General features: G+C 43.2%; 1 protein-coding gene and 2 pseudogenes across 1 annotated transcript; all 3 read right to left on the bottom strand.

Annotated features, from left to right (window-relative positions):
- Positions 1–6,860: 6,860 nt before the first annotated feature.
- LOC133247342 (keratin, type II cytoskeletal 6A) lies at positions 6,861–12,118 on the bottom strand. Its single transcript, XM_061415996.1, has 9 exons — positions 11,499–12,118; positions 10,405–10,619; positions 10,004–10,064; positions 9,768–9,863; positions 9,477–9,641; positions 8,921–9,046; positions 7,882–8,102; positions 7,630–7,664; positions 6,861–7,518 (listed from the first exon to the last, which is right to left on the bottom strand). The coding sequence occupies exons 1-9, from the start codon at positions 12,036–12,038 to the stop codon at positions 7,262–7,264; spliced, it is 1,716 nt and encodes a 571-aa protein (XP_061271980.1). The 5' UTR covers positions 12,039–12,118; the 3' UTR covers positions 6,861–7,261.
- Positions 12,119–23,207: 11,089 nt separating this feature from the next.
- Positions 23,208–28,769, bottom strand: LOC133247341 (keratin, type II cytoskeletal 6A-like; annotated as a pseudogene).
- Positions 28,770–42,431: 13,662 nt separating this feature from the next.
- Positions 42,432–47,706, bottom strand: LOC133247350 (keratin, type II cytoskeletal 6A-like; annotated as a pseudogene).
- Between the last annotated feature and the right edge of the window lie 9,469 nt (positions 47,707–57,175).

Below are 57,175 nucleotides of genomic sequence, written 5' to 3'. Positions count from 1 at the left end.
TGCAAAAGCTTTTAAGTTTAATCAGGTCCCACTTGTATACTTTTGTTTTTATTTCCCTTACTCTAGGAGGTGGGTCACAGAGGATCTTGTTTTGATTTATGTCATCGAGTGTTCTGCCTATGTTATCCTCTAAGAGTTTTATACTTTCTGGTCTTACATTTAGATCTTTAATCCATTTTGAGTTTATCTCTGAGTATGGTGTTAGGAAGTGTTCTAATTTCATTCTTTTACATGTAGCTGTCCAGTTTTCCCAGCACCATTTATTGAAGAGGCTGTCTTTGCCCCATTGTATATTCTTGCCTCCTTTGTCAAAAATAAGGTACCCAGAGGTGCAAGGGTTTATTTCTGGGCTTTCTGTCTGTTCCATTGGTCTATATTTCTATTTTTGTGCCAGTAGCATACTGTCTTGATGACTGTAGCTTTGTAGTATAATCTGAAGTCAGGAAGGTTGATTTCTCCAGCTCCAGTATTCTTTCTCAAGACTGCTTTGGCTATTTGGGGTCTTTTGTGTTTCCATATGAATTGTGAAATTTTTTGTTCTAGTTCTGTGAAAAATGCTGTTGGTAATTTAATAGGGGTTGCATTGAATCTGTAGATTGCATTTGGTAGTATAGTCATTTTCACAATATTGATTCTTCCTACCCAGGAACATGGAACATCTCTCCATCTGTTTATGCCATCTTTGATTTCTTTCATCGCTGTCTTATAATTTTCTGTGTACAGTTCTTTTGTCTCCTTCAGTTCAGTTCAGTCACTCAATCGTGTCCGACTCTTTGAGATCCCGTGAATCGCAGCACGCCAGGCCTCCTTGTCCATCACCAACTCCCAGAGTTCACCCAAACTCTTGTCCATTGAGTCGGTGATGCCATCCAGCCATCTCATCCTCTGTCATCCCCTTCTCCTCTTGCTCCCAACCCCTCCCAGCATCAGAGTCTTTTCCAATCAGTCAACTTTGCATGAGGTGGCCAAAGTATTGGAGTTTCAGCTTTAGCATCAGTCCTTCCAAAGAAATCCCAGGATTAATCTCCTTTAGAATGGATTGGTTGGATCTCCTTGCAGTCCAAGGGACTCTCAAGAGTCTTCTCCAACACCACAGTTCAAAACCATCAATTCTTCGGCACTCAGCTTTCTTCATAGTCCAACTCACATCCATACATGACCACTGGAAAAACCATAGCCTTGACTAGATGGACCTTTGTTGGGAAAGTAATATCTCTGCTTTTCAATATGCAATCTAGGTTGGTCCTAACTTTCCCTCCAAGGAGTAAGCATCTTTTAATTTGATGGCTGCAATCACCATCTGCAGTGATTTTGGAGCGCCCCAAAATAAAGGCTGACACTGTTTCCATTGTTTCCCCATCTATTTCCCATGAAGTGATGGGACCAGATGCCATGATCTTAGTTCAGTTCAGTTCAGTTGCTCAGTCGTGTCCGACTCTTTGTGACCCCATGAATCACAGCACGCCAGGCCTTCCTGTCCGTCACCAACTCCGAGAGTTCACTCAGACTCACGTCCATCGAGTCAGTGATGCCATCCAGCCATCTCATCCTCTGTTGTCCCCTTCTCCTCCCACCCCTAATCCCTCCCAGCATCAGTCTTTTCCAGTGAGTCAACTCTTCACATGAGGTGGGTGAAGTACTGGAGTTTCAGCTTTATCTTAGTTAGGTATGTCTATTCCTAGATATTTAATTTTTTTTGTTGCAATGGTGTTTTGAGAATTAAAGATATTTAATTCTTTTTGTTCCTGGAATGTAAAGTCAAGTGGGCCTTAGGAAGCATCACTGTGAACAAAGCTAGTGGAGGTGATGGAATTCCAGATGAGCTATTTCAAATCCTAAAAGATGATGCTGTGAAAGTGCTGCACTCAATACGCCAGCAAATTTGGAAAATGCAGCAGTGGCCACAGGACTGGAAGAGGTCAGTTTTCACTCCTGTCCCAAAGAAAGTGAAAGTGAAGTCGCTCAGTCATGTCCGACTCTTTGTGACCCCATGGACCATAGCCTACCAGGCTCCTCTGTCCATGGGATTTTCCAGGCGATAGTACTGGAGTGGATTGCCATTTCCTTCTCCATGCAGGCAGATTCTCTATCACCTGAGCCACCAAGAAAGCCCTATATAGATATATAGGTATAGGCAAATGTATAAATTTATATGTATATATATTTGCAGAATACTTGCATCATTTTGTGTTTCCACAGCAGTGTATGAGTGCTCCAGTTGCTCCATATTGTTGCCTTGGTATCCTCAATTATTGTGATGTTAGTCATCACATTCCAAGAATATATACAATTGTATCTCTGTGGGGTTTTTTTAAAAATTTAATTTATTTAAACTTAAAACCTGCAAAATCATTTCACCCATTTCTCTCACCTCTCCCACCTCTCCCCACCTCTGGTAACCACCAATCTGGTCTCTGCATCTATGAGTTAAGTTTTTAAATTTTTGAAAATGCGTATGCTTTTTGGATTTCACATATGAGAGATTTGCAATACTTGTTTTTCTCTGACTTATGTCACTTAAGGTAAAGCCCTAGAGATCCATCCATGTTGTCACAAGCTGCAAGACTTCATTCTTTATACCCATATATGATATTTGTTGTTGTTGTTCAGTTACTAAGTCATGTCCAACTCTTTGCAACTCCATGGACTGCAGCACGCCAGGCTTGCCTGTCCTTCACTCTCACCCGAAGTTTGCTCAAGCTCATGTCCCTTGAGTCAGTGACACCATCCAACCATCTCATCCTCTGTCTTCCCCTTCTCCTCCTGCCCTCAATCTTTCCAAGCATCAGGGTCTTTTCTAATGAGTTGGCTTTTTGCATCAGCTAGTCAAAATATTAGAGTTTCAGCATTAGTCTTTCCAATGACTATTCAGGATTGATTTCCTTTAGGATTGACTGGTTTGATCTCTTTGCAGTCCAAGGGACCCTAAGGAGTCTTCTCCAACACCACAATTTGAAAACATCAGTTCTTCGGTGCTCAGCTTTCCTTATGGTCCAACTATCACATCTGTACATGACTACTGGAAAAACCATTTAACTAGATGGATTTTTGTTAGCAAAATGATGTCTTTGCTTTTTAATATGCTGTCTAGGTTTTACATATTTTAAAATGACTAAATTACACACATTTGCCTATATTTATTTGTCAAAATGAATCTCAGCACAAATCCCTAATCACCTAATTGAAGATGTTTCTGTGCTTTGGGAGGGACCATTTGTATGTGTGAGGTTGTGTGTGTGTGTGTACATTCTTTTCCGTTAGTTGTTCAAATTATGCTTGTGTTGAATCTCCTTTGTATTCTTTGTCTATCCTATAGCCTCTTGACCTTTCTTTAACCTCTTATTAACTCCCACTAAGACCCCTGCAAAATCACTACAGATGGTGACTGCAGCCATGAAATTAAAAGACGCTTACTCCTTGGAAGGAAAGTTATGACCAACCTAGATAGCATATTCAAAAGCAGAGACGTTACTTTGCCAACAAAGGTTTGTTTAGTCAAGGCTATGGTTTTTCCTGTGGTCATGTATGGATGTGAGAGTTGGACTGTGAAGAAGGCTGAGTGCCGAAGAATTGATGGTTTTGAACTGTGGTGTTGGAGAAGACTCTTGAGAGTCCCTTGGACTGCAAGGAGATCCAACCAGTCCATTCTGAAGATCAGCCCTGGGATTTCTTTGGAAGGAATGATGCTAAAGCTGAAATTCCAGTACTTAGGCCACCTCATGCGAAGAGTTGACTCATTGGAAAAGACTCTGATGCTGGGAGGGATTGGGGGCAGGAGGAGAAGGGGACGCCGGAGGATGAGATGGCTGGATGGCATCACTGACTCGATGGACGTGAGTCTGGGTGAACTCCGGGAGTTGGTGATGGACAGGGAGGCCTGGTGTGCCGTGATTCATGGGGTCGCGAAGAGTCGGACACGACTGAGCGACTGAACTGAACTGAACTGAAGACCCTGATTCTCTTTCTTCAATATTATCCCATATGCTCTTTGCTGTGCATTCAGCGTGTGTATTGCCCTTTGTACTGACATCAACTTGACCTTCATCTCCCTGCTAGTTTTATTTTTCTCTCTGCCTCATATCTGACTTCTCTAAGTAATGTTTTCTATCTTACTCTCTCATTATATGCTTTTTTTCCTTGAATTTTGTAGAGGATTTATTTTATTTTGGCAATATTTTATGATGACTTTGTTCTGATGAGTGCTCGTTATCTGCCTTTTTATTTTCCTATTCATTTCATTTTTGAGTGTGTATCTCTTGTTGGTCCTGGAATGGTTCCCTTCTGACTAGTGCTCATCTTTGAAAGATGTGAACTCCATCTAGATGAGTTGTTGGCAGAAAATATTATGGGGAGTGAGCTGGGGGCATATTTAGGCTAACAGGCTATGTGAATAATTCTATTATTCCTTAAAAACCTTGCCCAATGAATCATTGCAGAATAACTTACAATTCACAGTCTCTGCTTTTTTTCCCTCTTGTTTAACAAAATGCTGCCAAGAGGCAATCAAATGTCTCTGATTTTTTATCCAATTCTACTTCCCAGTTTCTAGAAAGTTCATGACTAACAGGGTCCTGCCTCAGGTCATGCATGCACCCCATGACTTTTGCACACAAGAGATTCTTGGGTTTGTGCCTGAGGACCTATGCTTCACATTGACTAGTAGTGTTAAATGAGTCAACCGCGCCTGGCATGCTGAACACCTCAACATCAGGCTGCTCCTATAGCTTGTGTCAGCTACTGTTTTTGATGAAGATGTTTTTGTATACCAGGAGCTGAAAAACAACAACAATAAAAAAGCCAAAACAGCAGACTGAGAACAACCACTTCTCCCTGTGATGGGACACTCCTTCACCACATAACAGGGCTTGCTCTGAACCTAGAGAGCAGTCCCAGATGAATGTTTAAGACTACTCAAGACATTTCTGTACGTGTTTTTTGCCTGGACCTAGACACAGTTTTCTAAATGTTCTCCTGTGCACAGCTGCCTTTGAATATCCTCATTTCCCAAAGAGTCTCACTGCAGCTTAGCCTCTGGGCCTTGGATGGGCAGAGGGTCTATTGTGTGTCTTCTCCCGTAATCTTTTGCCCCAGGTGTCGATGTCTTTGTAGTTTGCCCTGTAGTTTTTACTGAGTCTTCCTGCTACTTTTCTTGCCTGCATCTGAATTTATGGGAAACGAAGATGGGACCCTTGCAACATTTCTTCAGAAATGCCCCCCAGATGTGTTTGAAGAGATTTGCACAATCATTTTCAAATAGTCTGCATCTGCATCTTCGATTCAAGATGCATGTGCTGGTGGGTGAAGGGTGACCAAGAGGAGCAAATGGGTTTGAGGGGCAACTGGAGTGTGGGAGGGGGATTGGAAAAAAAGTTTATGAACAAGGTTGCTGTCTGCTCAAGGCCACAACTGCACCGCATATAGGGGAGGGAAAGCGCTAGGAACATTGTCATGACATTTTGCTGTAATATGGAAGATGGATTTTCTTGAGAGGGCATTTGCTTGGCTATTGCAAATTTTGAGTGTTTTCCAGAGCCCCTACGATGTTCAGACAGCTTCTGGTTGTTTTTTCAATGTTTCTTTAGCAAAAGGAGAGTTTGGGGCTTTCCAGTCTGCTATTTTGCTATCAACATCTGCACCCTAAGATTTTCATTAGACAAATCTATGTCTACATATTATTTTGCAATCTGCTTATTATTAATTATTGTATTCTATGTATTTTTCCTAGTCAGTATTTTCTTTCCATTACTTCTGATAGGTACATAATAATACAGACACTAAGTGGGCATGGATTTTGGAACCCAGTCATCACATACCTGCTGTTGGGGAATTCTGGGGAGAGTGAGAAGATACCAGTGTGAGAGGCTGCCCACCTCGCTGGGGGAATGGTTATAGGTGAACACAGCAGTGTACTGATAAGGGGATCCTGAGGCACCCTCTCCATGCTATTGAAACCAAGGAACTTTCTCTCGTGATGTAAGAGCCTGGGGGCAAAGGAGATAATGGTCACTCATGAGGAAATAGGGACTGGCATGGCCAAAAGACAGCACCAATGAGTGAGGAGCCTTGCACCATATCCTGAGTTTAAATTATCCCCATTCAGAGAAGTCACAGCAGCCAGATCACACCGGAGAGAGGAAAGACTCAGCTTCATCCACCTCCTAGAGAGTGTTAAGGTGTGAGAAGGTGGAAAGTACCATTCTTATTTTGCCTTCACACTTTGAGAAACCAGCATCTGAGTTTTCTGCTGAATGTGATCAACTCTCCCACTTTCAGTTTTTCCATGCTGGGAAGATGGTTGGAATTCACATCCATGTATATACTTCTTCCTGTGTTTGTACTATTTCTTCAGGATACATGTACAGAAATAGAATTTTGGTTCAAAAGTACATACGCTTTAATTATCCTTGATATACTTTCTCAGGCAAGTTTGTTGTTAGGAAGTTAACTCTAAATAAAAATCAAATATCCTATTTAATTGCCAAATGTTGTTCTGCTCTGATGGGCCAGAAACATGATTCCTGAAATGAACATTAAGACTTGACCCCTTGAGTGTGGGTTGAGTGGTCTTAGGAGGAGAGACTAATTGATTACACTTGGCCCCAACAATAAAAAGCAGAGTATACGTGATGCTGGACCAGAGTCCTCCCATTACACTTGCCAAACATTTGGATTAAATTGTATCTGTGAGAGAAAGCTGATTATCAGTATCCCAAGCTGCTGTTTGTTGAAGTTCTCTACAGGAAGCGAGTGAGGCATATGGGGGTGGGGAGTGTGCTTCATGCCTGAGAAGTATGCTTCATCTGTCACGTGAAAACCTCAGGAACCATTTGTGACAAAGAAAGGCTATGTGAAACCACACATTATATGATAAATCTGCTTTATTTAGCAATACAAGTGAGCAAAGAGCAGAGGAAGCAACACAGGGATACAAATCCTGTACATCATAGAACTAGTCACTTGTGCTTTCACAATCACTGCAAGGGAGGAACACAACATCTCTGAGATGGGATCTCCTGGGCCAGTAGAAAGTAAGTGGGATTACCCTGTCTGGACTAGGACCCAAGTAACGACCTTCCAATGGTGAACAATGGAAGCTCAGTTGCAACAGGTTTTGGGAGAGAGGAGATGAGGACACTCAGCAACTTCAGTTTTAATTCAAGAAGTAAGAAAAGGAAGCAGGAAAGATAAAGCAACTGGAGGAGAGTGCAAAGCAACAGAGGGAGCCTGAGACATTGTGGGAGCTTGAGCCCATGACAGGACTTCAGTGCTTGTAGCCCTTCCTGCTGGAGGAGGAGGTGGTGGTGGTGTATTTGATGGTGGAACTGCTGCCCCCAGAGGAGCCAAAGCCACACCCTATGGCTCTGCCACTGCCAGAACTGAAGCCACCTCCAAGGCTGTGACCGCTGCTGTAGGAGTAGCCACTTCCTCCACTCATGCCTAAGCCACTGCCGAGACCGCTGGCACCACCATAGCCACCAGCACCACCATAGCCACCAGAGACAGTGGACTGCACCACAGCTGTGGAGGCAAAGGGACAAGGTCAGGACAAGATGGTGAGCTCACTCTGCCACACAGCATCCAGTCAAAGGGACACAAGGGCATGGGATGGGGGCAGGTGAAGGTACTTACAGATGTTGACTTGTCCAACGCCTTCCCCACTCAGCCTAGGAGAGAGAAGACACAGCCACGATGAGACCCAGAGCCACAGCTGGCCCCGCATGGGAAACCTCCGTGTGAGGAGAGTCCCCAGGAGCCTGCCTTCTCGGTGCTCTCCTGGGAGCAGCACTATGACCACCACTAGAGCGCCTTCCACTTGGGCTCATTGGCAGGACTTCTTGGAGATGGAGCCAGATGATTGCGGAGGCTGTGTGAGTTACTCACCTGCACTCCTCGCCTTCCAGCAGCTTCCTGTAAGTGGCAATCTCCACGTCCAGGGCCAGCTTGACATTCATGAGCTCCTGGTACTCCTTCAGCAGCCGGGCCATGTCCTGCTTGGCCTTCTGCAGGGCATCCTCCAGGTCAGCCAGCTTGTTCCTGGCATCCTTGAGGGCCAGCTCCCCACGCTGCTCAGCGTCGGCGATGGCGGATTGCAGGCTGGCACACTAGAGGAGAGGAGGGCAGAGGAACCTGAATCTGGACTCCAGGGGAGAGGAAACATAGTTCTACTTTCCCAGTGAGGAAGAGCTCTAGAGCCCAGATCTCGTGGAAAAGGAGGTTTGATTCGTTTTGTCCAGTTTTTCTCCTTTCTACAAACCTTAACTAGTCTTGGAGTCCTTTAAGAAAATTCTATTCCCTTCTGTGTTAACCACCCTAACGATGATGGGGCTGGAAGATACCACAGAAGACTGAAGACCAGGGGACATGGGAAGATATAGACCTACTGCCTAGTTTTGAATGTTGAACTTTGGATAAGTTCACATGGATGTACAATAGCTTCTACAAAACCACAAACATCCTCCCTGAAAGACAATTTTATCTCAAACTCTTGAGACCTCACCTTCGTTTCACTTCACAGATTTTTTTGAACAACCTCATTTGTCCTGTGTCTTTTCTCAGATTCTGTTTCACATTGAGTATGAGCATATTTGCAGCATTCTTCCCCCGCACTTTCTAGCCTGAGCTTTTCTTTGCCAACGTGTGTCTTGCATCACCAACTCAATCATTCTCCTTATGGAATCTCATTTCGATGCCTCTAGACTCTGTGTATGAACCACTGACCAGCTGAGATTCGTCCTATCCTGAGTTTGTTCCCTGCTCTTGAGTTGGGCTCCATCTCTCTAACCTGGGGAAACTCAACCATGACATGTCCTCCTCCCTCTGCTTTTTCCTCAGTGCCCAAGAATTTCCCACATGATGGTTGATGATACCTGATGGTCTAGGAAGGAAAGAATGCTTTTCTCTTCCATGGTCCCCACTGTACCTGCTTCTTGACGTGGTCAATCTCAGATCTCAGCCTCTGGATCACTCGGTTGATCTCAGAGATCTCCTGCTTGGTGTTGCGCAGGTCATCCCCGTGTCTGCCCGCCGTCACCCGCAGCTCCTCATACTGTGAACCAGAGGGAGACAAGGCGGCTGTCCATGGGCTTCACAGGACACTAATCAAGGTTTTCAAAATAGAATCTAATGGTTTTCCATAAGACATTTAAAGAAAACTAGTGTTACTAGGTCATTGACGCTCTTCACCCATCACACACAATCCTTGGTAAGACTACTGACTGACTGGTTCTCTTCAGGACAAGCAATGTTCTGTACTCTTGCTGAGAGTCAACATTGAAATAAAGCTAAAACAAAAGTCATTCACCTTGATCTACATTAGCTTTCATCTTAACTTGGGTTCTTTGACCTACGAGACTCTGGCATAATTACCCAAAAGGTCTACCCTGAGAGGCCCCCACTTCTTAGTTGTAGTTTCCCCACTGAAGTCTACAGCCTCCCTGATGATCACAGAGGAGGCACAGGGATTCCTCACCACTCACCTTGGACTGGTACCAGGACTCAGCCTCAGCCCGGCTCCTCTGAGCGATCTCCTCATATTGGGCTTTGACTTCAGCGATGATGCTGTCCAGGTCCAGGTTGCGGTTGTTGTCCATGGAGAGGACCACAGAAGTGTCTGAGATGTGGGTTTGCATCTGAGCCAGTTCCTGCAGAACAAGAGATCATCCGATCATCTTTGGTCATGATGTTTAGAGAGGTACCTAGACCAAAGATATTCCACTCTTCACAAATCTCTTTAAAGGCAATAAAACAGAATGTGGAGAGATACTTACAGCATCATAGAAGGTTCTTAGGAAGTTGATCTCATCTGTGAGAGCGTCTACTTTGGCTTGTAGTTCAACCTTGTTCATGTAGGCAATATCCACATCCTGGGGAAGAAGCAAACAGCCTGGGATCAGATGAGCCCCCCTACACAGTCTGCTCCTGTTTTAGTCTCCTCAGTGATTCTTTTCTCAGAACCCTCTCCTTCAGGAAAGGGCCATGAACCCCTGATCTGACTCAATCTCACCTTCTTCAACTTCACAAACTCATTCTCTGCTGCTGTGCGTTTGTTGATTTCATCTTCGTATCTGGAATTAAAAGGAATAAAATCCAATTGAGTCAGGGGTGAAGATGATACAAGAAAAAGCAGCCTGGGATCTCCACTTCCCAGAATGGATATATACAAATGAGACTTCTGTCAATAAGCCTGAAGGTTGTAATTTGTGGTTTCTAATTTCTTTACTCCATTACTCTTCCCATTCAACTTTATGGCCCTTTTGTTCTTCAGGGTTTGTGTTTAGTAACAACTGTAATGTCATGTCTACTGACATGTTTTATTAAGAATCATGCCCTCATTTGGACCTGGTCATCTAACAGACTGAAGTGTGGGCTTCAGGAATCTAAGGTGTTTTCTCTCCTGTCACTCACTTGTTCTTGAAGTCCTCCACCGTGTCCTGCATCCCCCTGAGCTCCGAGTCCAGGCGGCCTCTCTCCCCAAGGATACTATCCAGCTGTCTCCTGAGGTTGTTGATGTACTGCTCGAACAAAGGCTCCAGGTTCTGCCTCACAGTCCTGGTGCCCTGCTCCTGCAGCAAGGTCCACTTGGTGTCCAGGACCTTGTTCTGCTGCTCCAGGAATCGGACCTGCAGGGAAACAAGATGGTTATCTGTGAGTTGACAAGTCCCCAGGCCGATCTGGTGGTCTGGTGGTGCTGGGCTGCTCCAGAGCCTGTACAGAGGCTGACAGTTCTGCTCCCCTGACTCTTTAGCTTCACACAGATCTCATGGCCAAGTTTCCCCAGGGAGCTGTCAGATGTTCCCTCCCTCTCACTTATGGAGACTGTCAGTCAGTGACTTTCAACCCTTCCTGTCTTCCTCGTGACAAGAACAAGCACAAATGTACTTTATCATAGCATTTTTCTCCTATTGCACAGAGCTTTTACAAAGCACATGCCTCAGTTAAAGGGATATCAGATGTTTATAATCTAATGATTAGATTCCAATTCTATAATGATTGAATTAATCTTGTTTCCCATATAGTGCATGAATCTGGCTGATACAAAGCCCCTTAAGGCTCATTTTCTGGTTCTACAGGTGAGTATTTCTATGGATATATACTTGAGTTGTTTTTCCTCAAATTCCCTTTTGTTTTTTGCTTTCTTTCCTCCATCCAGCATCCATCTATGACTCAAATGCAGTTTCCACTGCAATACCCTTTTAACTTTCTTAGACCATCCAGAAGATCAAGCCATCTCATTGCATTCTCTCATTTCCTGTTCTTTCCTTCAGGATTATCAAGAACTGTGACTATTTCTTTGGCAGGAATGGGGCCATGAGTAATTATAAATGATTTCCATCACCTTCTGCCTGGGGTCCACATGAAACCTGTCCTGTATCCCACTGGAGAGCTCGCCTGAGTCCCACCCTCCTCTCCCCCGAGTCTCCCCTCCGGTAGAACAGGTCTCTTGGTTGGCTCTCTTGGGCACTCTGCAATCCCCACTAGGGCAGATGCTCCCAGCTCACCTTGTCGATGAAGGAGGCAAACTTGTTGTTGAGGGTCTTGATCTGCTCCCGCTCCTCAGTCCTCACCCGCTGGATGGTGGGGTCGATTTGCAGGTTGAGGGGAGTCAGGAGACTCTGGTTGACGGTGACCTCTTGGATGCCTCCAGGGGGGCACACAGGGAAGCCAGGACCACCGAAGCCACCTCCGAAGCCAGCTCCACCACCGAGCCCAAAGCCACTACCAGCCCCAGCACCAAAACCAAATCCACTCCCGGCTCCACCCCCGAAGCCATAGCCAACTCCAATTCTGCCGCCATAGCCACCACCGATGACACAGCTGCCCCCTGCGATGGAGATCCTCTTGGAGCCCCCCAGGCCATAGAGGCTGCGGCTGCCAAAGCCAGCTCCTCCACACACTCCAGCGAGGCCACCACTGCCCCTGGAGCGGGACAGGGACACGCTGCTGAAGCCAGAGCGGCACACCCCAGGGACTCTGGCTGAGCCGGCACTGAAGCCCCTGCGGCTGATGCTTTGGGTCTTCACGGTGGATTTGCAAGACATGGTTCCTGAAGAAGCAGAGACTGAGGAAGGAGCGAGGGGTGCAGTGCAGAGCTGAGAGGAGCAGGTCTGTAAGAGGAGCTTCCCAGCAGCAGCTTATATATGGAGAAAATGGGCTGGGCTCAGTCCTGGAAGGTGAGCCTGCAGGTTGGGAAGGGCCAGGCTTTACAAAGAGTGAGATCACATCTGGTTTATTAGAAAAGTTATGAAATGTGAAGATTGCATATTTGGTTTCCTTTAGTCAGGGAAAATTTCTCCTGCCTTCCAGCTTTGACAGCTCTGAGTACAGTAAGACTAGTCTCAACTCACTGAGCTGGGAGTTAGTCAGCAACTCACACAAAGGTTCTCCAAGTAATGCTCGTGTGTGAAATGTACTGAGGCTCATTTGCCCTGGTGTTTCACCCACCAGCCAGAAATCCTGGAGAGCAAATAGCCTAGCTTTTCTTATAATAATAATTATTATGTTTGTCATTAATTACAGAAGTTAAACATGACTTTTTTTTTGCTTTCCTCAAAATTTCCCACAGGTAGGTATGTAGATTTGCAATATAAATGGGTCTCTGTATGCCTATCACTGGATTTTATAAAAATTAATTTCTCATGATCAGTTTTATATCCTCTACACTCTCATGCAATTCCCTATCAACTCTAATATACTGAAAAGCAGTTCCCAAATATCTTCTTTCATCTTTAGAATACAATTCAATATTTATCTGTAAATGAGTTGCTCTTTTGCACATACCCTTTGTATATCCTTAATACTTAGATGTTCATTAACATCCAGAAGTATTTATTTAATCTTGGAAAAGTCTGTTTTTGTTATTTATATTTTGTGTCTTGCTTTTCCAAATCAGGATTCTAACAAGTTCCATAAATCTTGTGTTTGGGTGATGTATTTAATGTATTATATTTTTATAATATTGAAGGTCATTAAATCTGCCTCCATCTTTCCACTTGCAGTTTATTTGTGAAAAAAAAAAAAAAAGAGAGAGAAATGGTTTTATTTATGTTTTCCTGTTGTCCAATGTGGGAGTGTTAATTTGCATCATCATGTCATCTTCTTTAAGGTGGTCTCAAGTCTTTCTTGTATCCTATAACTGACAGTTCAAACTAGAAGCTTAATATGCTATCTCTTTAAACATTACAGTTATAAATGTCAGAATGCCTATTTATATACATAATATTGATATTTACACATCGACTTATTCATTTTAAAATATCAAATAAGTAATACACGACTTACATGCTCAAGGCCATTCCCAGCCCTATATAGTAAGACAGGTAAAGGTGTTACCATTTCCTGTGTATCCTTGTAGTCACCTCACTTAAATATTTCTGTGCTTCTCCTAGGGCATGTGTGAAGCACGTGAGAATATATATTGAATATACATATATATGTGAGATATATATATATATATACTCTTTTACAGTTATGGTATATGCACTTTGTCTCCCACATCTCTGTTCTCTCTCGGTTCTCATGCAGCATTCTCTGAGTACTATTTCCTATGGGTTGTTTTCTTCACCTTTATCTGTGATCCATTGTTGTGCATCAGCAAGGTCTTGTGCTGTTTTCAGCCTGGCCTTCATTTCCACAATGCCTTTATTTTTTCTCTACTACTTATCTGCAGTTTGCCAGCTAATATTTTAATCTTCTATTTCTCACTCTATTGCCCCTTGGCTTTATTATTTCATTATGTTTGTTTCATTGCCTCTTAGGAAATATTTTACCGTGACTTCTTGCTATTGAATGTTTTCTGAGTGCCTCTTGCTTTTCCTTTTCCTTGTGTTTTTTGTTTGCTTGTTTATTTGTTTGCTTTCATGTGAAGTGTCCTTTGTGGGTCCTGGAATGGTTCCTTCCTAATGAGGGCTCATCTCTGAATGATTTGAGATCCTTCTGGACTTGCCTTTACAGACAGTCTTCTGGGAGGAGAGGCCAGGCCACAACCAGAATAACAGGAATTCTCAGTAGGACACAGGCTGTGTAAATAGTTCTTTTAATTTTAATTCATCCAAGCCAAGGAAGATGTTTGCAGAGTGGCTCACAGTTCAGTCTGTTTTCTTTGCTTCTCCAACAACAAGCTGCCAATAGGCATTGCCTCTGATTCCTTACCCAACCCTGCCTTCCCTGTGTCTTGAAACTTCAGCGCAAATAGGCTCTGCCTATAGCCCACACACCCACTTCTGACTGTTGCAAAGACTGATTCTTCAATTCTTGGATATGCACCTGAGGACGTGTTCTTCACACTCACGCAGTAGGAGTTGCATGAGTCATAGGTGCCTGGCAACGGGAGACCTCAGGGTTAGCTTTGTGTACTGTTCTTCTATGTTTCCCACATTGTTTAGTTTTGATCCGTCTGTTTTCGAGAGTGTTCTTCACTGGATTTTCTGAGATGTGCATTGAAGACATCTTCTCTCTGAATTTTCCCAACATCTGTGATTGTTTTCTCTCTTTCTGTAGGAAGGATTTTGTATTCTTTTTTTTTTTTAATTGAAGGAATTTAAGATGTTTTCCTTTTGGTGGCTGAGGGTGGAGATTACTTTTATGATTCTTGTTCTCCTTGTTTGGTTTAAGGCGATTTCTAAGAAAGAAAGATGCCTCCATTTCAGCTACATTCAGAAGTTTCCCATTCATATATTTATATTTAAAACACATAGCATTTAAAATATTAAGTAATAATTGCTGCTAGAAATATTACTTTTCCTTTCTTGCACTGCATGGAAACTATTGGGTTCAATGAAGACATCATTGCTCAGGGCCCCCCTCCTGAGCCTGATGGGGTCACCTGAAAGTTGTCTATGATACATCAGATTTACCGTCATCAGAAATTTCATTCCCAAATATATTAGTGTTCTTCTCAGTGAAACAACCTCTTTTACTACTTAATCAAAATTTGTATCATTGGAAGTCCAGTGGATACAATGAGAGAGAATAGTATGTAAACAGCCATGTACCAATCTCCCAGGTTAAACACTTATCCATATTTCTCAGTATTGTCTCATCTAATCCCCCTACTTCTCTTATTGAAATCTTCTACCTTTTTGTTGATGTATTGTCAAGAAAATTAAGACATTAAGTCATTTCAATTGTCAGTATTTGCAAGCATGCCTAAGAAAGGATGACTTTTTAATCTAACTGTATAACAGTTTTGTATCTGTAGCAACAGTTGCTTCATAATGAAACTGAATGTCCATTTATGTCCACACTTCTCTGATTATTTCAAGATGTCTTTTTATGCTGGTTTACTAGAAGCAACATCCTAACTAGATTCTTGGGTCTCTTAAGATTCTTTCATACTGTAATAGATCCCTTTGTAACACCACTGATTTGTAGAAAAATTGTTTTTTTCTCTAGTATGTCTACACTTGATTTGGTTCGTTGTTTCCTGTTGGTGCCACATAACTTCTAACCCCAGTTTTTCCTATATAGTAGTTGCTGCTGCTGCTGCTACTGCTAAGTCGCTTCAGTCATGTCCGACTCTGTGCGACCCCATAGACGGTAGCCCACCAGGCTCCCCTGTCCCTGGGATTCTCCAAGCAAGAACAGTGGAGTGGGTTGCCATTTCCTTCTCCAATGCATGAAAGTGAAAAGTGAAGGTGAAGTTGCTCAGTCGTGTCCGACTCTTCGTGACCCCGTGGACTGCAGCCCACCAGGCTTCTCCGTCCATGGGATTTTCCAGGCAAGAGTACTGGAGTGCGGTGCCATTGCCTTCTCCATATATAGTAGTTACATGAGTTAATTAGACTTTTCCCATTGTTTCAGGTAAGATTATGTCCCAGTTGGTCCTGTGAGCCCATATTGCCTCAGTTTGTGAGGAACATAATACTAGCTGTCCAGTTTAGTGATGTTAAGACTGATCTGTAGTAGAGCTGTAGTTCCATCCTTATCCCTCCATTAAAAAGTGCCAAATAAATTTGTCATCTAATATTTTACCATTCATTGGTCAAGTCCCACATTGATTATTCATTAGAGGTTGCAAATTTGTAATTTTGAATTTAACATCTCTCCTCCTCATTTATCAGTTGGGAGTCATCTATAAAGAAGAAATCTTTATTGTTTATTTTTTAGATAGTAATATGTATTTTATTCAGACAGGAAAGGCAGAATAAGTGCTTCTTTCTTATAATTTTGTAATTTTCATAACAGTGAATTGGGACCACCATAATTTCCAAATATAATGTTATTTTGGTTTTGTATGGTTGTAAATCCATAGTTCAAAAAATATATTCAATATGTTTCTGTCCAATGCAGGCATTAAACCTTTGGGGTACTTAAACTGTCCCATTTTATGCCACTTGAGTTCAGATTTTCTTCTGGGTCCTTTTGACAGGGCCCCATTGGGTTCTGAAAGCTTCTTTGTTGATAAGGACGAGAAGTCTCAGGTTACCTTGTACTTACCTTGCAGCAGACATGGAATCAGTCATTTCTGTGAGTAGCTAAGGTGCCTTTTATTGGGAAATGATATTTATAAGCTAGAATTTGTATGCTATGGATGTTCATTGTTACTGGGTTCTTCTAGGTTTGAAGTCTTTTCAAAATACAGATCTAGAAATATGTGAAAACATATTAGAAAATACTTAAATCAGAAGTTTTTAGATATATTTCAAATTCAAATGGGAGAATATAGGATGATTTTATAACTATATTTCTTTTTACTATATCTGAAAAGCTTAGCTCTGAATGGCATATTCCTTATTCGCTCTATCATACAACAAACCTGATATCTGGGCTTCCCTGATAGCTCAGTTGGTAAAGAATTGGCCTGCAATGCAGGAGACCCATTTTGATTCTTGGGTCAGGAAGATCCACTGGAAAAAGGATAGGGTACCCACTCCAGTATTCTTGGGCTTCCCTTGTGGCTCAACTGGTGAAGAATCTGCCTGCAATGTAGGAGACCTGGGTTCTATCCCTGGGTTGGGAAGATTCCCCTGTAGAAGGGAAAGGTTTCCCACTCCAGTATTCCAGAATGGAGAATTCCATGGACTGTGTAGTCCATGGGGTTGCAAAGAGTTGGACACAGCTGAGTATCTATCCCTTTCACAACAATATGAGACTCCAGATTAACTCTAGCCTTGTGGTTCCAAATAGAAGCAGGAAAAACAGATTTTCCATGATTACATTGGTTGGAGAGAAGTTTCTTAAGTGAGGAAGTACAGATATGGATGGCAATGCACTTCAAAAAGGGGTTGCTACCGTTGCATGAGAAGACTGGGGACAATAAGAGTATTGGAGAAAATGGCACATTTGAGTGGACCTGCCTGTAAGACAAAAGAGGATGATTTCCCACTGCTACTTCCTTTCTGCTGTATCGGCACAGGAGCAGCTGAGAGGAGCTACCCCATGTCTGAGGTCAGGGGCGGCAGCCAAGAGGAGCTACCCCACCTTTGAGGTCAGGGGAGGCGGCCGAGAGGAGCAACCCCATGTCCAAGGTCAGGAGGGGTGGCTGTGAGGAGATAACTCTCATGCAAGGTAAGAAGCAGCGGCTGCACTTTGCTGGAGCAGCCGTGAGGAGATACCCCATGTCCAAGGTAAGAAAAACCCAAGTAAGATGGTAGGTGTTGCGAGAGGGCATCAGATGGCAGACACACTGAGACCATAATCACAGAAAACTAGCTAATCTGATCACACGGACCACAGCCTTGTCTAACTCAATGAAACTAAGCCATGCCTGTGGGGCCGCCCAAGACGGGCAGGTCATGGTGGAGAGGTCTGACAGAATGTGGTCTGCTGGAGAAGGGAATGGCAAACCACTTCAGTATTCTTGCCTTGAGAACCCCATGAACAATATGAAAAGGCAAAATGATAGGATACTGAAAGGGGAACTCCCCGGGTCGCTAGGTGCCCAATATGCTACTGGAGATCAGTAGAGAAATAACTCCAGAAAGAATGAAGGGATGGAGCCAAAGCAAAAACAATACCCAGTTGTGGATGGGACTGGTGATAGAAGCAAGGTCCGATGCTGTAAAGAGCAGTATTGCATAGGAACCTGGAATGTCAGGTTCATGAATCAAAACAAACTGGAAGTGGTCAAACAGGAGATGGCAAGAGTGAATGTTGACATTCTAGGAATCAGCGAACTAAAATGGACTGGAATGGGTGAATTTAATTCAGATGACCATTATATCTACTATATAGATATAGTGGGCAGGAATCCCTTGGAAGAAATGGAAGAAATGGAATAGCCATTATGGTCAACAAAAGAGTCTGAAATGCAGTACTTGGATGCAATCTAAAAAATGACAGAATTATCTGTTTGTTTTCAAGGCAAACCATTCAATATCACGGTAATCCAAGCCTATGCCCCGACCAGTAACGCTGAAGAAGCTAAAGTTGAACGGTTCTGTGAAGACCTACAAGACCTTTTAGAACTAACACCCAAAAAAGATGTCCTTTTCATTACAGGGGACTGGAATGCAAAAGTAGGAAGTCAAGAAACACCTGGAGTAACAGGCAAATTTGGCCTTGGAATACGGAATGAAGCAGGACAAAGGCTAATAGAGTTTTGCCAAGAGAACGCACTGGTCATAGCAAACACCCTCTTCCAACAATACAAGAGAAGACTCTACACATGGACATCACCAGATGGTCAACACCAAAATCAGATTGATTACATTCTTTGCAGTCAAAGATGGAGAAGCTCTATACAGTCAGCAAAAACAAGACCGGGAGCTGACTGTGGCTCAGATCATGAACTCCTTAATGCCAAATTCAGACTAAAATTGAAGAAAGTGGGGAAAACCACTAGACCATTCAGGTTTGACCTAAATCAAATCCCTTATGATTATACAGTGGAAGTGAGAAATAGATTTAAGGGACTAGATCTGATAGACAGAGTGCCTGATGAACTATGGATGGAGGTTCACGACATTGTTCAGGAGACAGGGATCAAGACCATCCCCATGGAAAAGAAATGCAAAAAATCAAAATGGCTGTCTGAGGAGGCCTTACAAATAGCTGTGAAAAGAAGAAGCAAAAAGCAAAGGAGAAAAGGAAAGATATAAGCATCTGAATCCAGAGTTCCAAAGAATAGCAAGGAGAGATAAGAAAGCCTTCCTCAGCAATCAATGCAAAGAAATAGAGGAAAACAACAGAATGGGAAAGACTAGAGATCTCTTCAGGAAAATTAGAGATCCCAAGGGAACATTTCATGCAAAGATGGGCTCGATAAAGGACAGGAATGGTATGGACCTAACAGAAGCAGAAGATATTAAGAAAAGGTGGCAAGAATACACAGAACTGTACAAAAAAGATCTTCATGACCCAGACAATGACGATGGTGTGATCACTCACCTAGAGCCAGACATCCTGGAATTTGAAGTCAAGTGGGCCTTAGAAAGCATCACTACGAACAAAGCTAGTGGAGGGGATGGAATTCCAGTTGAGCTATTTCAAATCCAGAAAGATGCTGTGAAAGTGCTGCACTCAATATGCCAGCAAATTTGAAAAACTCAGCAGTGGCCACAGGACTGGAAAAGGTCAGCTTTCATTCCAGTCCCAAAGAAAGGCAATGCCAAAGAATGCTCAAACTACCACACAATTGCACTCATCTCACACACTAGTAAAGTAATGCTCAAAATTCTCCAAGCCAGGCTTCAGCAGTATGTGAACCGCAAACTTCCAGATGTTCAAGCTGCTTTTAGGAAAGGCAGAGGAACCAGAGATCAAATTGCCAACATCTGCTGGATCATCAAAAAAGCAAGAGAGTTCCAGAAAAACATCTATTTCTGCTTTATTGACTATGCTAAAGCCTTTGACTGTGTGGATCACAATAAACTGTGGAAAATTCTGAAAGAGATGGGAATACCAGACCACCTGACCTGCCTCTTGAGAAACCTGTATGCAGGTCAGGAAGCAACAGTTAGAACTGGACATGGAACAACAGATTGGTTCCAAATAGGAAAAGGAGTACCTCAAGGCTGTATATTGTCACCCTGCTTATTTAACTTCTATGCAGAGTACATCATGAGAAACACTGGGCTGGAAGAAGCACAAGCTGGACTCAAGATTGCTGGAAGAAATATCAATAACCTCAGATATGTAGATGACACCACCCTTATGGCAGAAAGTGAAGAGGAACTAAAAAGCCTCTTGATGAAAGTGAAAGAGGAAAGTGAAAAAATTCCTTAAATCTCAACTTTCAGAAAACTAAGATCATGGCATCTGGTCCCATCACTTCATGGCAGATAGATGGAGAAACAGTGGAAACAGTGTCAGACTTTATTTTTCTGGGCTCCAAAATCACTGCAGATGGTGATTTCAGCCATGAAATTAAAAGACGCTTACTCCTTGGAAGGAAAGTTATGACCAACCTAGATAGCATATTCAGAAGCAGAGACATTACTTTGCCAACAAAGGTCTGTCTAGTCAAAGCTATGGCTTTTCCAGTGGTCATGTATGGATGTGAGTTAGACTGTGAAGAAAGCTGAGCGCTGAAGAATTGATGCTTTTGAACTGTGGTGTTGGAGAAGACTCTTGAGAGTCCCTTGGACTGCAAGGAGATCCAACCAGTCCATCCTAAAGGAGATCAGTCCTGGGGTTCATTGGAAGGGCTGATGCTGAAGCTGAAACTCCAATACTTTGGCCACCTCATGCGAAGAGTTGACTCATTAGAAAAGACCCTGATGCTGGGAGGGGTTGGGGGTGGGAGAAGAAGGGGACAACAGAGGATGAGATTGCTGGATGGCATCACCAACTCGATGAGTTTGAGTGAACTCTGGGAGTTGGTGATGGACAGGGAGGCCTGGTGTGCTGCGATTCATGGGGTCGCAAAGAGTCGGACATGACTGAGTGACTGAATTGAACTGAACTGAACTCCCTTTCTAGTGTTGAAGGGAGATCCCTGGAGTCTTCAAGGTGACAGCCTTGAAGAGAAGAGATGACCTAGAGAAAGTCATGGTCCAAGATATCCAGTTGCTCTCAAAGACGGACTCCTCAACACCTTTTTCCTCCCATCCTGAGGTCTACTGTTAGCTATTCTCAAGGACAAGTATGATGAAGAGATAGTTAGCACAGAGTCTGTAGGAAATGCTTACTGGGGCATGCAGCGGGCAGAGAAGACCAATCTGCTTTCAAGACCTTTGGAAATGTTCCCTCTTCTGCTTGTGCCACAGTCTGTGCCCCCACGAACTGTGATGTCATTCATTAGTCTGTGCTGAGGATTCTAGCCAACATAGCTAGAATCTACCTTGTATGGCTCACAAGTGATCATCCTGGATCACAGAAGATTCAGGTAAGGTGAGCTTTGGATATAGCTTCTAAGTAGGAAAAGTTCTTCTATTTGAGATTGTTATGAAAAAGATGTATTTTCTGTATTTTCCAGGTACTTTGACCCCGTACTGGAGGAAGCAATTGACTAGCCTCCTTAGGAGTCAAATCTAGTATCTAACAACCTTTGGTACTGCCAAGTCCTTCCTTACTTCAAAAGCAAGACTTTACTGTTTCAACAGAAAAAATGTTTCTTCCTATTCAGCCCTCAAAGAGCAAAAGAAATCAATCTGAAAGCTTTAATCTCATGCACGTTAATCAAGAGATTGATCCTTTTCTTCCTTACTACCAAAATAGTAACCACATTTAATTTCAGATGTCATACAGTGAGGACATCATGGGGAACACACTTTCTCTTTTGCAATAACAAGGTTCAACATCAAAACATTTAGGAAGTGCACAGATTAAAAAAATACAGTTTACTGGAGTTAAAACCAACATGAGATTGTCAATATTATTGTTTTATCATTAGCCATTCAATGATTTCTCTGTATCTCTGTCCCTCCAACTGTCTTTCTGTTTCTTTGTGACTCTGTCTCTTTCTTTACCTTGTTTGTTTTATAATTTTATATGAAAATTAGTAAAAAATACAGATGATACTTGAACCCCTTGCCTTAACGTTTTCCATAATAACTATGTTTCATTTAGTCATTGTGTCTCCTTAGACCCTTCCTGGCTTAACAGAGTTTTCAGATTTTCCTTGTCTTCATGACTTAGAAAGTTTTGAGGAACCCTGCCAGTCTGTTTTCTCGATGTAGATATCGTGAATAATTATTTAATAGTTGGGCTTTAATCCAAATATTATTTATTTATCTATTTATGTATGGCTCAAGAAGTTTCAGTTTGTCTACTAAGAGCTCTTTCAGTGTCTTCTGTGACTATTTCTTCACTTTTTGCCACTGAAAGATGCTCCAGAATCGCCTTTGCTTACACTCCTCCCCATTTGTGGAATCAGACATATCTCCTCGATTCTTCAGAAGAGAACTTGCATGGTATTAGGTGGATTCTCCAGAGACATCATCTGAGATTAGGGCTGCAGACAAAACAGACTGGAAACAATTACTAAATCTCAGGAACATTGCCTGACTCTCAGACCAACCTTGCACTGTATCATGAGAATTTCCTTACCCATTCAGAAAGTCAAAGGAAGCCAAGACACAGCTGAGAGAGAATGCAAGGCCATGTCTTTGGAGTGGCAAAGACTCGACCTCTTTGAGTCTCTCTGAGAGGCTTTTGGGGTGAGGAAAAAGGCCTTCCCATTCCTATTTTGTCTCCATACTTAAAAAAATCAGCACCTGCATTTTGTTTCTGAGTCTGTAGATCCTGGAAATTAACCAATGTTTCCATTATTTCCCAGGTGAAACTTTATTGGGATTCATATCCCAGAAGTACAAGTCCTTGCATTTGTACTGTTTCCTCAGGATACATTGCTAAAAGCATACTTTCAGTTCAGAAGTATATACTTTTAAATTACACCTGATACATGTTGTCAGGCTTATGGTCATAAGGCAATTTAAAATATAAATCAGACATCTTACACTCTGGTCAGTGTTCTTCTGATCTAATTAGACTGTAATATGATTCTCTGAGGAATATGGATAACTACTGTGGCAGAAGGAGGTAGAATCATAGAGACAAGTCAGAGAAACTAAACTGCTGAGACCTAATCTGAGCAGTAAAACCAGACTTTACTGTGATGGACCCAGATCCCTCCCATTCCACATGCCAAGCTGTTCTCGGAGGACTCCTGGCATCAGGATGTTAAATTGCTGTCTGTTGAAATTCTCTAAAGGAAGAGAGTGAAGCACAACGGGGACTGGGAGTATGCTTCACTCCTGGGAAGGCATTTATCAGATGAAAACCTCAAGATCCATTGGCGACAAAGAAAAGCTATGTGAAACCACACATTATATGGTAAATCTGCTTTATTTAGCAATACAAGTGAGCAAAGAGCAGAGGAAGCAACACAGAGATACAGACCCTGTACATCAAAGAACCAGTCACTTCTGCTTTCACAATCACTGAAATGGAGGATCACAACACCTCTGAGACGGGACTTCCTGGGCCAGTGGAAAGCAAGGAGGATTCCCTGTCTGGACTAGGACCAAATAGTTAATTTCCAATGGTGAACAGTGGAAGCTCAGGTAGAGCAGGTATTGGCAGAGGGAGATGAAGGCAGTCAATAACTTCAGTTCTAAATTAAAGTAAGAGATGAAGAGAGTAGAAGATAGGAAGCAACTAGAGGAGAGGGTGGTGAAGCTGGAGAGGGAGCCTGAGACATTGTGGGAGCTTGAGCCCATGACAGGACTTCAGTGCTTGTAGCCCTTCCTGCTGGAGGAGGAGGTGGTGGTGGTGTATTTGATGGTGGAACTGCTGCCCCCAGAGGAGCCGAAGCCACACCCTATGGCTCTGCCACTGCCAGAACTGAAGCCACCTCCAAGGCTGTGACCGCTGCTGTAGGAGTAGCCACTTCCTCCACTCACGCCTAAGCCACTGCTGAGACCGCTGGCACCACCATAGCCACCAGCACCACCATAGCCACCAGAGACAGTGGACTGGACCACGGCTGTGGAGGCAAAGGGACAAGGTCAGGACAAGATGGTGAGCTCACTCTGCCACACAGCATCCAGTCAAAGGGACACAAGGGCATGGGATGGGGGCAGGTGAAGGTACTTACAGATGTTGACTTGTCCAACGCCTTCCCCACTCAGCCTAGGAGAGAGAAGACACAGCCACGATGAGACCCAGAGCCACAGCTGGCCCCGCATGGGAAACCTCCGTGTGAGGAGAGTCCCCTGGACCCTGCCTTCTCAGTGCTGTCCTGGGAGTAGCACTATGACCACCGCTAGAGCGCCTTCCACTTGGGCTCATTGGCAGGACTTCTTGGAGATGGAGCCAGATGATTGTGGAGGCTGTGTGAGTTACTCACCTGCACTCCTCGCCTTCCAGCAGCTTTCTGTAGGTGGCAATCTCCACGTCCAGGGCCAGCTTGACATTCATGAGCTCCTGGTACTCCTTCAGCAGCCGGGCCATGTCCTGCTTGGCCTTCTGCAGGGCATCCTCCAGGTCAGCCAGCTTGTTCCTGGCGTCCTTGAGGGCCAGCTCCCCACGCTGCTCGGCATCGGCGATGGCGGATTGCAGGCTGGCACACTAGAGGAGAGGAGGGCAAAGAAACCTGAATCTGGACTCCAGGGGAGAGGAAACATAGTTCTACTTTCCCAGTGAGGAAGAGCTCTAGAGCCCAGATCTCGTGGAAATGGAGGTTTGATTTGTTTTGTCCAGTTTTTCTCGGTGCTGCAAACCTTAACTATTCTAGGAGCACCTTGAGAAATTCTATTCCCTTCTGTGTTAACCACCCAAATGATGATGGGGCTGGACAATACCACAGCAGACCAAAGACCAGGGAACAAAGGAAGAAATGGACCCACTGACTTGTGTTGAATGTTGACAGTTTCGGTAAGTTCATATGGATGTACATTAACTTATAGAAAGCCACAAACATCCTCAGTGAGGAGATGATTTCTTCTTAAGCTGTCAAGACTTTGCCTTCCTTCCTCTTCACAGTTTTGGACAACCCTCATTTTTCCTGTGTCTTTTCTCAGATTCTTTTATAATGAATCTGAGCACATATGCAGCATTCTTCTCCACACTTTCTGTCCTAAACTCTTCTTTGTCAACTTGCATCTTGAATTATCAACTCAATCACTCCCCTTGTGGAATCTCATTTCAATGCCTGTAGACTGTACCTTTGTCCCAGTGACCAGTAGAGATTCGGCCTATCTTGAGTTTGTTTCCTGCTCTTGAGTTGGGCTCCATCTCTCTAACCTGGGGAAACTCTCCCAGAAAGGAAATACATGGCCTTCTCTCCCTGCTTTTCCCTCAGTTCCCAGAAATTTCCCACATGATGGTTGATGATACCTGATGGTCTAGGAAGGAAAGAATGCTTTTCTCTTCCATGGTCCCCACTGTACCTGCTTCTTGACGTGGTCAATCTCAGATCTCAGCCTCTGGATCACTCGGTTGATCTCAGAGATCTCCTGCTTGGTGTTGCGCAGGTCATCCCCGTGTCTGCCCGCCGTCACCCGCAGCTCCTCGTACTGTGAACCAGAGGGAGACAAGGGGGCTGTCCATGGGCTTCACAGGACACTAATCAAGGTTTTCAAAATAGAATCTAATGGTTTTCCATAAGACATTTAAAGAAAACTAGTGTTACTAGGTCGTTGACGCTCTTCACTAATCACACATCATTCTTGGTAAGACCACTGACTGACTGGTTCTCTTCAGGACAAGCAATGTTCTGTACTCTTGCTGAGAGTCAACATTGAAATAAAGCTAAAACAAAAGTCACTCACCTTGAACTACATTAGCTTTCATCTTAACTTGGGTTCTTTGACCTACGAGACTCCGGCATAATTACCCAAAAGGTCTACCCTGAGAGGTCCCCCACTTCTTAGTTATAGGTTCCGCACTGAAGTCTACAGCCTCATTGATGTTCACAGAGGAGGCACAGGGATTCTTCATCAGCTGCCGCCTCACCACTCACCTTGGACTGGTACCAGGACTCAGCCTCAGCCCGGCTCCTCTGAGCAATCTCCTCATATTGGGCTTTGACTTCAGCGATGATGCTGTCCAGGTCCAGGTTGCGGTTGTTGTCCATGGAGAGGACCACAGAAGTGTCTGAGATGTGGGTTTGCATCTGAGCCAGTTCCTGCAGAACAAGAGATCATCCGATTATCTTTGGTCATGATGTTTAGAGGTACCTAGGCAAAGGCAACCCACTCCAGTACTCTGGCCTGGAGAATCCCATGGACAGAGGAGCCTGGTGGGCTGCAGTCCATGGGGTCGCTAGGAGTCAGACATGACTGAATGACTTCACTTTCACTTCTCACTTTCATGCACTGGAGAAGGAAATGGCAACCCACTCCAGTGTTCTTGCCTGGAGAATCCCAGGGACGGGGGAGCCTGGTGGGCTGCCGTCTATGGGGTCGCACAGAGTCAGACACGACTGAAGTGACTTAGCAGCAGCAGCAGCAGACCAGAGATATTCCACTCCTCACAAATCTTTTTAAAGGCAATAAAACAGAATGTGGAGAGATACTTACAGCATCATAGAAGGTTCTTAGGAAGTTGATCTCATCTGTGAGAGCATCTACTTTGGCTTGTAGTTCAACCTTGTTCATGTAGGCAATATCCACATCCTGGGGAAGAAGCAAACAGCCTGGGATCAGATGAGCCCCCCTACACAGTCTGCTCCTGTTTTAGTCTCCTCAGTGATTCTTTTCTCAGAACCCTCTCCTTCAGGAAAGGGCCATGAACCCCTGATCTGACTCAATCTCACCTTCTTCAACTTCACAAACTCATTCTCTGCTGCTGTGCGTTTGTTGATTTCATCTTCGTATCTGGAATTAAAAGGAATAAAATCCAATTGAGTCAGGGGTGAAGATGATACAAGAAAAAGCAGCCTGGGATCTCCACTTCCCAGAATGGATATATACAAATGAGACTTCTGTCAATAAGCCTGAAGGTTGTAATTTGTGGTTTCTAATTTCTTTACTCCATTACTCTTCCCATTCAACTTTTATGGCCCTTTTGTTCTTCAGGGTTTGTGTTTAGTAACAACTGTAATGTCATGTCTACTGACATGTTTTATTAAGAATCATGCCCTCATTTGGACCTGGTCATCTAACAGACTGAAGTGTGGGCTTCAGGAATCTAAGGTGTTTTCTCTCCTGTCACTCACTTGTTCTTGAAGTCCTCCACCGTGTCCTGCATCCCCCTGAGCTCCGAGTCCAGGCGGCCTCTCTCCCCAAGGATACTATCCAGCTGTCTCCTGAGGTTGTTGATGTACTGCTCGAACAAAGGCTCCAGGTTCTGCCTCACAGTCCTGGTGCCCTGCTCCTGCAGCAAGGTCCACTTGGTGTCCAGGACCTTGTTCTGCTGCTCCAGGAATCGGACCTGCAGGGAAACAAGATGGTTATCTGTGAGTTGACAAGTCCCCAGGCCGATCTGGTGGTCTGGTGGTGCTGGGCTGCTCCAGAGCCTGTACAGAGGCTGACAGTTCTGCTCCCCTGACTCTTTAGCTTCACACCACACAGATCTCATGGCCAAGTTTCCCCAGGGAGCTGTCAGATGTTCCCTCCCTCTCACTTATGGAGACTGTCAGTCAGTGACTTTCAACCCTTCCTGTCTTCCTCGTGACAAGAACAAGCACAAATGTATTTTATCATAGCATTTTTCTCCTATTGCACAGAGCTTTTACAAAGCACATGCCTCAGTTAAAGGGATATCAGATGTTTATAATCTAATGATTAGATTCCAATTCTATAATGATTGAATTTAATCTTGTTTCCCATATAGTGCATGAATCCGGCTGATACAAAGTCCCTTATGGCTCATTTTCTGGTTCTACAGGTGAGTATTCCTATGGATATATACTTGAGTTGTTTCCCCTCAAATTCCCTTTTGTTTTTTGCTTTCTTTCCTCCATCCAGCATCCATCTATGACTCAAATGCAGTTTCCACTGCAATACCCTTTTAACTTTCTAGGACCATCCAGAAGATCAAGCCATCTCATTGCATTCTCTTATTTTCTGTTCTTTCCTTCAGGATTGTCAAGAACTGTGACTATTTCCTTGGCAGGAATGGGGCCATGTGAGGGATGAGTAGTTATAAATGATTTCCATCACCTTCTACTTGGGGTCCACATGTAGCCTGTCCTGTATCCCACTGGAGAGCTCGCCTGAGTCCCACCCTCCTCTCCCCCGAGTCTCCCCTCCGGTAGAACAGGTCTCGTAGTTGGCTCTCTTGGGCACTCTGCAATCCCCACTAGGGCAGATGCTCCCAGCTCACCTTGTCGATGAAGGAGGCAAACTTGTTGTTGAGGGTCTTGATCTGCTCCCGCTCCTCAGTCCTCACCCGCTGGATGGTGGGGTCGATTTGCAGGTTGAGGGGAGTCAGGAGACTCTGGTTGACGGTGACCTCTTGGATGCCTCCAGGGGGCACACAGGGAAGCCAGGACCACCGAAGCCACCTCCGAAGCCAGCTCCACCACCGAGCCCAAAGCCACTACCAGCCCCAGCACCAAAACCAAATCCACTCCCGGCTCCACCTCCGAAGCCATAGCCAACTCCAATTCTGCCGCCATAGCCACCACCAATGACACAGCTGCCCCCTGCGATGGAGATCCTCTTGGAGCCCCCCAGGCCATAGAGGCTGCGGCTGCCAAAGCCAGCTCCTCCACACACTCCAGCGAGGCCGCCACTGCCCCTGGAGCGGGACAGGGACACGCTGCTGAAGCCAGAGCGGCACACCCCAGGGAGTCTGGCTGAGCCGGCACTGAAGCCCCTGCGGCTGATGCTTTGGGTCTTCACGGTGGATTTGCAAGACATGGTTCCTGAAGAAGCAGAGACTGAGGAAGGAGCGAGGGGTGCAGTGCAGAGCTGAGAGGAGCAGGTCTGTAAGAGGAGCTTCCCAGCAGCAGCTTATATATGGAGAAAATGGGCTGGGCTCAGTCCTGGAAGGTGAGCCTGCAGGTTGGGAAGGGCCAGGCTTTACAAAGAGTGAGATCACATCTGGTTTATTAGAAAAGTTGTAAAATGTGAAGATTGCATATTTGGTTTCCTTTAGTCAGGGAAAATTTCTCCTGCCTTCCAGCTTTGACAGCTCTGAGTATAGTAAGACTAGTCTCAACTCACTGAGCTGGGAGTTAGTCAGCAACTCACACAAAGGTTCTCCATGTAATGCTCGTTGTGAAATGTAGAGTTCTTCTCCCATGGTGTTTCACTCACTAGCCAGAGATCCCAGAAAGCAAAATACCTATTGCTTTTCCTATAATTTAGTATTTGTCATTAATTACAGAAGTTAAATATGACTTTTTTGCTCCCTAAAAATTTCCCACAGATAGGAGCATAGAACTGCAATGTAAATGAGTCTCTGAATATCTATTAGTGGATTTTATAAAAATTATTATCTCATGGTCAGCCTTATTTCTTCTATGCTACCATACAATTCCTCATTAACCTTAATATATTGGAAAGCAATTTCCAGATATCTTGTTGTATCTTTAGAATACAATTCAATATTTAAATTTAAATGAATTGCTCTCTAAAATTACTAACCACCATTTATATATCCTTAAATACTAGATGTTCATTAACATCAAGGAGTATCTATTCAACCTTGAAATACATCTGTGTATTATTTGTATTTTATTTTTTGTTTTCCCAAATCAGGATCCTAGTAAATTCCATTCATTTTGTGTTTGGGTTATATGTCTTTATAATATTGCAGGTCATTAAATCTGCCTCCACCTTTCCACTTGCAGTTTATTTGTGAGAAAGAAAAAACAGGGTATTTGTTTTCTGCAGTTGTCCAGTCTTGGAGTGTTTAACCTGCATAATCATGTCATCTTGTTTTAGGTGGTCTTGTGTCCTTCGTGTATCCTGTGAAGTGACAATTCAAAGTAGAAGTTTAATAAGCTATCACTTTAAACATTACATATAAAAATGTCATAGAATGCCTATTTATATGCAGAATATTGATATTAAACATCTAGTTATTTATTTAAAATATTTAATAAGTAATACATGGCTGAGGAAAAACTATGTGCTGAAGGCCATTCCCCAGTCCTGTATAGGAAGACCATGCAGTGTTGGCTACTTCCCTGCGTATCCTTGTAGTGACCTCATTTGAATGTTTCTATGCTTTTCCTGGGGCATGTGTGATGCATACGGCTTTCCAGTGGCTCAGTGGTAAAGAATCTGATTGCAATGCAGGAGCTGCTGGAGACGCTAGTACGAACTCTGGGTCTGGAAGATTCCCTGGAGAAGGGCTTGGCAACTCACTCCAGTATTCTTGCCTAGAGAATTCCAGGGACAGAGGAGCCTGAGGGGCTACAGTCACTGGGGTCGCAAACTGTGGGACACGACTGAAGCGACTTAGCACAGCACGTGTGATGCATGTGAGAATATATTTTGAATATATACATACATATATACATTGCCGGCTGTGATGGACCGCACAGAAGTGCAGCCAAGAGGAGCTACCAAGGTCAGGGGTGGCGACCGAGAGTGCCAGGCTGCATTGGCACAGGAGTGGCCGAGAGGAGCTACCCCACGTCCGAGGTCAGGGGCTGCGGCTGTGCATGCAAAGGAGGGCTGAGAGGAGCTACTCCACGTTCAAGGTCAGGAGGGGCGGCCGTGAGGCGATAACCCTCGTCCAAGGTAAGGAGCAGTGGCTGTGCTTTGCTGGAGCAGCCATGAAGAGATACCCCATGTCCAAGGTAAGAAAAACCCAAGTAAGACGGTAGGTGTTACAAGAGGGCATCAGACAGCAGACACACTGAAACCATAATCACAGAAAACTAGCCAATCTGATCACACGGACCACAGCCTTGTCTAACTCAATGAAACTAAGCCATGCCCGTGGGGCCACCCAAGACGGGCAGGTCATGGTGGAGAGGTCTGACAGAATGTGGTCCACCGGAGAAGGGAATGGCAAACCACTTCAGTATTCTTGCCTTGAGAACCCCAAGAACAGTATGAAAAGGCAATGATAGGATACTGAAAGGGGAACTCCCTGGGTCAGTAGGTGCCCAATATGCTACTGGAGATCAGTAGAGAAATAACTCCAGAAAGAATGAAGGGATGGAACCAAAGGAAAAACAATACCCAGTCGTGGATGACACTGGTGATAGAAGCAAGGTCCAATGCTGTAAAGAGCAGTATTGCATAGGAACCTGGAATGTCAGGTCCATGAATCAAGGCAAATTGGAAGTGGTCAAACAGGAGATGGCAAGAGTGAATGTTGACATTCTAGGAATCAGCGAACTAAAATGGACTGGAATGGGTGAATTTAACTCAGATGACCATTATATCTACTATGTAGATATAGTGGGCAGGAATCCCTTAGAAGAAATGGAGTAGCCATTATGGTCAACAAAAGAGTCTGAAATGCAGTACTTGGATGCAATCTCAAACACGACAGAATGATCTCTGTTCATTTCCAAGGCAAACCATTCAATATCATGGTAACCCAAGTCTATGCCCTGACCACCAATGCTGAAGAAACTGAACTTGAACGGTTCTATGAAGACCTACAAGACCTTTTAGAACTAACACCCAAAAAAGATGTCCTTTTCATTACAGGGGACTGGAATGCAAAAGTAGGAAGTCAAGAAACACCTGGAGTAACAGGCAAATTTGGCCTTGGAGTACGGAATGAAGCAGGACAAAGGCTAATAGAGTTTTGCCAAGAGAACGCACTGGTCATAGCAAACACCCTCTTCCAACAACACAAGAGAAGACTCTACACATGGACATCACCAGATGGTCAACACCAAAATCAGATTGATTACATTCTTTGCAGCCAAGATGGAGAAACTCTATACAGTCAGCAAAAACAAGACCGGGAGCTGACTGTGGCTCAGATCATGAACTCCTTAATGCCAAATTCAGACTTAAATTGAAGAAAGTGGGGAAAACCACTAGACCATTCAGGTTTGACCTAAATAAAATCCTTTATGATTATACAGTGGAAGTGAGAAATAGATTTAAGGGACTAGATCTGATAGACAGAGTGCCTGATGAACTATGGATGGAGGTTCATGACATTGTACAAGAGACAGGAATCAAGACCATCCCCATGGAAAAGAAATGCAAAAAATCAAAATGGCTGTCTGAGGAGGCCTTACAAATAGCTGTGAAAAGAAGAGAAGCGAAAAGCAAAGGAGAAAAGGAAAGATATAAGCATCTGAATGCAGAGTTCCAAAGAACAGCAAGGTGAGATAAGAAAGCCTTCCTCAGCGATCAGTGCAAAGAAATAGAGGAAAACAGCAGAATGGGAAAGACTAGAGATCTCTTCAAGAAAATTAGAGATCCCAAGGGAACATTTCATGCAAAGATGGGCTCAATAAAGGGCAGGAATGGTATGGATCTAACAGAAGCAGAAGATATTAAGAAGAGGTGGCAAGAATACACAGAAGAACTGTTCAAAAAAGATCTTCATGACCCAGATAATGACGATGGTGTGATCACTCACCTAGAGCCAGACATCCTGGAATGTGAAGTTAAGTTGGCCTTGGAAAGCATCGCTACGAACAAAGCTAGTGGAGGTGATAGAATTCCAGTTGAGCTATTCCAAATCCTGAAAGATGATGCTGTGAAAGTGCTGCACTCAATATGCCAGCAAATTTGAAAAACTCAGCAGTGGCCACAGGACTGGAAAAGGTCATCTTTCATTCCAGTCCCAAAGAAAGGCAATGCCAAAGGATGCTCAAACTACTGCACAGTTGCACTCATCTCACACGCTAGTAAAGTAATGCTCAAAATTCTCCAAGCCAGGCTTCAGCAGTATGTGAACCGCGAACTTCCAGATGTTCAAGCTGGTTTTAGAAAAGGCAGAGGAACCAGAGATCAAATTGCCAACATTCGCTGGATCATCAAAAAGCAAGAGAGTTCCAGAAAAACATCTATTTCTGCTTTATTGACTATGCCAAAGCCTTTGACTGTGTGGGTCACAATAAACTGAGGAAAATTCTGAAAGAGATGGGAATACCAGACCACCTGATCTGCCTCTTGAGAAATCTGTATGCAGGTCAAGAAGCAACAGTTCGAACTGGACATGGAACAACAGACTGGTTCCAAATAGGAATAGGAGTACGTCAAGGCTGTATATTGTCACCCTGCTTATTTAACTTATATGCAGAGTACATCATGAGAAATGCTGGGCTGGAAGAAGTACAAGCTGGAATCAAGATTTCTGGGAGAAATATCAATAACCTCAGATATGCAGATGACACCACCCTTATGGCAGAAAGTGAAGAGGAACTAAAAAGCCTCTTGATCAAAGTGAAAGAGGAGAGTGAAAAAGTTGGCTTAAAGCTCAACATTCAGAAAACTAAGATCATGGCATCTGGTCCCATCACTTCATGGCAAATAGATGGAGAACAGTGTCAGACTTTATTTTTCTGGGCTCCAAAATCACTGCATATAGTGATTGCAGCCATGAAATTAAAAGACGCTTACTCTTTGGAAGGAAAGTTATGACCAACCTAGATAGCATATTGAAAAGCAGAGATATTACTTTGCCAACAAAGGTCCGTCTAGTCAAGGCTATGGTTTTTCCATATGTGGTCATGTATGGATGTGAGAGTTGGACTGTGAAGAAGGCTGAGCGCGGAAGAATTGATGCTTTTGAACTGTGGTGTTGGAGAAGACTCTTGAGAGTCCCTTGGACTGCAAGGAGATCCAACCAGTCCATTCTGAAGGAGATCAGCCCTGGGTGTTCATTGGAAGGACTGATGCTGAAGCTGAAACTCCAATACTTTGGCCACCTCATGCGAAGAGTTGACTCATTGGAAAAGACCCTGATGCTGGGAGGGATTGGGGGCAGGAAGAGAACGGGACGACAGATAATAAGATGGCTGGATGACATCTCCGACTCGATGGACATGAGTTTGAATGAACTCCGGGAGTTGGTGATGGACAGGGAGGCCTGGTGTGCTGCGATTCATGGGGTCGCAAAGAGTCAGACACGACTGAGCAACTGAACTGATATGTATATATGAAACACATATATATTCTCTTTTGCAATTATGCTTATAGTGTACGTACTTTTTCTCCCATATCTCTGTTTTTTCTCAGCTCTCATTGGCAGTCTCAAGCGCTATTTCCTACGGGTTGTTTTCTTCGCCTTTAACCTGTGGTCCGTTGTTGTGCATCAGCAAGGTCCTGTGTTGTTTCAGTTTGGTGTTCATTTCTTCTGTGGCTTTATCTTTTTTTCTCTGCTGTTTATCAGAGCTCTACCTGCCAATATTTAATCATTTATTTCTCACTCTATTGCCCCTTGGCTTTCTTATTTAATCTTGGTGTTTATTTCACTCCCTTTTAGGAAATCCTTTATTCTGACTTTTTTCTGTTGAATGCTTTTAAGTGCCTCTTGCTTTTCCTTTTCCTTGTGTTTTTTGTTTGCTTATGTATTTGTTTGCTTTCATGTAAAGTGTTCTTCTTGGGACTTGGAATGGTTCCTTCCTAACAAGGGCTCATCTCTGAATGATTTGAGATCCTTCTGGACTTGCCTTTACAGACAGTCTTCTGGGAGGAGATGCCACAACCAGAATAACAGGAATTCTCAGTAGGACACAGGTTGTGTAAATAGTTCTTTTAATTTTAATTCATCCAAGCCAAGGAAGATGTCTTCAGAGTGGCCCACAGTTGAGTCTCAGTTTTCTTTGCTTCTCCAATGACAAGCTGCCAACAGGCATTGCCTCTGATTCCCTACTCAACCCTGCCTTCCCTGTGTCTTGAACTTCAGCGCAAATAGGCCCTGCCTATAGCCCACAAATCCACTTCTGATTGTTGCAAAGACTGATTCTTCGATTCTTGGATATGCACCTGAGGACGTGTTCTTCACATTCTCGCAGTAGGAGTTGCATGAGTCAGAGGTGCCTGCCAACAGGAGACCTCAGGGCTAGCTTTGTGTACTGTTCTTCTGTGTTTCCCACATTGTTTACTTTTGATTTGTCTGTTTTTGAGAGTATTCTTCACTGGATTTTCTGAGATGTGCATTGAGGGCATCTTCTGTCTGAGTTTCCCAACATCTGTGATTTATTTCTCTGTTTTTGTGGGAACAGATTTCTGTTCTTTCTTTCTTTTTTTTTTTTCTAATTGAAGGAATGTAAGATGTTTTCCTTTTGGTGGTTGAGGGTGGAGATTACTTTTATGATTCTTGTTCTCCCTGTTTGGTTTAAGGCAATTTCTAAGGAGGAAATGTTTCCTCCATTTGGCTATGTTCAGAAGTCTCTCATTCTTATATTTATATTTAAAACACATAGCATTTAAAATATTAAGCAATAATTACTGCTAGAAATATTACTGTTCCTTTCTTGCACTACATGGAAACTATTGGGTTCAATGAAGACATCATTGTGCTCAGGGCCCTCACCTTTCTGAGCCTGTTGGGGTCACCTGAAAGTTGTGTACAATACATCAGATTTACTTACCATCATCAGAAATTTCATTCCCAAATATATTAGTGTTCTTCTCAGTGAAACAACCTCCTTTACTACTTAATCAAAATTTGTATCATTGGAAGTCCAGTGGATACAATGAGAGAGAATAGTATGTAAACAGCCATGCACCAATCTCCCAGATTAAATACTGATTCATGTTTCTTGGTATTATCTCATCTAATTCCCCCACTTCTCCTATTGAAATTTTCTACTTTTTTGTTGATGTATCCTCAAGAAAATTAAGACATTAAGTCACTTCACTTAATATTTGCATACATGCCTAAGTAAGAATGACTTTTTAATCTAACTAAATAACAGTTTTATATCAATAGCAACAGTTGCTTCATAATGAAACTGAATGTCCATTTATGTCCACACTTCTCTGATTATTTCAAGATGTCTTTTTATGCTGGTTTACTAGAAGCAACATCCTAACTAGATTCTTGGGTCTCTTAAGATTCTTTCATACTGTAATAGATCCCTTTTTAACACCACTGATTTGTAGAAAAATTGTTTTTTTCTCTAGTATGTCTACACTTGATTTGGTTCATTGTTTCCTTTTGGTGCCAACATCCTAACTAGATTCTTGGGTCTCTTAAGATTCTTTTTCATGATGTACTCTGCATATAAGTTAAATAAACAGGGTGACAATATACAGCCTTGACGTACTCCTTTTCCTATTTGGAACCAGTCTTTTGTTCCACGTCCAGTTCTAACTGTTGCTTCCTGACCTGCATACAAATTTCTCAAGAGGCAGATCAGGTGGTCTGGTATTCCCATCTCTTTCAGAATTTTCCACAGTTTATTGTGATCCACACAGTCAAAGGCTTTGGCATAGTCAATAAAGCAGAAATAGATGTTTTTCTGGAACTCTCTTGCTTTTTCCATGATCCAGCGGATGTTCTCTGGTTCCTCTGCCCTTTCTAAAACCAGCTTGAACATCAGGAAGTTCATGGTTCACATACTGCTGAAGCCTGGCTTGGAGAATTTTGAGCATTACTTTACTAGCGTGTGAGATGAGTGCAACTGTGCGGTAGTTTGAGCATTCTTTGGCATTGCCTTTCTTTGGGATTGGAATGAAAACTGACCTTTTCCAGTCCTGTGGCCACTGCTGAGTTTTCCAAATTTGCTGGCATATTGAGTGCAGCACTTTCACAGCATCATCTTTCAGGATTTGGAATAGCTCAACTGGAATTCCATCACCTCCACTAGCTTTGTTCATAGTGATGCTTCCTAAGGCCCACTTGACTTCACATTCCAGGATGTCTGGCTCTAGGTCAGTGATCACACCATCATGATTATCTGGGTCGTGAAGATCTTTTTGTACAGTTCTTCTGTGTATTCTTGCCACCTCTTCTTAATATCTTCTGCTTCTTTTAGGTCCATACCATTTCTGTCCTTTATCGAGCCCATCTTTGCATGAAATGTTCCTTTGGTATCTCTGATTTTCTTGAAGAGATCTCTAGTCTTTCCCATTCTGTTGTTTTCCTCTATTTCTTTGCATTGATTGCTAAAGAAGGTTTTCTTATCTCTTCTTGCTATTCTTTGGAACTCTGCATTCAGATGCTTATATCTTTCCTTTTCTCCTTTGCTTTTCGCTTCTCTTCTTTTCACAGCTATTTCGTCAAGGCTGTATATTGTCACCCTGTTTATTTAACTTATATGCAGAGTACATCATGAGAAACACTGGACTGGAAGAAACACAAGCTGGAATCAAGATTGCAGGGAGAAATATCAATAACCTCAGATATACAGATGACACCACCCTTATGGCAGAAAGTGAAGAGGAACTAAAAAGCCTCTTGATGAAAGTAAAAGAGGAGAGTGAAAAAGTTGGCTTAAAGCTCAACATTCAGAAAACGAAGATCATGGCATCTGGTCCCATCACTTCATGGGAATTAGATGGGGAAACAGTGGAAACAGTGTCAGAATTTATTTTTCTGGGCTCCAAAATCACTGCAGATGGTGACTGCAGCCATGAAATTAAAAGACGCTTACTCCTTGGAAGGAAAGTTATGACCAACCTAGATAGCATATTCAAAAGCAGAGATATTACTTTGCCAACAAAGGTTCGTCTAGTCAAGGCTATGGTTTTGCCTATGGTCATGTATGGATGTGAGAATTGGACTGTGAAGAAGGCTGAGCGCCGAAGAATTGATGCTTTTGAACTGTGGTGTTGGAGAAGACTCTTGAGAGTCCCTTGGACTGCAAGGAGATCCAACCAGTCCATTCTGAAGGAGATCAGCCCTGGGATTTCTTTGGAAGGAATGATGCTAAAGCTGAAACTCCAGTACTTTGGCCACCTCATGTGAAGAGTTGACTCATTGGAAAAGACTCTGATGCTGGGAGGGATTGGGGGCAGGAGGAGAAGGGGACGCCAGAGGATGAGATGGCTGGATGGCATCACTGACTCGATGGATGTGAGTCTCAGTGAACTCCGGGAGTTGGTGATGGACAGGGAGGCCTGGTGTGCTGCGATTCATGGGGTCGCAAAGAGTCGGACATGACTGAGCGACTGATCTGATCTGAAGATTCTTTCATACTGTAATAGATCCTTTTCAAATGCCAAGGCAATGGCACCCCACTCCAGTACTCTTGCCTGGAAAATCCCATGGATGGAGAAGCCTGGAAGGCTGCAGTCCATGGGGTCGCTAAGAGTCGGACATGACTGAGCGACTTCACTTTCACTTTTGACTTTCACACATTGGAGAAGGAAATGGCAACCCACTCCAGTGTTCTTGCCTGGAGAATCCCAGGGATGGTGGAGCCTGATGGGCTGCCGTCTGTGGGGTCGCACAGGGTCGGACACGACTGAAGCCACTTAGCAGCAGCAGCAGCGTCTGTGGACAAATTGTTTTTTTTCTCTAGAATATCTACACTCTGGATTTGGTTCATTGTTGCCTGTTGGTGTCACATAACTTCTAACCCCAGTTTTTCCTGTGTACTAGTTCTATGGGCAAATTAGATTTATTCCATTGTTTCAGGAAAAATTATGTCCCAGCTGGTCCTGTGTGCTTTATATTGCATGAAATTGTGAGGCACATAACACTAGCTGTCCAGTTTAGTGATGTTGAGACTGATCTGTAGTTTAGCTGTAGTTCCAGCCTTATCCCTTCATTAAATAGTGCCGAGTAAATCTGTCATCTAATGTTTTAACATTCATTGGTCAATTCCCACATTGACTATTTCTTTAGACATTGCAAATTCGCAATTTTGAATTTAATATCCCTCTTCTGCATTTATCAACTGGGAGTCATCTATAAAGATGGAATCTTTAGTGTTCATTTTTTAGATAACCTAGTTTGTATATTATTCAGACAAGAAAGGCAGAATAAGTGCTTCTTGCTTGTACTTTTGAACTTTTTATACTACTGATTTGGGACCACAGTAATTTCCAAATGCAGTCAAGGAAGTTTTGCTTATTATTTTGGTTTTATATAATTATAAACTCACAGTTGAAAAAACATATTTTATATGTTTCAATCCACTGCAGGCATTAATCCTTTTGGTGCAGAAACCAAATTAGAAACCCATTTTAGGCCTCTTAAGTTCTTCAGATTGGCTCCTGCATCTTTTTGACAGGGCCCCATTAGACTCCGAAAGCTTCTTTGTTGACAGGAACAATTGTCTCAAGGTTATCTTATACTTATCTCGAAACAGATATGGAATTAGCCATTTCTGTGAGTAGTTCTGGTGTCTTTACTGGGAAGTGATATTTATAAGCTAGAATTTTCATGCTATGCGCGCTCTTCATTACTGGGTTCTTCTAGATTTGAAGTCTTTTTCAAAAGACAGAGGTTGAAATATGTAAAAACTTATTAGAAAATACTTAAATCAGAAGTTTGTAGCTATATTTCAAGTTTTAATAGAAGAAAACAGGATGATTTTATAACTGTATTTATTTTACTAACTTTGAAAAGCTTAGCTCTGAATGACATATTAACTTATTTGCTCTATCCTACAACAAACCTATGACAGTAGCAAAATCACAGTGCTAATATTAAGACAAAAGAAAGGTCTACTAAATGCAATTTCTAATTTCTTTGTGGTTACACTCTCCATGTGCTATGAAGAAAATCAGACTAGGCAAGAGGAATGGAGAGACAGAAAATGGGGATGAAGGGAAACTTTCATGAGAATCCAGATAAACTCTAGCTTTGCAGTTGCAAACAGAAGCAGGAAAGAAAGGTCTTCCATTATTCAATTTGATGGAGAAGAGTTTCTTAAGTGAGAGAGTACAGATACAGATGGGGCTCAAGAAGGGGCTCTATAGTTACATGTGGAGTCTGGGGACAGTAAGAGTGTTGGGAAATAGCACATCTGAGTGGACCAGCCTCCAAGACCCAGAGAGGATGGTTTTCCTGCCCTACTCACTTTCTAGTGCTAAAGGAATACTCTTGGAGCCCAGCACGTGACAGCCTTGAAGAGAAAGGATGGTCCAGAGAAAGTCATGGTCCAAGGGATCCAGCTGCTGTCAGGGATGGACTCTTTAACACCTTTTTCCTCTCATCCTGAGGTCTACTGTTAGGTTTTCTCAAGGCCAAGTATAATGAAGAGTTAGCTGTCATGGGAATCCATAGGGATGCCTCCTGGTGCATGCAGCAGGCAGGGCAATCGGGACCTGCAGAAATGTTCCCTCCTCTTGCTGTGCTGAACCCTCTGCCCCCACCATGAGCTGTGATGTCATTCATTAATCTGTCCTGGGGATTCTAGCCAACATAGCTAGAATCTACCTTGTATGGCTTGCAAGTGATCATCCTGGATCACAGAGGATTCAGATAAGATGAATTTTGGATATAGCTTCTAACTGGAAAAAATTCTTCTATTTAAGGTTGTTATTTAAAAGATGTACTTTCTGTATTTTTCAGGTGTACAGACCTGATATTGAAGGAGGCAATTGGCTAGCCTCCTTAGGAGTCAAATCCGGTATCTAACCACTTTTGGTACTACTGATTCCTTCCTTGCTTCAAAAACAAGTCTTTGCTCTTTCAAAAGAAATGTTTCTTCTTATTCAGTCCTCAATGGGCAAAAGAAATCAGTCTGAAAGTTTTAATCTCATGCACCTTAATCAAGAGATTGAATCTTTTCTTCCTTAATACCGGAAAGTGTAACCACATTTAATTTCAGATGTCGTAGAATGAGGACATCGTGGGGGATACACTTTCTTTTTGAAATAACAAGTTTCAACATCAGAAAATTTAGAAAGTACACAACTTAAAAAATACAGTAATGAAGTTAAATCAACACGAGATTATCAATATTATTTTTACATAAGTCATTCAATAATTTCTCTGCATCTCTGTCCCTCCAACTATCTTTCTGTTTCTTTGTGACTCTTTCTCTACCTTTCTTGCTTTATGATTTTGTGTGAAAATTAGTTTAGTAAAAAATACAGATAATACCTTGAGCCCCATAGCTTAAGTGTTTTTCATAATAGCTACTTTTCATTTAGTCACGTGTCTCCTTAGACCCTCTTTGGGTAACACACTTTGTTAGATTTTTCTTGTCTTCACAACCTAGAAAGCTTTGAGGAACTCTGCTCAGGTGTTTTGTAGATGTCCAAAATTGAGATTTTTCTGATGTTGTCTCATGAATATACCGGAGTTATGGTGTTTGGGAGGAAGACCACAGAGGTGTCCTGCACTTCTCATCACATCGTATCAGGATATATGCTATGAAAAAAACTTATTACTGTTGGTATTAGCCTTAATCACCTGGCCGAGGAAGTGTTTGATTAATTTCTCTGCAGTAAAGTCACTCTCTGCCCCCATTTTTAGACTGTACTCTTTGGAAGGAGTTCATTGTGCCCAGCCCACACAGCAGGGAGTACTTGTTCACTCCTTCTTTGAATGGGAACCACATACGTAATTAAAGGAAATTCTTTTGCCTGAGACTTGACAATCATCCCTTATTAATTAATTTAGTCAACCACATTCACATCAGTAGGTTCCACGAATAATTATTTCACAATTTGTGTTTTATTCCAATGCATTATGTTCTATCTATTTATTTATAGCTCAAGTTGTTCCACTTTGGCTACTAAGAGTTCTTACAGTGTCTTTTTTTTTTTTTTTTACTATTTCTTCACTTTTTGGCACTAAAGGATGCTCCAAGATCATCTTTTAGTATATCTTTCACCCCATTCCTAGAATCTCCTTGATTTCTAGAATCTCCTGTATCTTCTTGATTCCTCAGAAGGGAACTTTAATTCCTAAAGGTATTAGGTGGAATTCTCCAGAGGTATAAACCTGGAATTAGGGACATGGACAAAACAGTGACTGGCTCTCAGGAAGAAGATGACTGATCTACCTTGCACTGTATCCTGACATTTCCTTTCCCATTCATAGCAGTCAAAGGAAGCCAAGACACAGCTGAGAGAGGTTTCAAGACCATGTCTTTGGAGCAGCAAAGACTCGACTTCTTTGAGTCTCTGTGAGAGGCTTTTGGGGTGAGGAAAAAGGCCTTCCCATTCCTATTTTGTCTCCACCCTTCAAAAAACTGGCACTTGCATTTTGTTTCTGAGTCTGTGGATCCTGAAATTAACCAGTGTTTCCAATATTTCCTGGTAGAAAGTTTATTGGGATTCATATCCCAGAAGTTCAAGTTCTTGTATTTGTACTGTTTCCTCAGGATACACTGCTAGAAGCATACTTTCAATTGAGGAATGTGGGCGTTTGAATTACTTCTGATACATGTTGTCAGGCACAGTTTCTTGGTCATGAGGCATTTTAGAATATATCAAACATCTTACCCTCTAGTCAGTGTTCTTCTGATCTAATTAAACTGTAATATGATTCTCTGAGGTTGATGAATGACAACAGGTGCAGAAGGAGGTAGAATCACGAAGACAAGTCAGAGAAACTAAACTGCTGAGACCTGATCCAAGCAGTAAAACCAGACTTTACTATGATGATGGAACCAGATCCTTTCCACTCCGCATGCCAAAGTGTTATGGGAGGACTGCTGAGCATCAGGATGCTAAACTGCTGTTTCTTGAATTTATCTAAACAAGGAGAGTGAAGCACATGGGGACTGGGCATATGCTTCATTCCCAAGAAGGCATTTATCAGATGAAAACCTCAAGAACCACTGGTGACAAAGAAAGGCTATACGAAACCACACATTATATTATAAATCTGCTTTATTTAGCAATACAAGTTGCTAAAAGAGAAAAGAGAAAAGAGCAGAGGAAGCACCACAGGGATACAAACCCTGTACATCAAAGAACCAGTCACTTGTACTTTAGTAATCACTGCAAGGGAGGAACATAACACCTCTGAGATGGGATCTCCTGGGCCAGTGGAAAGCAAGTGGGATTGCCCTGTTATGGAGTAGGACTCAAGAGGTGACCTTCCAATGCTGAACAAGAGAACCTCATGGGTAACAGGTTTTGGGAGAGAGAAGATAAGGGCACTAAGTAACTTCAGTTCTAACTCAAGGAGTAAGAGAAGAAGGGAGCAGAAGAGAGGAAATAATTGGAGGAGAGGGCGGTGAAGCTGGAGAGGGAGCCTGAGACGTTGTGGGAGCTTGAGCCCATGACAGGACTTCAGTGCTTGTAGCCCTTCCTGCTGGAGGAGGAGGTGGTGGTGGTGTATTTGATGGTGGAACTGCTGCCCCCAGAGGAGCCGAAGCCACACCCTATGGCTCTGCCACTGCCAGAACTGAAGCCACCTCCAAGGCTGTGACCGCTGCTGTAGGAGTAGCCACTTCCTCCACTCACGCCTAAGCCACTGCCGAGACCGCTGGCACCACCATAGCCACCAGCACCACCATAGCCACCAGAGACAGTGGACTGGACCACGGCTGTGGAGGCAAAGGGACAAGGTCAGGACAAGATGGTGAGCTCACTCTGCCACACAGCATCCAGTCAAAGGGACACAAGGGCATGGGATGGGGGCAGGTGAAGGTACTTACAGATGTTGACTTGTCCAACGCCTTCCCCACTCAGCCTAGGAGAGAGAAGACACAGCCACGATGAGACCCAGAGCCACAGCTGGCCCCGCATGGGAAACCTCCGTGTGAGGAGAGTCCCCTGGACCCTGCCTTCTCAGTGCTGTCCTGGGAGTAGCACTATGACCACCGCTAGAGCGCCTTCCACTTGGGCTCATTGGCAGGACTTCTTGGAGATGGAGCCAGATGATTGCGGAGGCTGTGTGAGTTACTCACCTGCACTCCTCGCCTTCCAGCAGCTTTCTGTAGGTGGCAATCTCCACGTCCAGGGCCAGCTTGACATTCATGAGCTCCTGGTACTCCTTCAGCAGCCGGGCCATGTCCTGCTTGGCCTTCTGCAGGGCGTCTTCCAGGTCAGCCAGCTTGCTCCTGGCATCCTTGAGGGCCAGCTCCCCACGCTGCTCGGCGTCGGCGATGGCAGATTGCAGGCTGGCACACTAGAGGAGAGGAGGGCAGAGGAACCTGAATCTGGACTCCAGGGGAGAGGAAACATAGTACTACTTTCCCAATGAGGAAGAGCTCTAGAGCCCAGATCTCGTGGAAAAGGAGGTTTGATTCGTTGTCCAATCTTTCTTCAAACTACAAACCTTAACTAGTCTCAGTGTCCCTAATAAAAACCTATTTCCCTCTGTGTTAACCATATCAGTGAGGATGGGGTTGGGAGATGCCACAGCAGAATAAAGCCAGAGGACATGGAAAGAAATGGAACTACTGCTCTGTTTTGAATGTTGACAGTTTAGGTAAGTTTATTTGGATGTATAATAACTTGTACAAAACCACAAACATTCTCACTGAGAAGATGATTTCATCTCAAACTCTTGAGACCTTGCCTTCCTTCCACTTTACAGTCTTGGGTAACCCTCATTTGTCCTGTGCCTTTTCTCAGCTTCTTTTTCATGTTGAATCTGAGCATATTTGCAGCAGTCTTCTTCACACTTTCTGACCTGAAAATTTCCTTGCCTACATGTGTCTTGTATTCCCAAATCAATCATTCCCCTTTCAGGATCTCATTTTAATGCCTCTAGACTGTATCTTTGTCCCATTGACCAGTGGGAATTGGTCTGTCCTGAGTTTGTTTCCTGCTTGTAAGCTGGGCTCCGTATCTCTAACCTGAGGGAGCTTCTTCTTTTTCCCTCATGATGCCCAGAAATTTCCCACATGATGGTTGATGATACCTGATGGTCTAGGAAGGAAACTATGCTTTTCTGCTCTGTGGACCTCTCCATACCTGCTTCTTGACGTGGTCAATCTCAGATCTCAGCCTCTGGATCACGCGGTTGATCTCAGAGATCTCCTGCTTCGTGTTGCGCAGGTCATCCCCGTGTCTGCCCGCCGTCACCTGCAGCTCCTCGTACTGTAAACCAGAGGGAGACGAGGGGGCTGTCCATGGGCTTCCCAGGACACTAATCAAGGTTTTCAAAATCAAAACTAATGGTTTCTCCACAAGACATTGTATGAAAATTGGTGTTACTAGGTCATTGACACTGTGTACCCATCACATACTATCCTTGGTAGTACCACTGACTGACTGGTTCTCTTCAGGACAAGCAATGTTCTGTACTCTTGCTGAGAACCAGCATCAGGGTAAATCTAAAGCAAAGATCACTCTGCCTTTATCTACAGTAGATTTTGTCCTACATTTGGGTCTTTGACCTACGAGACTCGGCATAATTACCCAAAAGGTCTACCCTGAGAGGCCCCCACTTCTTAGTTGTAGTTTCCCCACTGAAGTCTACAGCCTCATTGATGTTCACAGAGGAGGCACAGGGATTCATCAGCTGCCACCTCACCACTCACCTTGGACTGGTACCAGGACTCAGCCTCAGCCCGGCTCCTCTGAGCAATCTCCTCATATTGGGCTTTGACTTCAGCAATGATGCTGTCCAGGTCCAGGTTGCGGTTGTTGTCCATGGAGAGGACCACAGAAGTGTCTGAGATGTGGGTTTGCATCTGAGCCAGTTCCTGCAGAACAAGAGATCATCCGATCATCTTTGGTCATGATGTTTAGAGAGGTATACCCAGCCAGAGATTTTCCACCCTTTGCAAATCTCAGTGTAATCAATAAAGCAGAATGTGAAATGCGTCATAGAAGGTTCTTAGGAAGTTGATCTCATCTGTGAGAGCGTCTACCTTGGCCTGTAGTTCAACCTTGTTCATGTAAGTAGCATCTACATCCTAGGGAAGAAGCCAACAGGCTGAGATCAGATGAGCCCTCCTGCCCAGTCTGCTCCTCTTTTAGTCTCCCTGACACACTTTTCTCAGTCTTCCCCTTCAGCAAAGAAACCAGAACCCCTGATCTGACTCATCTCACCTTCTTCAGATTCACAAATTCATTCTCTGCTACTGTGCGCTTGTTGATTTCATCTTCATATCTGGAATTAGAAAGGATAAAATCTAATTGAGTCAGGGGTGAAGATGATACAGAAAAAGCAGCTTGGAATTTCAACTTCCCAGAATGGATATATGCAAATGGACTTTCCTGCCAGTAAGCTTCAAAGGTGAATTTGTGGTCACTATATTATTTACCCATTACTCTTCCCATCTACCTGCATGGCCCTTATGTTTTCAGAGTTTGTGTTTAGTAAGAATTGTGGTTTCATTTTCATGGACATGTTTTACTAAGATCATGCCCTCATTTGAACCTGATCATCTAATTAGCTTGAAATGTGGGCTTCAGGAAACTGAGCCTTTCTGTCTCCTGTCACTCACTTGTTCTTGAAGTCCTCCACCGTGTCCTGCATCCCCCTGAGCTCCGAGTCCAGGCGGCCTCTCTCCCCAAGGATACTATCCAGCTGTCTCCTGAGGTTGTTGATATACTGCTCGAACAAAGGTTCCAGGTTCTGCCTCACGGTCTTGGTGCCCTGCTCCTGCAGCAGGGTCCACTTGGTGTCCAGGACCTTGTTCTGCTGCTCCAGGAATCGGACCTGCAGGAAGACAAGACAGTTATCTGTGAGTTGACAAGTCCCCAGGCTGATCTGGTGGTCCCGGTGGTGCTGGGCTGCTCCAGAGCCTGTACAGAGGCTGACAGTTCTGCTCCCCTGACTTTTAGCTTCACACCACACAGGTCTCATGGCTGAGTTTCCCTAGTGAGCTGTCAGATGTTCCCTCCCTCTCTATTCCAGAGACATCTGTCAGTGACTTTTCACCTTTCCTGTTCTTCCTTTTGATAAGCACAATCACAAATGTAATTTAAAACTCGTATTTCTCTCATATATTGCACAGAGGTTTTAAAGAGCATATTTCAGTTAAAGAGATGTTAAAATGTCTATAATCTAATGATTAAATTCCAATCCTATTAATAATTGGATTTAATCCTGTTTCCTATTTAGAGTATGAGTCCCTCTAAAATAAACTCTCTTAGTGCTTATGATCTGGTTCTACAAGTTGAGTATTTCTATGGATATTCATATTTTTGAGTCTTTTTCCCCTGGAATTTCTATTTTTTTTTTTCTTTCCTTCTGCCCCTACACCCAGCAGCTCAACTAAGGCTGAAGTACCTTTTCCCACTGTAATTCCCTTTTATTTCTTATACTGTTCAACAGATCAAGCTAACTCATTCCATTCTTTCATTTCATTTCTTTGCTTCAGGGTTATCAAGAATTGTGAATGCTTCCCTCACAATTATGGAAGACATTTAAGAGATCAGTAATTGTAAATGGTTACCATCACCTTCTGCCTGTGGTCCACATGATGTGGTCCTGCCCTGCATCCCAGTGGAGAACTAGCCTGAGTCCCCTCTCTCTTGAAAATCCCAGGCTCCCTCTGGTAAGACATTGGTTGGGTCTCTCTTGGGCACTCTGCAATCCCCATTGGGGCAGATGCTCCCAGCTCACCTTGTCGATGAAGGAGGCAAACTTGTTGTTGAGGGTCTTGATCTGCTCCCGCTCCTCAGTCCTCACCCGCTGGATGGTGGGGTCGATTTGCAGGTTGAGGGGAGTCAGGAGACTCTGGCTGACGGTGACCTCTTGGATGCCTCCAGGGGGCACACAGGGAAGCCAGGACCACCGAAGCCACCTCCGAAGCCAGCTCCACCACCGAGCCCAAAGCCACTACCAGCCCCAGCACCAAAACCAAATCCACCCCGGCTCCACCTCCGAAGCCATAGCCAACTCCAATTCTGCCGCCATATCCACCACCGATGGCACAGCTGCCCCCTGCGATGGAGATCCTCTTGGAGCCCCCAGGCCATAGAGGCTGCGGCTGCCAAAGCCAGCTCCTCCACACACTCCAGCGAGGCCGCCACTGCCCCTGGAGCGGGACAGGGACACGCTGCTGAAGCCAGAGCGGCACACCCCAGGGACTCTGGCTGAGCCGGCACTGAAGCCTTTACGGCTGATGCTTTGGGTCTTCACAGTGGATTTGTAAGACATGGTTCCTGAAGAAGAATAGGTTGAGAAGGGTGTGAGAGGTGGAAAGCAGAGCTGAAAGGAGCAGATCTATGAGAGGAGCTTCCCAGCAGCAGCTTATATATGGAAAAAATGGGCGGGCTCAGTCCTGGAAGGTGAGCCTGCAGATTGGGAAGGGCTGGGCTTTACAAATAGTGAGATCACCTCTGCCTCTAGAAAAGTATGAAGTATGAATATTGCTTCTTTGGTTTCCTTTAGTCATGGAGAAATTCTTCTGGCTTCTAGCCTTGACTTGATCCCAACACAATACCACTGGATGTAAATTCACTGAAGTCATGGGTTAGTCATGTTCTCAAACAAAGGAGACAAGGAGCTGATCTGTGATAATTGTCTCCTCCTTCTGCTTACTCAGACACTCTTCTCTTACCCCCTTCCCACAAAGTTTTCTACCTACTGCACCCTTCCCATAAGGTTGAACTGTCTCTTAAGGTTAATATGCTTTTGCTCCTGTGGTTTGCCAAGAAGGGCATGTTTGCAATGTAAATGTCTCTGAATATCTTTAGTGGATTTCCTGGGAATTATTTCTCATGGTCAGCCTTATTTCTTCTATGGGACATACAATCCTTTAACCTTAAGATATTGGAAAGAATTTCCAGATATCATGTTGTATTTTAGAATACAATTCAATATTTAAATTTAACTGAATTGCTCTCTAAAAACTAACTTCCATTTTATATCCTTAAATACTAGATGTTTTTTAACATCAAGGAGTTCTATTCAACCTTGAAATACATCTTTGTATTTTTTGTATTTTATTTTTGTTTTCCCAAATCAGGATCCTAAAATCATTCATTTTGAATTCACTGAATTTATATTCTCATAGATTCTGACATTTCTTAAAGTCAGACACCTTAATGGGGTGTGTACAGAAAGTTGAGGGGCATATAGAAACAGTGAATTTGTTTTTGCAGTTGTCCAGTCTTTCAAATTTAATTTATAATCTCAGTGCTTGAAATCTTAAATCTCCAGACACATTCTTAGAGGTGAAGGCTGCCAAGTGATCATGGTGCTTGGTTTAAGGGGAAGGAGACTGATTGTTTTAGTCCATAAATTAAGCACTATGGAGGAGTATTGAGAGCAATTGTAGACAGGGTGCTTTATAAGACTATTTGATTAAATGGACAGCCAGAGGAGGAAAGACAAACTCCCACACTGAGATGAGCCTGAGAAAAGCTCTTGTGACTATTTTATAAGCAATTCAATCTCTCCAGTGTTATGGAGGCAGTTTCCAGGCAGTGCAGGCTACTTCCCTGCGTATCCTTGTAGTGACCTCATTTGAAGGTTTGGATGCCTTTCCTGGCCATGGTTGCATACGGCTTTCCAGTGGCTCACAATGGTAAAGAAGTCTTCTTCCAATGCAGGAGTTTTCTGAGACGCTAGTACGAACTCTTTCTGGAAGATTCCCTGGAGGAGCTTGCAACTCACTCCAGTATTCTTGCCTAGAAATTCCAGGGACAGAGGAGCCTGAGGTCTGTCACTGGGGTCGCAAACTTGGGACAGACTGAGTAGTGGTTGCAACAGAATGGTGTGTGACCAGCAAAACTTAAAAGATTTATTAGATGGCCCTTTAAAGAAAAATTTGCCGGCTGTGATGGAGCACAGAAGTCAGCCAAGAGGACTACCAAGGTCAGGGGTGGCGACCGAGAGTGTAAGGCTGCATTGGCACAGGAGTGGGAGAGGAAATAAATAATCCAGGTCAGGGGCTGCGGCTGTGCATGCAAAAGGGCTGAGAGGAGCTAATCCACGTTCAAGGAAGGAGGGGCGGCCGTGAGGCGATAAGAACTGTCCAAGAAGGCAATGTGTAAGTGTCTATGAAGGGAAGAAAATGCAACCAGCATTGCCGGTTTGTACCACATTAGTAAGGACCAAAAGCCACAGGTAAAAGTTTGGAGTGTTGCCAGAGGCCATGCAGAGGCATGAGATCAGAAATATGATTTGCAAGCTTGCTGGCACTCACTGCAGCAGTCAGAGGAGAGTCCTACTCCAGAGCAGATGAGGCTCCCTGCCCAAGGGGCTGGAAGACTGGTGGTCAGGAGGAGAGGGAGAATCTGGTCCTTGGAGAAGTCTGGCAAACCACCCTATTCTTGCCTTGAGAACCCCGGAACAGTATGAAAAGGCAATGTGGATCTGAAAGGGAACTCCCTGGGTCAGTAGGTGATCAATCTGCTACTGGAGATCAGTGAGAAATAACTCCAAAAGAAGAAGAATGAACCAAAGGAAAAACAATACCCAGTCTATGAACTGGTGATAGAAGCAAGGTCCAATGCTGTAAAGAGCAGTATTGCAAGGAGCCTGGAATGTCAGTCCATGTTATCAAGGCAAATTGGAAGTGTCTAACAGCAAGCAATGTGAATGTTGACATTCTAGGAACAGCGAACAAAATGTACTGCTTGGGTGATTTAACTCAGATGACCATTATATCTACTATGTAGATATATAAGCATAATCCTTATATAGATATATAGTTCTAATATGGTATGATTAGATTCTAAATGCATATTGGATACAATCTCAAACATACAGAATGATCTCTGTTCTTTCCTGGCAAACCATTCAATATCATGGTGGGCCAAGTCTATGCCCTGCCACCAATGTCAAGAAACTGACTGAAGCGACTTAGCAGCAGCAGCAGCAGCATGCTCTAATATATACTCTGTCATATATATGTTCTAATATATATATATATAAGACTATAATATAAAAGTCTTTTTCCCCAAATCTCCATCACCACCTTCCAGGGAAATTTGGCCTTGGAACGGAATGAAGCAGGACAGGCTCATAGAGTTTTGCTGAGAGAACGCATGGTCATAGCATGACCCTCTTCCAGAGACACAAGAGAAGACTCTAACAGGGATCACCAGAGGTCAGACACCAAAATCAGATTGATTACATTCTTTGCCCAAGATGGACAAATCTATAAGTCAGCAAAAACAAGACCGGGACCTGATGTGGCTCAGATTGAACTCCTTAATGCCAAATTCAGACTTAAATTGAAGAAAGTGGGGAAAACCACTAACCATTCAGGTTTGCCTCTTAAACTCCTTTATGATTTAGAGTGGTTGTAGAAATAGATTTAAGGGACTAGATTGATAGACAGAGTGCCTGATGAACTTGGATGGACTTCATGACATTGTACAAGAGATAGGAATCAAGACCATAATGGAAAAGGGAGTTAAAACACAAAACAAAGAGGATCCTTCAAATAGCTGTGAAAAGAAGAGAAGCGAAAAGCAGCGTGAGAAAAGGAAAGATATAAGCCTCTGAATGCAGGCTCCAAGAACAGCAAGTGAGCTAAGGGAGCCTCTATCCAGGCTGGTGCTGTCTTTGATGGCCATGGAATGAGGAAGGCTTTTGTTCTATGGTCCAGGGATTAACCTGTGTGTACTCTTTGCATTTTTTTCCATGGAGAAAGGCAAGAGATCCCCTGACGCCTGAGCCCATGGCAAGTCTGCATCAAGAAGATTTGCTTTGTCTTTCTGCCTCTGGGTGGAGCTGACATATGAGAAGGAGGAACAGGCCATTGTCACATTCCATCAAAAACTCAAAAAGTCCTCATGACTCCAGAGTAGGATTCCTGATCCTAATGCTACAAACCCCAATGTGGGATGATGTCTTTCCAAGGGAATCCCAGACATAATCCTGTCCTTGGGGAGCACCCATCGAAAGAGAAAAACATGCAGCCATATGTGTGAAGGATGGGGACAGGAGCTCTGTTGCTGATCAGGGTTCTTGGCCTTCTTAATCAGTAGAAACTGATCAGAGGTCAGACAAGAAATTCAGGCAAAGCTTTCCTGGGGCTCAGCAGTGGCACAGGACTGGAAAAGGTCATCTTTCCTTCCAGTCCCAAAGAAAGGGGGTGCCAAAGGTGCTCAGGGGTACTGCACAGTTGCCTCCCTCCACTGGTGATGTTGTGTGCAGAGAGCACACTACTCTTTTGCTCTAGGTTTTCAGAAGTGGCAGTTGGGGTGTGTTTTGGTCTTTTGTATCTAGTTGTTCATAATTTACCTCAACTGCCAATGTGCACAGTTATTTTTAATCTCTTTTATTCTTTGTATTTTGTTGCCATGGAAGCTGTTTGTCCAGGTGCAAACAAAGGTTCCAGGTCCCAGCCTGTCTCAGCACCAAAGTTGGAGTGGAAAGTGGGCCTTCTATGATTTGAGTGGTTCAGAAATACTGAAACTTTCAATTATATTACTTAGTAACCAGGCTGTTTATGAACATGTATGGTAGAATGTCCCCTTCTCAATTTTCACACTGACAGACCACCCATATTTGGCAGAGAACGCAGTGAAAGGTCACATATCTGGATAGGATTATCTCCATGGCTTTATCCACGGCTGCAGATAGTTTCTGTCAACTCCTTCTTCCAGCAGGATGGGGCTCATAGAAATGATCTGGGGTCCAGAGATGATGGAAAACACCTCCACCATGCTCAGTGGATTGCTTAGTTCAAAGTATTGATCCCAAATCCCGAGATGTCATTCCACGTGACTTCCAGTGGGATAAGTCAAGAACCTTGAATTTTCCAACCTCTTCTTCATAGCCTGGAGGAGATGAAGGAAGCATTGTGGCTGCCATTTCAACAACCAGAAATAAGATCAGGTCTGGAATAAATTGGGGGCATATTAGCTTACAGAATTGGGGCATGTCGTGTGCCCTGGGCACCAAATTGAGTGTTTGTACAGTTATAGAAGAAAAAAAAAACCTGATTATTCTTTGAAGGAAATGTTCTTATAAAACCTAGTTACTGAGTTATACATTTTTAAAGTGTCCATTTCTTTTCAACTCGCCCTATACAATACCCTATACTGGTATTGGGTAGGTATTTGTATTTGAAAGTAAGTCATGGATAAGTACATCATTGGGCTGGGACTGAAGGGCGTATTTGGATGAAGAGATGGCTTTCCTAATCAATGTGGGAAAACTAGCTGGAGGAAGAACAATGGATATCTTGTGAGTGAGGCATTTTGATTCTGAGGCAATAGCGATGCTAGAGGTGAGAAGTGTTTTAGAGAAGCTGTAAGGATGGGGAGAGAACAGGCTGAACTCAGGGCTAGTGTGGAGCATGGGTAGGATAAGCAGCAAAAGCATGGAGAGAGGACAAGGAGCCAGATGCTCCTTCATCATGTGTCCTCAGTTCTCAGTAAGAACAGGGGTTAAAGGCAGTCAAACCAGGGCTCCAAGGACCAAGAAAGTGTCAAGAACTCCCAGTGGACTTGTTTCTTTCTCTCTCCACTGCCTTCCTAGCATCCCTGTCTCCTTCTTATTCCTCTTTGAGCTCCTGGTTTTTATCTCCTTCTGCAGCAGCCACCTCTATATTCTGTTTTGAAATTATGTTATAGTGTACGTACTTTTTAAGACAATCACTGTATTTGACTCAAATAACATGGCAGATCAATGCGCTATGTCCTACTACTCTGTCTTCTGATTAAACTCCCTTTATTTTAGTAAAGAGAAAATATTGATTAATTATGAATGTGCTGGATAATTCCTCCTACCAATTTGGATGATCTGGAGTAATTCTTTCCCCCGCCCCCCCAAAAAATTCATCTCAAAATCATCTGAATGTCCTAGAAAGCAAACATGCCTCCATCTCTTCCAAGATTTCTTGGCATTCAGTGGCTACTTCCATTTGTTAATCCTTTATAATCTCATTTTAGGCCTGGGTTGGAATTAGTGACAGATCATTGATATTCCGACACAAGTCTGCACACCTAACATTGCACAGGAGGCCTCTCTGATTTTCCTTTTCCTCTGCTCTTCCTCAGTTTGCCTATGTATTTGTTTGCTTTATGGAAAGAGCACTTAAAATGGCTAGAAAAGTTTGAATCTGTGGCAGAAACTGTTGATTTGAATGATCTAGATTCCATTCCCAATTTACTTTTTCTTTCCCATTTCCCTTCTGGAAACAGATGCCATAACCAGAATAACAGGTATAATTTCTCAGTAGGACACAGATCTCAAGTGTAGCATTCAATCAATTTTGACAAATTTGTACACTTCAGTATCCACACAATATCAAGATATATAACATCTCCATTTCTCCAGAAAATTCTTTTGTGCTCTTTCTCTTTAAGCCAACTGCCCCTAAACAATCACTGTGTTGATGTTTATACCTTGAATTAATTTATTTTAGAATTTTATATAAATGGAATCATACAGCCTATACATACATATTTATAAATATATATGTATATGTTGTGTGACTGATTCTTCAGTCTTGGATATGCACCTGAGGACGTGTTCTTCACATTCTCGCAGTAGGAGTTGCATGAGTCAGAGGTGCCTGCCAACAGAGACCTCAGGGCTAGCTTTGTGTACTGTTCTTCTGTGTTTCCCACATTGTTTACTTTTGATTTGTCTGTTTTTGAGAGTATTCTTCACTGGATTTTCTGAGATGTGCATTGAGGGCATCTTCTGTCTGAGTTTCCCAACATCTGTGATTTATTTCTCTGTTTTTGTGGGAACAGATTTCTGTTCTTTCTTTCTTTTTTTTTTTTCTAATTGAAGGAATGTAAGATGTTTTCCTTTTGGTGGTTGAGGTGGAGATTACTTTTATGATTCTTGTTCTCCCTGTTTGGTTTAAGGCAATTTCTAAGGAGGAAATGTTTCCTCCATTTGGCTATGTTCAGAAGTCTCTCATTCTTATATTTATATTTAAAACACATAGCATTTAAAATATTAAGCAATAATTACTGCTAGAAATATTACTGTTCCTTTCTTGCACTACATGGAAACTATTGGGTTCAATGAAGACATCATTGTGCTCAGGGCCCTCACCTTTCTGAGCCTGTTGGGGTCACCTGAAAGTTGTGTACAATACATCAGATTTACTTACCATCATCAGAAATTTCATTCCCAAATATATTAGTGTTCTTCTCAGTGAAACAACCTCCTTTACTACTTAATCAAAATTTGTATCATTGGAAGTCCAGTGGATACAATGAGAGAGAATAGTATGTAAACAGCCATGCACCAATCTCCCAGATTAAATACTGATTCATGTTTCTTGGTATTATCTCATCTAATTCCCCCACTTCTCCTATTGAAATTTTCTACTTTTTTGTTGATGTATCCTCAAGAAAATTAAGACATTAAGTCACTTCACTTAATATTTGCATACATGCCTAAGTAAGAATGACTTTTTAATCTAACTAAATAACAGTTTTATATCAATAGCAACAGTTGCTTCATAATGAAACTGAATGTCCATTTATGTCCACACTTCTCTGATTATTTCAAGATGTCTTTTTATGCTGGTTTACTAGAAGCAACATCCTAACTAGATTCTTGGGTCTCTTAAGATTCTTTCATACTGTAATAGATCCCTTTTTAACACCACTGATTTGTAGAAAAATTGTTTTTTTCTCTAGTATGTCTACACTTGATTTGGTTCATTGTTTCCTTTTGGTGCCAACATCCTAACTAGATTCTTGGGTCTCTTAAGATTCTTTTTCATGATGTACTCTGCATATAAGTTAAATAAACAGGGTGACAATATACAGCCTTGACGTACTCCTTTTCCTATTTGGAACCAGTCTTTTGTTCCACGTCCAGTTCTAACTGTTGCTTCCTGACCTGCATACAAATTTCTCAGAGGCAGATCAGGTGGTCTGGTATTCCCATCTCTTTCAGAATTTTCCACAGTTTATTGTGATCCACACAGTCAAAGGCTTTGGCATAGTCAATAAAGCAGAAATAGATGTTTTTCTGGAACTCTCTTGCTTTTCCATGATCCAGCGGATGTTCTCTGGTTCCTCTGCCCTTTCTAAAACCAGCTTGAACATCAGGAAGTTCATGGTTCACATACTGCTGAAGCCTGGCTTGGAGAATTTTGAGCATTACTTTACTAGCGTGTGAGATGAGTGCAACTGTGCGGTAGTTTGAGCATTCTTTGGCATTGCCTTTCTTTGGGATTGGAATGAAAACTGACCTTTTCCAGTCCTGTGGCCACTGCTGAGTTTTCCAAATTTGCTGGCATATTGAGTGCAGCACTTTCACAGCATCATCTTTCAGGATTTGGAATAGCTCAACTGGAATTCCATCACCTCCACTAGCTTTGTTCATAGTGATGCTTCCTAAGGCCCACTTGACTTCACATTCCAGGATGTCTGGCTCTAGGTCAGTGATCACACCATCATGATTATCTGGGTCGTGAAGATCTTTTTTGTACAGTTCTTCTGTGTATTCTTGCCACCTCTTCTTAATATCTTCTGCTTCTTTTAGGTCCATACCATTTCTGTCCTTTATCGAGCCCATCTTTGCATGAAATGTTCCTTTGGTATCTCTGATTTTCTTGAAGAGATCTCTAGTCTTTCCCATTCTGTTGTTTTCCTCTTTCTTTGCATTGATTGCTAAAGAAGGTTTTCTTATCTCTTCTTGCTATTCTTTGGAACTCTGCATTCAGATGCTTATATCTTTCCTTTTCTCCTTTGCTTTTCGCTTCTCTTCTTTTCACAGCTATTTCGTCAAGGCTGTATATTGTCACCCTGTTTATTTAACTTATATGCAGAGTACATCATGAGAAACACTGGACTGGAAGAAACACAAGCTGGAATCAAGATTGCAGGGAGAAATATCAATAACCTCAGATATACAGATGACACCACCCTTATGGCAGAAAGTGAAGAGGAACTAAAAAGCCTCTTGATGAAAGTAAAAGAGGAGAGTGAAAAAGTTGGCTTAAAGCAACATTCAGAAAACGAAGATCATGGCATCTGGTCCCATCACTTCATGGGAATTAGATGGGGAAACAGTGGAAACAGTGTCAGAATTTATTTTTCTGGGCTCCAAAATCACTGCAGATGGTGACTGCAGCCATGAAATTAAAGACGCTTACTCCTTGGAAGGAAAGTTATGACCAACCTAGATAGCATATTCAAAAGCAGAGATATTACTTTGCCAACAAAGGTTCGTCTAGTCAAGGCTATGGTTTTGCCTATGGTCATGTATGGATGTGAGAATTGGACTGTGAAGAAGGCTGAGCGCCGAAGAATTGATGCTTTTGAACTGTGGTGTTGGAGAAGACTCTTGAGAGTCCCTTGGACTGCAAGGAGATCCAACCAGTCCATTCTGAAGGAGATCAGCCCTGGGATTTCTTTGGAAGGAATGATGCTAAAGCTGAAACTCCAGTACTTTGGCCACCTCATGTGAAGAGTTGACTCATTGGAAAAGACTCTGATGCTGGGAGGGATTGGGGGCAGGAGGAGAAGGGGACGCCAGAGGATGAGATGGCTGGATGGCATCACTGACTCGATGGATGTGAGTCTCAGTGAACTCCGGGAGTTGGTGATGGACAGGGAGGCCTGGTGTGCTGCGATTCATGGGGTCGCAAAGAGTCGGACATGACTGAGCGACTGATCTGATCTGAAGATTCTTTCATACTGTAATAGATCCTTTTCAAATGCCAAGGCAATGGCACCCCACTCCAGTACTCTTGCCTGGAAAATCCCATGGATGGAGAAGCCTGGAAGGCTGCAGTCCATGGGGTCGCTAAGAGTCGGACATGACT

This window comes from Bos javanicus, chromosome 5, assembly GCF_032452875.1.
Source record: "Bos javanicus breed banteng chromosome 5, ARS-OSU_banteng_1.0, whole genome shotgun sequence".
In the NCBI taxonomy this organism is placed as follows: domain Eukaryota; kingdom Metazoa; phylum Chordata; class Mammalia; order Artiodactyla; family Bovidae; genus Bos; species Bos javanicus.
Note: the sequence above shows the minus strand (reverse complement) of the source record. Positions and strands in the feature narration are given on the sequence as shown.

What these genes read in the sequence shown, in the direction of transcription:
- LOC133247342 (XM_061415996.1), bottom strand. Translation starts at nt 12,038, where the DNA reads ATGTCTTGCAAATCCACCGTGAAGACCCAAAGCATCAGCCGCAGGGGC. An exon ending in AGTTTGTGAAGTTGAAGAAG is followed by an intron (nt 9,864 to 10,003) that starts GTGAGATTGAGT and finishes CTTCTTCCCCAG; the next exon opens with GATGTGGATATTGCCTACAT. An exon ending in CGTTGGACAAGTCAACATCT is followed by an intron (nt 7,519 to 7,629) that starts GTAAGTACCTTC and finishes TTGCCTCCACAG; the next exon opens with CTGTGGTGCAGTCCACTGTC.